Source organism: Canis lupus, chromosome 8, assembly GCF_011100685.1.
Source record: "Canis lupus familiaris isolate Mischka breed German Shepherd chromosome 8, alternate assembly UU_Cfam_GSD_1.0, whole genome shotgun sequence".
In the NCBI taxonomy this organism is placed as follows: Eukaryota; Metazoa; Chordata; class Mammalia; order Carnivora; family Canidae; genus Canis; species Canis lupus.
In genome coordinates, this window is record NC_049229.1 from 15,205,332 (window position 1) to 15,277,225 (window position 71,894).

At 43.7% G+C, this 71,894-nt stretch overlaps 1 protein-coding gene, 1 long non-coding RNA gene and 1 other non-coding gene across 5 annotated transcripts; 1 reads left to right on the top strand and 2 right to left on the bottom strand.

Moving 5' to 3' along the window:
- Window positions 1-8,553: 8,553 nt before the first annotated feature.
- On the top strand, window positions 8,554-24,064 carry LOC119872840. Of its 2 annotated transcripts, XR_005363146.1 has the most exons (3): window positions 8,554-8,615; window positions 20,287-20,427; window positions 21,174-24,064. It is a non-coding gene; the product is annotated as an uncharacterized LOC119872840 (long non-coding RNA). The 2 variants fall into 2 exon arrangements; XR_005363145.1 differs by having other exon boundaries at window positions 20,287-24,064.
- LOC111096999 lies at window positions 19,026-44,919 on the bottom strand. 2 transcript variants are annotated; one of them, XR_005363143.1, is made up of 3 exons: window positions 44,676-44,919; window positions 22,076-22,164; window positions 19,026-21,580 (listed from the first exon to the last, which is right to left on the bottom strand). It is a non-coding gene; the product is annotated as an uncharacterized LOC111096999 (transcript). The 2 variants fall into 2 exon arrangements; XR_005363144.1 differs by having other exon boundaries at window positions 21,884-22,164.
- Window positions 44,920-48,286: 3,367 nt separating this feature from the next.
- Window positions 48,287-50,342, bottom strand: NKX2-1 (NK2 homeobox 1). Its single transcript, NM_001003260.1, has 2 exons — window positions 49,970-50,342; window positions 48,287-49,029 (listed from the first exon to the last, which is right to left on the bottom strand). The coding sequence occupies exons 1-2, from the start codon at window positions 50,340-50,342 to the stop codon at window positions 48,287-48,289; spliced, it is 1,116 nt and encodes a 371-aa protein (NP_001003260.1).
- Between the last annotated feature and the right edge of the window lie 21,552 nt (window positions 50,343-71,894).

A 71,894-nucleotide genomic window follows, 5' to 3' on the forward strand; every position in this document is an offset into this window, starting at 1 on the left:
CTATTGCCTAACATTTATTGATCTGTAACTTGGTTCCAAGTTATCTTAGAATATGTGTCTGTACATGTGTGATCTGACCCAAGCCTCACAAGAGTCCCATCGGTTGGAATGAGCTGGGTGATATGCAATAACAGCCCTACAGCTTCTGTGATTTAACATAACCAAACTTTATTTCTCACTGATTCTACATGTCCAGCATGGATCATGAGGGTGGCTCTGCTCATCGTTATCACTTAGGAACCCAGGCTGAAAGAAGTTTCATCTCAATCAGTGCTTCTGCCATCACCAAGATAGGAAAAGAAGATGAGGCATATCATATGCTAGCTCCTAAAGCTTTTGTCCAGGAAACACAACTTTTGCTTACACTTATTGGCCTTAAAGTTTACTTAAAGGGACAAACACCTGAAAACATAACTGAATTGTATTTTTTTTAAGATTTTACTTATTTATTTGAGAGAGAGCACAGAGAGAGAAGGAGAAGCAGACTCCCCACTGAGCAGGGAGCCTGATATAGGGCTCGATCCCAGGACCCCAAGACCATGACCTGAGCTGTAGATGCCCCTGAACTGTATTTAAAAATTTTTTTTAATTCCAGTATAGTTAACATACAATGTCATATTAGTTTCAGGTGTACAATATAGTGAGTCAACAATTCTGTATATCACTTAGTGCTCATCATAAATGTCCTCTTAATCCCCTTCACCTATTTCACCCAACCCCCTCCACCCACTTCCTCTCTGGTAACCATCAGTTTGTTCTCTATAGTTAGGAGTCTGTTTCCTGGTTTGCCTCTGTGTCTCTCTCTCTTTTTCTTTTGTTCCTTTGTTTTGTTTCTTAAATTCCACATATGACTAAAATCATATGGTATTTTTCTTTCTTGGATTTATTTATTTATTTTCATTTTTCTTTTTTTTTTTTTTTCTGTGTATTTTTTTATTGGACGTCAATTTGCCAACATATAGCATAACACCCAGTGCTCATGGGCAGCCCAGGTGGCTCAGCAGTTTAGTGCCACCTCCAGCCCAGGGCCTGATCCTGGAGACCCGGGATCGAGTCCCACATCATGCTCCCTGCATGGAGCCTGCTTCTCCCTCTGCCTGTGTCTCTGAGTCTCTCTCTCTCTCTCTCTCTTTCTCTCTCTCTCTATCATAAATAAATAAATAAATAAATAAATAAATAAATAAATACAAATCTTTAAAAAAAAAACACCCAGTGCTCATCTCAAGTGCCCCCCTCAGTGCCTGTCACCCAGTCACCCCAACCCCCCGCCCACCTCCCTTCCACTACCCCTTGTTCATTTCCCAAAGTTAGGAGTCTCTCATGTTTTGTCACCCTCACTGATATTTCCCATTCATTTTCTCTCCTTTCCCCTTTATTCACTTTCACTATTTTTTATATCCCTGAATGAATAAAACCATATAATGTTTGTCCTTCTCTGATTGACTCATTTCACTCAGCATAATACCCTCCAGTTCCATCCACGTCAAAGCAAATGGTGGGTATTTGTCGTTCTAATGTCTGAGTAATATCCATTGTATACATAGACCACATCTTCTTTATCCATTCATCTTTCAATGGACACTGAGGCTCCTTCCACAATTTGGCTACTGTGGACATTGCTGCTATAAACATTGGGGTGCAGGTCTCTCGGCATTTCATTGCATCTCTATCTTTGGGGTAAATCCCCAGTAGTGCAATTGCTCGGTCGTAGGGCAGTTCTGTTTTTAACTCTTTGAGGAACCTCCACACAGTTTTCCAGAGTGACTGCACCAGTTCACATTCTCACCAACAGTGCAAGAGGGTTCCCCTTTCTCCACATCCTCTCCAACATTTGTTGTTTCCTGTCTTTCTCTGATTTATTTCACTTAGCATTATACTTTTCTAGATCCATCCGTGTTGTTGCAAATGGCAAGATTTAATTCTTTTTTATGGCTGAATAGTATTCCAGTGTGTGTGTGTGTGTGTGATCTTTATCTATTCATCTACCAGGGCATGTGGGTTGCTTCCATAATTTGGCCATTATAAATAATGCTGCAATAAACATAGGAGTACACATATCTTTTTGAATTAGTTTTTTTGTATTCTTTGGGTAAATCACCAGTAGTGGAATTACTGGATCATATGGTAGGTCTATTTTTGACTATTTGAGGAACCTCCATACTGTTTTCCACAGTGGCTGCATCTGTTTGTATTCCCTCTAACAGTACACAAGACAACTCAATCATATTTTAAATAGAAGGAAAAGAAGAATATTCAGGGGACTAACATGCATTGTCAAATATCTGAAGATCTCATAAAGGCACTGAAAACAAGTCAAGTATTTGCATAAGAATAGGTAAATCAGCAGAATAGGACATAGAATCGGGAAATAGATTCTGATATATATGAAAACTTAATATATGATGAAAATGTTAGACCAATTCAGTAGAAAAAAGGGTGGCATAGAAATGGTATAGAAAGATTTGATATAGAAAACAAGTTGAACTCCTATATAAAAATGATTTTAAATGGGTTAAAAGCTTAAATAAAAATAAAATGATAGGGTGACTGGGGGCTCAGTCAGTTGAGCATCTGCCTTTGGCTCAAGTCATGATTCTGGGGTCCTGGGATCAAGCTCCACATCAAGCTCAGGGAGCCTGCTTCTCCCTCTCTCCCTCTGCCTGCTGCTCCCCCTGCTTGTGCTATCTGTCAAATAAATAAATAAAATTTTTATTTTAAAAAAATAAAGGATAAAACTGTTTCAAGAATGTACATTTTGGGGACATTTTCATAACTAAGAAAGTAAACCTAGAAGCTGTAAAAGAGAAGATATATACTTTTAGGTATATTAAAATACATATTTCAAATGATAACAAAAATAGGCAAATAAGAAATTTAGAAAAAAAATTTGCACAAATGTAAAAGAGAAGATATATACTTTTAGGTATATTAAAATAAATATTTCAAATGATAACAAAAATAGGCAAATAAGAAATTTAGAAAAAAATTTGCACAAATGAAAAATATAAGACTCTTATGCAATGAGCTCCTCTAACATACAACCCAAAATAGAAAGAAAATAGCCAACTTGCAGAGGAGCAAAAGCAGATGGCATACAGATTTGTGAAAAGATCTAAATCACTAGTAGTTAGGGAAATGGAAAATAAAGTAACAGTGAGGTTTAAACTAACCATTGGTATGGCAAAAATAAAAAAAAAAGAATAATAACATCCATTCTGGTATGGATGCAGGGAGAAATGCTGTCATTATTCCTGGTGGAAATGGGAATTTTTATATCTTTTGGAATCTGATAACATTTATTAAAATTAAATAGCTACATCCTTTGACTCAGTTCTCACTTATGGAAAGCTCTCCTATAAAAATAAGAGCCCTGGTACACAGGACAAATGTACAAAGGAGCTAATCATAGCGTTGTTCAATATAGCAGAAAACTGAAAACAAAATAAGTCATGGTACGTGGGCACCAGAAGTAGTAGAAAATGAAGTAGAACTATGCCAGTTGACTTGGGGACATTCTCCTGAGATATTTCCTAGCGAGAAAGACAAATGCAGGACAAGACTATATAAGATGATCTCAAAAAGGTATACAATATGATTTCTAAAAAATGGTGCCCAAAACACATGTATGGGAATATATATACTTTCATGTACATATTTATGTTTACATAGGACTACATGAGCATGGATAAAAATATGCAAAGATGGGGTGCCTGGATGATTCAGTCATTTGAGTGGACTCTTGATTTTGGCTCAGGTCATGGTTTCAGGTTCCTGGGAGCCTGACTCAGGCTCTGTACTCAGCGGAAAGTCTGCTTGAGGATTCTCTCTCCCTCTGCCCCTTCCTGTGCTTGCACTCTCATTCCCCATCTTTCTCTAAAATAAATAAATCTTTAAAAAAGGAAAAATGCAAAGATACATGCTAACTTGATTACATGGGTTGTGGTAGGGTTTGGGGTAGCAGGAAAACAGAAGAGGAGGAAGGAGGTTTGCAGAAACAAAAGGAAAAAAATTAGTCTACACCCAAAAACCCCAACATGTATGATAGAATCCCATTTATTCATTAGTGCGAAGATTTATATATAGTGCATATGTGGAAATAATTTCTGAATATAATAAAATATGTAAAAACAAAACATTTCAAAAGAATTGCACTTGGCTATGGTTGAGGCTCTGGATTGAGGCAAGTCAATCACTTATTCCATCAAACACTAGAAAGGACTCAAAGTGTACCACCTAATGGCGGTGCTTTCTAGAAGTAGATGGCATCCATATAGGCAAAGCTCCTCAGTGTTCCTGAAAGGATGCTTTTTAGTTGTGTGTTTGTTAGATTTTGAAAGTATTTGGATTTGCCATCACCCATCCAATCCCTACTCTTCGGGTTCTTTCAGGAGAAAATAATCTCAAACTCTTTGCTATCTTTATGGGCTGCTATCCATATTCCAACTGCTTCAGTTTTCGAAGAGGAGAATGGGTTCATTTTGGTTGCTGTCAGCTAATAATTTAATAAAGATGCTATAACTGGGATTTTCTTCTAGTTGATAGGTCTGGTAAACTTATCTGGGTAAAAGTTTATAATGGAGGGGTGCCTGACTGGCTCAGTTGGAAGAGCCGCGAATCTTTATCTCAGGGTCGTGGGTTCGAGCCCTACATTGGGTGTAAAGATTACCTTAAAATAAAGTATTTTTTTAAAGCTTGTAAGGGAAATTGGTGTACATTTTGACTGGATCTTCAATAGGAACAAAACCACTTGTTTCACAGCAAAGTAGACTCAAAGAAGCTGTTGAAGTGGCTGCAACCTGAAAATTTTAATAATTAGTAGTCTTTCTATGGCTACTAAGTAATTTCTTTTCTCTTATCATGGACTTTGTTACTTCTGCAAACCATTTTCAGCCCCTAGCCAACTACACTATAAGCAAAGAGATCTTAACCAAAGAAGAAAACAATTTTCAAAAATTTGAAGTTTCCATTCTTGGTGCAGATATTTAGGTATCTCCAAGGCTGCCCAACATTTCAAAATGATGGGGAAGCAAGGAAAGGAGCTCATAGATTTTGGATTTCCATCACTTAGCCTTAGCCTTTCACAGTCAAATTGGTGAAACAAAGAACAAGTGACTGAGTCTAGTGCCAGCTCTGTGATGCTCAGCTCAGTGACTTGAGACAAATCACTTTCACCCTTTACAGCCTAGTGTTCTCATGTATTCTCTAACACATGATCTCAGTGAATCCTGCTCTTTTACTTAATAGCACTCATAAAAATATGTAATTATATGCTTATGTGTATAATTATGGGTTTAATTGCTCTTTCCTCCACTAAAACATAATTTCTATATGGATAGGGACAATATACTATAACCTCAACACCTAACATAGTGGCTGACACACACTCAGATTCAATAAAAACTTATTAATTTAATGGATAAATGAATATATAAAATGAGATAAATGATCTCAGAGTATCCCTGAATCTTATAGTATATGATTCTCTAAATGCAAGAAACTTTTCATTTTTTAAGTTAGGCCATAATTCTGTCACTTCGCCTACACATCATCTAGTCAATGAAATGCCAAAGAGAGCATGGCTGTGTACTGTGTAGTTACTTTGAAAAAACTAAACCTATTAGTCATAATCCCATATCTCTATAGGGGTCTGTAAGATGCCCTTTCATCCACAGCTTTTAACAGAACTACAGTTCATGCAAGATAGATCTTTGTTGTGGATTCTAAAATATTTTCAATCTCCCTTGCTATTTTGTTCCTGGATCTTGGAATCCCAATGGCAATTGAAAAATTACTAGAAGGAAGAAATTCACAGAAGGAAAAGGACTTATGATTATCTAGTCCACTGATTTTCAAACTATATTTTAGCAGTAAAATCCCATTTTCCAAAAAAGAAATCTTATACAGAAACTTGATATTTCTATGTGTTATTTTATGATCTATATAATAGGTATAGATTTTGGAAGGAAAGGAGGGAGGAAAAATGGAAGGAAGGAAGCAGAAAAGAGACAGAGAAAACACAAAAGAAGGGAAAGAAAGAATAAAAAAGAGAGGGAAGGAAAGAAGGAAGGAAGGAAGGAAGGAAGGAAGGAAGGAAGGAAGGAAGGAAGGAAGGAAGGAAAGAGGAAAGTAAGGAATGGGGCAGCCCAGGTGGCTCAGTGGTTTAGCGCCACCTTCGGCCCAGGGCATGATCCTAGAGACCTAGGATGGAGTCCCACATCGGGCTCCCTGCATGGAGCCTGCTTCTCCCTCTGCCTGTGTCTCTGCCTCCCCCCTCCCCCTCTCTGTCTCTCATGAATAAATAAGTAAAATCTTTAAAAAAAAAGAAGAAAGAAAGGAATAGATGGAGGGAAGAAGGGAAAGAAAAGATCTGCTCTGGTTGGAGTAAGAAAGGGAACTAGAGCCCTCTCTCCCCCAAGCTTTGCCTTGACCTCCACATTGGGCTCCTGCTCCATCATCATCATCTTCTCTGCCTCCTCCTGACCTGTCTGGTCCATAATGTCCTCTAATGTGCCACTGAGACAAGTTTGAAAGTCACCTGTTTGAATTGAGTATCTCCTTTGAACAAATAAGGAAACTAAGACTTGATGACTGAGTTACATTCTGTAGTATTCCAAATCCTTTCTTCTAAAAATAAACCCATTTTATTTTTGTTTATTAGTAGATGATTCTGTACAGTCTTCTCCAAATAATTCTATGTGAATCCAGATTATCATTGCTCAGAATATTCTTCTTATAGTTAAACTACTATAATTTAGTTCTACCCATGTAATTTTTTTCAAACCAATTTTTGAAAATATTAAAATTCCATAAGCATTGCCTTCTTATTGCAAAAATATAAAATTTATTTTAAATTTTTTAAAAAATGACCTTTATAATCACTCTGTAAATCTAAATTTTGCTTCTATTTATTTTGAAAACACAGATGGGAATTAAGAGAAGATATTATTTAACATTATGAAATGAAGCAGAGTTTACCCAAATGAAGAGGAAGTAAATGTGGTTATTTAATAGACAGCAAAAGCTACATCTACCAAAAAGCAGACATGCAGTTATTGATCTGGACTTGGCACAATGACAAACTACTCTGCAAATCTTCCTCTTCCCAATTAAGGTGTCTCTCTTGAACTGATTGAAAGCTGTTTGATAAGTATACTTTTTTCAAGATGGTGTGCTCAGTTGGGGGTCTTTTTATTAAACTGAAATTCCGTCATTAGCTTTGACTAGCACCAGCTGCTTTATAAATTCTGTGTTGATGTAGGCCTCCACTGGTATTCCAAACATTGCAGGTGAATCTCTGACTCCAAAATCCTCAATCACGCAGTATGAATAATTAACATCTGATAAATGCAGAATAGCAAGAACTCTCATTAGAAGACACAGTAGTGGGGTCATAATCCCATCTCAGCTTCTCAGAACACTGAACCAAATAGGACATCAGTTGTTTTTTAAAAAAGGCAACTCTAAATCTCACCACTTCCCAGTTTTTTTCTGTACCTGATCAGAAATGGGAAAATGAGGACACAAGATGAAATGTCTTTGTCTTGCTGCAAGTTTAAAGACAGAATCCAAGATCCAGCACATTCTAATGGATGTTTGCTTGACTATTTTAATTCCAGATCAATTCCCAGGGATGTGCAACTCATATCAGCCATAATTGTTCTCCCTTCTAAATAGTTTACATTCTATCACTACTTTAACACAAAAGAGAAACTTTTTTATTCTTGAATCTAGTAATATTTCTCTGAGATACATGGTAAAAATATAGCACCAAAGAGTTATAGGAAATTTCCTTGTAATGTTGAATTTATAAAAACATTTACTTTGCGTATTGGGTTTGCCTAGTAAAGCCTTTCTTAAATATAGTCAGTATGATCAGGAGATAAGCTTTAAACCATGATAAACTTGAATTTATGAATAATGCAATACATTAAAATGAAATATGCAATGAGAGTTCAGTGGTTGAGAGCAGAATGTTCTAGAATTCAATTCCTGAGCCTTGATTTCTTCATCTGTAAAATGGGAATAATATTAATGTCAGGCTCATGAGGTTACTCCAGGTACTAAGTGAGAGAATGCCTATTTGGTATTTAGCATAGCACAGTGCATTTGTTTTCTATTGCTGTACAACAAATAACCATGTACTTAGTAGTGAAAAACAATACCCATTCATTATCTCACAGTTTCTTCAGGTCAGGGCATGGCTTAGATGGCCCCTCTACAGTGTCACAAGACCACAATCAAGGTTTCTTCTGGACTGTGCTCCCATCTGGAGGCTAAATTGGGGAAGAAACCCCTTCCAAGCTCACTCATTCTTAGAAGAATTCATTTCCTTGAAGCTTTAAGACCAAGGATCCCAGCTTCTTTCTGGCTGTTGGCTGGAAGCTTCCCCCAGTTCCTCACCATGTGGGCTTCCCCAACATGGCTGCTTACTTCATTAAGCCAGCAAGGTCAGTTTCTAGGTTGAGTCTTCCATCAAGACAGAGTCTTTATTATGTAACACAATCATGGGAGGAACATTGCATCACCTTTACAATATTCTACTGTTAAAGCAAGTCATAGGTCCTGCCCACACTCATGGGTGAACACCAGAAAGCAGGACTCATTGGAGGCTATATGTGAGTCTGTGTGCCACGTATAACAAATACATGAATGAATAAATGTGTGAATGAATGGATAAATGAGTGAGTGAATGAGTGAATGTGGATACCAACTTAGGTATGAATGGAGTAAGCCATAAACTTCTCAGACATCAGTCAAGGATAGTGGGAAATGGAACCCTAAGGGAAAATCAGGGTTTGTAGTCCCACTTTAAGGTGATAATCTTCTTCAAACATATTTATGAATATTACCAATACCTCAGTGGGTAAGTGGGCAAAGGACATAATTATGTGATTCATGTACAGGAAATATAACTAGTAAATTTAACTTGAAAAAATATTTAAATCTAATGTGGATGGGACAGGGGACTTACAAACAAAAAATTTTTAAGACTTTATTTATTTATTTGACAGAGAAAAAGAGAGCAAGTTTAAGCAAGAGGAGAAGCAGAAGGAGAGGGAGAGGGAAAGAATCCCAAGCAGACTCTACACTGAGCATAGAGCCCCACACAGGGCTCCATCTCACAATCCTGAGATCATGACCTGAGCCAAATCCAAGAATCCAACACTTAACCAACTGAGCTACCCAGGTGCCCCCCAAACAAAAATGTTAAAAGTATTAATCTGTAATCCTTGTTTTATTAGCTGATTACTCTGACATGAGTGAACAGTAAAATAAATTGCATTAGTGTTATTCCCCAAACACCTGCCATAACCTGTAACCTGTAACTCACCCTCAGTGGATGGATATTTGATGATAATTAACTCTCAGTCAGTGGTAAAAGAGTCAGTATGGATGACTGCAGTAGCCAGATCATCAAAAACCTTATTTTCAGATCTAGGTTCATATGGGGAAGGGGAGCTATTTACATTTTAAAAAATTCATTTCTACTACCCTCATAACTGAAACACAATAAAACAGATAAAGATCAGACTCAAGAAGAACAAGAATATTGGTCAAAGGGAATAGATACTCCGCAGGACACAAATCTGCCCAAGATTGAAGTCGGTGCCTTTATATTAAATGAATATTCTTAAGGCAACCCCTTGACTTCTGATGATTATCCTCCTTTGTAGCTGGCTTTCTGGATGCCGCTGGGCAAACACCATTCTTGGACCTGGAAAGAAGCAGATAGGTTTTTTGCTTTTCCCTCTCCTGTAGGCCTGTTCCGAGCACACAGGGAATATTAGTCTGGATGCCAGTGATAATGTGCTAATATGTTTGTCCACATGTGTCATCAGATCTTTTCAGGAATAAGTTATAGTTGTGTCTTTTCATGGCCAGGAATGGAAGGGTCAAAAAGTAAATGAAAGATAATAAGTTATTAATGTTTTTTATCCTTGGTGGGAATGAGGCAGCCAAGGATGGATTTATTCCTGGAATGTCAATGGGCTTTCTTGTGGTGTCAGGGAAGTGGGCACTGGTGGGACAGCTGCAGTGGAGAGTGGTAGGAGGCGACCCAGCTAGATGAGCGCAGTACCTGAAGATGATGCTGACCGGTGAGCAGCAGACAAGGTCTAGGAGGGCCACAGTCAGGTCAGGGCCCGAGTTCCCAAACACAGCTCCAGATTTACTAGCTCCAGGAGATCTGGTGAGTTCTTCAAACCAGTGCCACCCACCATCCCCACTGATCAAGGGCAGGGACAGTCCGGGACCTGAGGCCGAGCTGGGGAACAGGAAGGTAATATGGGAAAGATGGGTAGAAAGTAAAAGAACCAAGCAGATGGTGATACAGTACATTTCTGAGAGCAGCCACAAGTTACTGAGCACTGGAAGAGAGGAGAAAGTTGGTTAGGATAGAGACCTTCAGAAGGAATGAGCAGATCCCATACTTGTTCTTTATATTTGGCCCAGGTGAAGGCTGGCTGTCCCAGCTGGTGTCCACTGGTCTCTTCCCTCCTCAGTCTATATAATAAGTGTACTTTCATCCTGATCTTTTTTTTTTAAGATTTTATTTATTTATTCATGAGACACACACAGAGAGAGGCAGAGACACAAGAGAGGCAGAGGGAGGAGCAGGCTCCATGCAGGGACCCCAATGTGGGACTCGATCCCAGGTCTCCGGGATCACGCCCTGGGCTGAAGGCAGACGCTTAACCGCTAAGCCACCCAGGCATCCCTGGTCCTGACTTTTAAATGTAATTGCCCTAGACTTGTCTGGGCTAGTTCCAACATATGTCTGCTTCGGGTGACTCCGAAGCATGCATGTCTGCATTGGTATGTCTTTCTTGGACTATAAACTTTTAGAACGTGGTGGTCAAATCTGCGTAGTTCTCTACGAATAGTGTGTAACACTGTAAGCAGTTAGGTGGCTAATATTTTTAAGATGAAGGACATGATGCCACATAGAAAATGCAGCAAAGGAGTGAGCCTCTTTCTTGTTTGTAATAATACCAACGGAACTTGAAAAGTGAGTACTGTGCTGGTGGGAAAAGAGCCGTACCCTTCCAGTGCCGAATGTGAAACCAGCTTTCTTATTCCTCCTTCGATATTTACTTCTAGAAGCCTGGTGTATGGAAAAAGTCAGCAGCATGAACAAAGATTTGTTGAGAATCACTTTTCACTATTAAAGATAAACATTGAAACAAGGCCACTGGGAGAAGAGAGCCTGTTCACAATGAGCAGAAGTGAATCTTTGAGGAGTGAAAGAAACAGGAAGGCTGGGATAGTTGGAGTGAAGTCTCAGTGAGGACGTGGATGACTTGGAGGTGGCTGGGAGCCCATCACCTCTGCCGAGCAGCTGAATGTGCCAGAGAAGGTGAGGGTAGGAATAAACCAGATGGGAGTTCACTGTATGCGTTGTGTCCATCTGGGGGCAGTGGGGACAGGTGAGACACGAGGCCAATCTACCCTAGTTCCTAAACTTCATCCAGAATTACATAGAAAGCCTTCTAAAACTATAGGCATGCAACCAAGAAGGCACAAACCAAAGTGGCCATGTCACATTGTGGATAAGAACAAAATGAGATAAAAGAAGCGGGGGCGGGCAGCCAGTGCATAGAGAATAGGGGAAGTACAAGTCTCATTGCACGCACGCTTGGCGCTTGGTGCTTAATATGGGCTTATGTGCTACCCTCTCACTACAGCACCCCATTGCCAGTATGCTCTCTCCATTTAAACCTCTCCTAGTCCCTCTCTTGTTTTTATTTACACTCTTCGCCCTTCCCACTGACTGTTCTTCTTACCCCCTGCTTATCTTGCAGCTACTACACTCCTCTACGCTGCCCTCCCATTCAAAGCCCCAATTTTCCAAATGATCAACTACATACACTCATTTCCTCATTCCCCTACATGCCTCAACCCATTAGCATCTGGCACCCATGCCCACTTTCGTTCTAAAACTGCTTTCCCCAGTGTCACTGGAGTGCTCCTCATTGCTAAAAGTAATTACGTATCTCCATTCCTTACCTTACCCGACGTTTGGGCCACATTTAATGACTGAAATTCAGCTTTAGAGTCACATGTCTAACTACTTAAATGGACACCCCATAGTGTCTTTAAACATCAAACTCAGGGGGCCAGAGTAGCTCAGTTAGTTAAGCATCTGCCTTCTGCTCAGGTCATGATCCCGGGGTCCTGGGATCAAGTCCTCTGTCAGACTCCCTGCTCAGCAGGGAGCCTACTTCTCCCTTCTCCCACTACTTGTGCGTTCTCTCTCTCTCTCTCTCTCTCTTTCTCTCTCTCTGCCAAATAAATAAATAAATAGAATATTTAACAAACAAAAACTGAAACTCAGTATGTTCCAAGCTGCACTCATTTTCCCAAACCTAGTCTTCTTATTCCATGTCAGTAAATGACGGCACCTCTAAGCCAGAAACAGATGGGTTTTAACCAGGTCTTTTCCTCCGTCCTGCAGTGTGCTCTCCCTCACCCCTCACTGCCTATAGCATTATACTTAGTTCAAACCACCACCATCACTCACCAGTGTCCCCAGCCGTCCACTGCCCCACCACCCATCACCTCTCATCTATCTTCTGGAAAGCAGTGGAAAGGATCTTTCTAAAATGCCAGTTTGATTATGTCAGTCATCTCCTTAAAATTTTTCCGTGGATTTCTACCATTCCTAAAATAAAGTCTTTCTTTTTATGGCTTGCAAGATCCTCCTCAAGCTTCATTTTCAACACATCCCCCTCCGTACATCACAACCTGCCAGGCTTCTTGCTGACCTTCTATTATAGAGTCTCTCTTCTCTCTGGCTGTTTCCAGTGCCTAAAACGCTATCCTCCAATCTTTCTTCTGGTCAAGTCCTTCCAAACCTTTAGGTCTCAACTGTAATCACTTCCCCAAATCCAGGTTAAATATCCTTCTAGGGGCATTTATTATATTGTAAATGTTCTCAAAACTGACTTCCACTCAACCAACTCATCATGTCCTTAGTAAAGCCTACTGACTCCAGCCCCTGAGCTCACCGCTGAAAGGTGGTAAACTACACTCTAGGACATCCACCTTACTTATGCTCCCACAAGGTGACTTCAGCCAGGTGCCTAACTAGAGTCAGACATGTTTGTTGCAAGCTTTGTTATACCAGTTTTACTTGGTATTAAAATTATGTTATTCAATGAAATATTATATAAATTCATAAGATATGAGTACAGAAGGAAAGTTATTATTTCTATGAAAACTAATGCAGGCTCCTAAGTATAAGCTCCTAAAAAATTACTGTCACATGGATGTAAAAGCTATAAATGTGAAAAAACCCCGGATATCTAAACAGATTCTACTGAGAAAGATTTGTAGGTACCTAAATTCTTAACCCAATTTAAATAGATTAAAGCTGGAAATAACATAGAATACATTTATTCTGGGTGTGATTTATACCAGAAAGATGATCTGGGCTTCAGTTATGGGCACATATGTAAAGAGTCCTTAGCCATACACAAAAAGGTTGACAAAATGATATTCATTTATATAATATTTTATCAAAGTAAACTTCACGTAACATACAATTAACCATTTTCAAGTGTACAACTCAGTGGCATTTAGTGCATTCACAATGTTATGCAATCACCACCTCTTTCTAGTTTTAAAACTTTCTCGTCACCCCAGAACACCCTGAACCCTTTAAGTAATCATTCCTCATCCTCCCCTCCTTTGTTCCTTGGCAACCTCGAATCTGTTTATGTTGAAATAGAACATTTAAAACATGTAGGTAACATTTTTTGTGGTTCTCTCTACTTTCTTATTTGATCAGTCTATTAACCATTGATCTAACTGGAGCTGGATACATGTGCTATCCTTATAGCTCCACTATTTTTGCTTGTTTCTGCTTATTTAGTTGCCTGTATCCTACCCCCAGGCACTGAGTGCTCTGTAGGCAGGGTGGTGTTGGGGTTGTTCATCCATGTGTCTACAGCCCATGGTACAATGTCTGGCATACAGTGTGCTCCATTCATAAGGACAATCCACATTATCAAGAAATTAATCTGTCCAAGGACATAAAGCTAGTAAATGTTGAGTCACAACTGAAACCTAAATCTCTCTCACCACCCACTAGGTAGCAAATGGGGCCTGTTTGGAAGGCAAATTTAGACAGCAGTCACACTAGAGTTGATACTGAGGAGGGTTTACTCCGTACCCAGTGCTGTCCTAAGCTCTTTTCAAGTATTACATTGTTTAATCCCCTAACAACCATACAAGATAAGTAGTAATATTAGCCCAGAAATTCTGGAATGTGAAATGGTGATGCCTGAATCCAATCCAAGTATTACAGACCTTGAGGGAGGCTTTGGGTCCACGAGTAGCTTAGTCAAATGCCAGGAGAGACCCATCATTTTATCACTTTAATAACAACTTTTAGGACTGGTTTTAGGGAAAAGGAAATAGATGTGAAGGCTAAAATGGAGCCTGCTCTAGAGTTTGCCTTGCACACACACACACACATACACACACACACACGTCTTGGATTGTGTCTCATATATGCTTGGTTATAATTCTTGTGGAAGATGCCATTTTTATGCTTTTATGTACTTGCATCCTACAAGTACAACTATATCTACTCTAAAGTAGAATACTGCTGCCTCTCTGCTAGGTCCTGCTAAGGCTCTACCATTGTGCCTCTCCGAACCACTGCCTTCTGCACAACCAGCAAGGCATCCACCCCTCTCCTGGGCACCACCACTCCAGATTATGCAGGGTGATACCAACAAAAGCCCAGAGCACCAGATGGGCCAGTGCTGCTCAGTGGTCTGTGGTACAGCAGAGGAGAATACCTTACCATTTTCTCTCAGCATCTGATGCTACCAAAGCAATATTGGCTAGCTCTCCCTGCAGGGAGCTGTTTCTCCCTCTGCCTGTGTCTCTGCCTCTCTCTGTGTGTCTCTCATGAATAAATAAATTAAAAATCTTTTTAAAAATTCTGGAGGCTAGAGTTAGGGGTGATTGTTATATTCACCTTTTTGCTCATCCACATTCTCTTATTTTCTATAACACACATGTATTGGTTGTGTGCTTAAAAGTGAAGTAAAATTAAAGAGGGATAAATACTCTTCAATCAGAGTTGACATTCAGCGCCCTGATGGCTCAGTCCTCGGGCAGCCTTCACCTTTCTCACTGAGCAGAGGATGGAAGTGCTCAAACGGAATCAAAGGAGCTCTGGTCAAATCTCTTTTGCTCCCTCTGCTTTATCTCTGAGTAAATGGATATTCTTGGGACCTCATGAAAGCCTTCTCTGTGCATTGAACAGTCCCAGCCGTTATGTTTAATAATAATAATAGTAGTAGTAGTCGTAGTAGTAATAAATAATAGTACTTTTAAAAATAATGTGTCTGAGGGGGATCCCTGGGTGGCGCAGCGGTTTAGCGCCTGCCTTTGGCCCAGGGCGCGATCCTGGAGACCAAGGATCGAATCCCACGTCGGGCTCCCGGTGCATGGAGCCTGCTTCTCCCTCTGCCTGTGTCTCTGCCTCTCTCTCTCTCTCTCTCTCTCTCTCTCTCTGTGTGACTATCATAAATAAATAAAAATTAAAAAAAATAATGTGTCTGAGGCTTTTACAAAATAAATGGGCTCATTGTTGAATGAGTGTTGACCCAAAATAAAAGTAAAAGGCTTTAAAACCAATGTTTCTCAGTGTGCCTTTCTGTTAACCATTTTTCAATGTGATCTTAAATAAATGTTCTACTCTAAGCATCCCATTTTTTAAATTAATTAATTAATTAATTAATTAATTTATTTATTTATTTATTTTTAAAAGATTTTATCTATTTATTTGTGAGAGACACAGAGAGAAAGAGAGGCTCAGGGCAGGAGCCCAGCATCCCATTTTTAGACTCAAATCTTTGAGTAAGCCTTCTTCTAAAAATTTGGAATTGGATTAGCTTTTGGGTTGTTTTTTTTTTTCATCTTCCAATCTGTGTAAGAACAGTATTCTTGGGGCACCTGGGTGGCTCAGGGGTTGAGTGTCTGCCTTTGGCTCAAGTTGTGATCCCAGAGTCCTGGGATTGAGTCCCGCATCGGGCTCTCTGCATGGAACCTGCTTCTCCCTCTGCCTGTCTCTCTGCCTCTCTCTCTCTATGTGTGTGTGTCTCTCATGAATAAATAAATATCTTTTTAAAAAGAACAGTACTCCTATGTATATAAATTCTCATGAAAAATTTAGGATCTGAATTAAAATACTCTGACAACTGACTTTTCTGTAGTGCCTTTCTACATGTTGGCCACTATTTAAAAAAAATTTTTTTTTTTAAGAGGGAGATCACACACATGTGAGTGAGGAAAGGGAAGGGCAGAGAGAGAGTATCCTAAGCAGAGTCCAGGGTCAGTGTGGAGCCTGACACCAGGCTCAATCTCATGAATTTTCTCTAAAATTATAATTGTTCCAGGCAGCTAATGTTTAATTACTGATGTTTAAAATTATTTTAAAATGTGCAGAATGAGGAGCACCTGGGTGGCTCAGTAGGTTAAGCATCTGCTTTCAGCTCAGGTCATGATCTCAAGGTCCTGGGATCGAGTCCTGCATTGGGCTCCTTGTTCAGCTAGGGAGTCTGCTTCTACCTCTCCTTCTGCCCCTCTGCCCACTCATGCTCTCTCTCTCTCTCTCTCAAATAAATAAAATCTTAAAAAAAAAAAAAAGAAAATGTGCAGTATGAATAAAATGCTCTGTTAGGAGAAAACAAGCCTAAGCAATAGAGGGCAAGGCAGTATCCAATGAGAATCAAACTGTGAGGCTAGATTGGAATTCTGGACTTGAGGGTTTTAAATCTGTGAGGCATCTTGCCTCAGAGAATAAGCACAGAAGAGCTAGGGAATATGTCTGCCTAAGTATGTTGCATGCAATATTTGGGACATATTTATACTACAAATTATCTTTGCTTATCTGAAATTAAATTTAACCGAGCATCCTGTATTTTCTCTGGCAACCTTGTCCTGGAGGTTAGTGCATAAGGCAGCTTTGGGCCAGATGCAGAGAATGTTGGCTTAGGGACATTCTTGATAAGGCAGGAGCTAGACCTGGGCTTATCTGAGCAAGTCTGGATTCAGTCCCAGGTTGTACATGTAGATCTTTGTCAGGTGTCTCACCATCCGCTCAGGCCTCTTGTCTTTGCTTGGAAGTCTCTATAAACTGTGCCTAAATACTATGGCGTTAATCACAAGACCCCTGAAATATTTTCACATTGTAGATAATAAATGGCCCTATACTTAGTATTTAAAATAAGGACTACTCCCTGCAATATTTAGTTAAAATTACAAAAGGAGTACAAATAAAGCCATCGTTTTGTTAAGATGTATGTCTTATTTAAATTTCTCCATGTTAAAAAATTAATTAATTAATTAATTAATTTCTCCGTGTTGTTACATGTATGTTTGTTGTGTCAAAACTTTCACTGACAAAGTATTTCAATTAGCTGCTAAAAGAAATACATTGAAAAAGTTACAACTGATGTACATTTGGGCTAAATACCTATCATCACTATTGTCTCTCACCTGAATGCCTTTTACTGCTGCGATGTAACAAGTGGCCCTGATCACTGGCACTAGCTTTGTTAACATGTTCACATGTTCAAAATCTAAATCCAAACTTTTCAGACCCTTTCCAGAGGACTGATTTGAACCTGCTGAAAGAGTAAATGGTATCTGGGGGGATGGGGGGCACAATTAAAGAAACTGGCGAAAGGAAGGTGGTGAGTCATCTGCCTTCATGTTCATCCACCTCCGTGCCACACTCACCGCCAGTTTCCTGGGGAACCAGAGGTTTTCACTTGGGTGTAGTCTTAGGAACAAACCTAGCCACAGTGAGCTGAAAAGGCAGGGGCAGTAACAGTAGCAGTAGTGAGGAGAATCAGTGCAGAAAGGTAGGTATAGGGAAGTAAAGTTCCTCCTCAACACCAGTGGCCTTTTTTGTCACCGGGTAGCTTGTGTAATGATTAGTTCACTCTCCCACAAATTTCTGACATCATCTTTTATAATTATGAAATCATCATTTTTCTCCCAAGTTATTTATTCTCTACCTCCTTCTTTCATAATCTCAGTCTCAGTTCACAGCAGTGACTGGAGAATTCTCAAAATCTAATCCTACCCAGGCAGTCCCTGTGGCTTAGCGGTTTGGCACTGCCTTTGGCCCAGGGTGTGATCCTGGGGACCCGGGATGGAGTCCCATGTCAGGCTCCCTGCATGGAGCCTGCTTATCTCTCTGCCTGTGTCTCTGCCTCTCTCTTTCTCTCTCTCTCTCTGTGTCTTTCATGCATAAATAAATAAATTTTTTTTTTTTTTTAAATCTAATCCTACCCCACTGTCTTTCTCCACATCACCTGAAGGTGGTGTTCTGGAGAATTTACAGAGCCACAGCCTCATCAAAGAAAAGTATCATTTGTCTGGCAAGGAGCCGATCTCTCTTATTTATAACTCAGCATAACTCCTTTATTTAAAGCTTATAGAAGAAAATGTTCACTTTGCTCAGTTTCATGACTTAAGCAGATCAACTGAAGGTATGGGCAACTCATGCCCTTCCTACAAAGCTCTCATGCGAAACCAGAGGGGGCCACTCAGAGGAGCCTTATCTGGGGAAGTTTAAAGAATGAAATCTACTTTTTAAACTGTTCCTGTGTCTGGCATAGGTCCTGTTTCTAAGATATTCCATCTCTGAGAAATTTGTGGAGAACGGTATTCTTCCTCCTAGCTCTGCTCCAAATCATTTTCATGAGAGATTGGGTCTAAGATTGTGGTAAGAAAAATCTGGTAGTCTCTAAGAAGCCTTCTTTCTCCTGTTCAGAGCCTCCTTGTCCAGTCCCATGTAATGTTCTTTATCCCACATAGAAATAGCTGAGCTTGAGTAAATACCTCAGAGAATGCAAAGTGTAGAGAGGGGGAATTTTATGTTATGACTTAAGTTTATTTAATATGATTTTTAAATAATACATTCACATGTATTAAATTAACATAAAAAGGTACACATTGAGAATGTTTCACCCTTTTTTCCCATCCACCCCACTAATCCCTGATGCCCACCCCCACCCCATAGATTAGCACTTGCATTGGTTTCTTAAGGGATTTCCCAATGTTTTCATGCATATAAAGCGAACATTAATACATATTCTTATATTTCTACATTTCTTATATGGAAGGCAACATATATTCCACATATTCTGGAGTTTTCTTTTTTTCATATAAAAAGATATCCTGAAGATTACTCCATATCAGTATATAGAGAGCATTTATTAAACCACATAGAGTGTCCTTGTTGGTAGACATTCAGGATGTTTTTTAACTCTTACCATCACAAACAAAGCTGCAGTGAATGACTCTGGTCTGTGTGTCCTTTTGTACATGCACAAGTATGTATGAATGTGTAGGATACATTTCCAGAAGTGGGACTTCATAGAATTTTGATCAAATACCTCTGTTTTAACACTTATCAAAGAATGGCCTGTGTTTTAGTTAGTGCTGCCTGTCTTCTCAGTATTTTATGAGCTTCTAGAAGGCAGAACTTTGTCTCATTCATCTTTGCATCCACAGTCCCTACCACAGTACCTAGCATGTTAATACTGAATACAAAATAAACTTCCTAGTGTAACTATAACCTTGAGAACATTAAAGTAACCCCTCAATTTAAAAGGCTGAGATCTAGGGTATAGATCAAGAGGCACTTCTAAGTTTCTATTTAAGGATGAAAATGGGACATAAAATGCCAGGCCAAATGAAAATACTGAATAAGGAGTGGAGGTTTCAAGGATGAGGATGTCTCATCAAATCCAGGAACTAGGACAATGTCAGGTGTATTTTCTGGGTTATTCACACTCAGAGAAGCTGACTGGTAAAATAGGGAGAAAACCTGGAGGACTCCTGCCTGGTAAAGATGAGCTGGGAAGGTCAGAGAACAGTACTTTGCTAGCAGCCTGGCCAAGACAGGGTGTAAAGGTAGATGCATACCCGAATGTGAATTTGAGCAGAGAGGGAGACTGTATGTGTGTGTGTGCGTGTGTGTGCGTATGTGAATGTGTATATGTGACATGGTCCCATTTTACCTTCTTCTCCATTTTTATGACAATCGTGTGACTGGCTCCTGATTCTGCTCGGCAGCCCCCACACTTGTCAGGAAGGCTGATAGCAAAGAGACGTGGTGAGAACTCAGACCATTCCTAAACCCATGGCAGCCATACTTCCCAGCTCTTACCCCCAGTGTTCCTGTGCTGTCCCCTCCTCAGCCCTCACTGCTGTCCCAGCACAGATGTCACAGGAGTGTTCTCTTTCCATTAGGTCATCATGAACCATCCCAGCTGCTCTTCAACCATTTTTAGTCAAGTTTGAAGAGATGGAATGGAGGGCAGATATGTAACACGTGGAACTCAGTGAAGCCCTTTTTAAAAATCCCTGCCTCTCAAAAACTTCCAGTGAAAGGTAAATTGATGCAACCTCTTTGGTTGTATCAATAAGGTGGCAATATCATTCAAAACTTGTGTGTTTTTATATAGCATTTTCCTTTGGGCAATTAATTCTACAAATACACTTATAAAAGCACACAAAAATATGCATATGTTTGCTGAAGTATTATTTGAAAAAACAAGACTAAAAAAATAACAAGTATCCATCAATATGGGAATGGTTATATCCATAATAGCATATTATTTGATATCTGTGCAGCTGGTAGAAGAATGAAGTAGACCCATGTGTAGGGAATGGAATGATAGCCAAAATACATTGCTAAATGAATAAAAAGCAAATTCAGAATAGTAAATATATTATATGATTTTATTTGTGACTTAAAATAATGTATGCTTGCATATGAATTTTAAGTCTATCAATTAAGGCATCTGGCTGGCTTAGTCGGTAAAGCGTGTGACTATTGATCTCAGGGTTGTGAGTTCACGCCCAACCATTGGTTGTAGAAATTATTTTTTTAAAAAATCTAAAAAGTCTATTAAAATATATGAGAGACTTATTAATGGTTACTCCTGGAGAATGGGATGGCGGGGGCTAGGAGAAAAGAGAGTAAAATTTTTAAACTTTATATGCTGTTTTGATTTTATAATTAAAACGTTCAGTTATAGCCAACCTATTAATTCTTAGCTTCCTATGGTGCATAGATTTTAGGGCTTAGTGATCATTTTTGACACAGAATAACCATTACAGTAAAAATTCTCCAGCTGCCCCTTGACGCTGCCTGTGGAGGTGGCAGTCATCTCCTACTTGGCATGACGGCTGCCCTCAGACCTCTGGTGAAGCCCAAGATTGTTAAAAAGACCAGTATGTCAAAATCAGTGCAACTGGTGGAACTGCAGAGGCACTGACAATAGGGTACAACAGAAGATTCAAGGAACAGATCTTGATGCCCACCAACATTGCTTACAGGAGCAACAAGAAAACAAAGTGCACACTGCCCAGTAGCTTCTGGAAGTTCCTAGTCCACAACGTCAAGGAGCTTGAAGTGCTGCTGATGTGCAACAGATCTTACTGTGCCGAGATTGCTCATAATGTCTCTTCCAAGAACCACAAAGCCACCGTGGAAAGAGCAGCCTGGCTGGCCATCACAGTCACCAATCCCAATGCCAGGCTGTGCAGCAAAGAAAATGAATAGACAGCTTATGTGCATGTCATATTTGGGTTAATAAAACCATAAGACTACAAATAAAAATAAAAATCTTCCAAAGAGTTCTTTATGGCTGAGTAAAGAGCTATGGTTGACCTTAATTGGGGTTCACAGAACCAACTTCAGCTTTGTGGACATAAATTCAAAGTTCAACACATTGAGAAAACTGGATAAAATTTCCTGGGATTATAAAAATCAATGTGTTTAGCCTTCAGACTGTTGATGGGGTTGATCTTGACTACCCACAGACTTCCACTTGACACTTACCTGCACACATCTTTTAAGGAATGCATTTTAGTTCGTATCTTTTCAGCAAGATTTTCCATGCATGAGACTTAAAAATCATGACAAACTTTGTATCATATTTTACAAGGTCAGGGACAAGTGAAGAAGAAAAGATGCTCCCATATTGTGCAAGTGTCCTGTTGCTAAAGAAGAGACTGCTCAGGGCTGACTTACACACAGTGGTGGATTCTGATATTAGGTTTTCAAATCCTGATAATTGGAGCCATTCAATCAGTCTCTCTCTGATCCTGAAGAAACAGAACCTGAGACAAGAAGCAAGAAGATGACAAAACATCAAGGCAAGAAAACACATTGATAGATACAATTGGCAGTAGACTTAAACGGGTTCTCTTCAGGCAAGGCCTTAACCAAGAATGTTAAATGTGCCTAAATTTCATTTGGAAGATCAATTTCCAGGCCACCTACCTTGTCCATGACTTCCTGTTGCTAAGATGATGATGTCTGAAATTACTAATCTAACAAAATTTTGCAGGGCTAAAAAGTTTTAGCAATTTGCCTTTCTTTCTGCAATGCAGGAAAAAAAAAAGTTGTGGAGTGTGCAGTGTTAATTTAAATGCCTCATATGGTTCCTCTTCACTCTGGAATAGTATTTTGTGCTTGCAGATGTAGAGAAAACTACATTTTCTTGGCAATAAGGTGGCAGGTCTATACCAGAAGCCAATAGATATACCAAGCAAATGGATAATTCATCTTGCTGTGACTATAACCAGGTCGACTTTAGGGAAATAATCCAAACTTGAAATTCAGAAATAAGAGATCTTCACCAAAGCATACTTTTGAGGTTAGCCCCCAAACTTTTGAGGACTTCCATTTACAACTAAATGCTAAGGTACAATAACTGTTTAAAAAGATCAGCAGATGAGTTAGAAGTAACAGAAATTAAGAGAAAAGTAAAGTAGTAATATAACAATAATTATACCTTTGCTTGCCTAACTCACTTATTGCCAAGCAATTTGTCTTCAGTTATAAGAATGTAACTTTCTTTTTTAAAAAAAGATTTTATTTATTTATTCATGAGAGACACACAGAGAGAGGCAGAGACACAGGCAGAGGGAGAAGTAGGCTCCCTGCGGGGAGCCCAATGCGGACTGGATCCTGGGACCCCAGCATCACACCCCGAGCCAAAGAAAAGCAGATGCTCAACCACTGAGCCACCCAGGTGTCCTAGAATGTAACTTTCTGAAAAAAGTTTGTGTTCACCAAGTGAATAGGTTCTAAGCATGTTTGGTAATTTAATTTCAAATAAGGCGTTGGTATAATTGGGGGTTTTAAGGCACTAGCCTCCAATTTTCAGATCCAAGTATCCAGAAATAAATTATCTTGGTAACTAACTTGAAGTTCAAGTGCAATTGGTCCTAATTATTGGAATGGTATGGGTGAAAGTATATTTTTGAACTCAGTTCTCCAGATAACTTGCACATAAATACCCAACGAAAGTCCACAGGGTTGGGTTACCTCTTCAAATTCATTTTGGTATAGAATATTTTCTCCTTTGAACCACTAATCAGTTTTATTTTGTTCAGTTTCTACAATACATGTCTATTTGCCTCAATGTCTTAGCATCATAGTACCCTCTCATCAGAATATTGGTTAGATTCCCTAGTGTGAATCACTTATCCAGTTGCTTGTCTGATTTATTCACATGTTTTTGAGATTTGTGAAATGTGGCAGATAAACAGGTTTATGCTGTGTGCAGCTTGGAGGGCAGCCAATGTCTGTCTGCCTATACAGTATATTTACTCTCCTTCCTCAAATCTCTTTCCCATACAAAGAAGCTGTACTTTACGACTCAAATCAGTGTAGAATGCATCTAGTAATGTCACTGCAGAAAACAGCAGGTGCTCATCTACTCATTTGCGGTGATTCTAGCAGTGAAGAAAGTAAATCAATGATTCACCCAATGGACAAAGAAACGTCACAGCGAATATTTGGAAAAGTCAAATGCGATAAAAGAACCTTTAGATTCTCATCTAAAGGTGTGCTCTGATTTTAGAAAAGCAAACCTCCCACAAGAAAATCAAGAATTTTGTTGAAGTGCTCTGGTTGTGCCTGCAGTAAGCAATGACATATTCCCTCTCTCCCTACTTCTACTGTTTTATTGCTTTTGTGTTGTACTTCTAAAATAAATATCAATAAATCATTGCAGTTAGATACTCTAATATAGACAGAAATGTACTTGACTCCCTACAGTCATTACAATTGGAGGGGACTCTGATTAGGATGCTTTACTTAATTAAGTGATATCGTCTAAAGAGAGTTCTTCCCTCCATTTTCTGTTTAACAGTCTTATAAAACACCAACAGAGGAAATTCATTCCGTTGTTTGCTTTCCTTATTGTAAATGGTTTATTCTTATTCATAGTTTACAGAAGATGTTGTGTTAATGAAATGCCTAATAAGCCAAAGTCTGGTTCAGCTACACACAGAGCCTTGTTCAAATCAGCCCAAGCTACCCCAGACTTGAGAACATTTTCTCCCTCAGTCCCAGAAATAGATTTTTAAAAATTTTTTACTACATCTGTAACCTAAAATTAAGATGATCCAAAAGAAAAAAATTTTTTTTCTGAGAAATCATGCTTCATCTGGTTTACATTACGGTTCAGTAGAGACTTTAAAAATCTGTTTCTTTGAAAAAAGAGAAAAAATGGGCAAAGAACAAGCAATCCTTATGCATAAGATGTTATTTGTGAGGCACTTTAATTTTACTGAAAGAAGTCATTAAATTTGGATTGCCAATACAAATATGATTATATATGTTTTCTAAATAAAATGTTATTATGTTGCAACTGAACTCATCCATTTATTGTTTGTTTACCTAATGCTCAAACGCATGTTTTATTCATAGATGTCTGGGAGAAAAAAATTTTGCTTGATAATCACACCAAGCATATTTAACAAAAGCAATTCTCCTTTTATTAGTGAACAAGTTTAAGCAGAATGATTTCATTTTTTTCCCATTTAGTTAATTCAGACTTGCAGAATCCCCAGTATACAGCTTTTGTTTCTCCCCTTGCTGCCTTTTATGTCTTTAATATATGCATGCCTATCCACTGATGGGAAAATATCATTTCCTGCAACTCTTCCTTTTTCCTTCTTGAGCATTCACTCTGTTGTTTTCTGGTTTTGGTTAGTTTTCACCAGTCAGTTCTGTCAAATCCTGTAGAAGACAGACAGACTGAAGCCAAGTAAACAGTCCACTATCCTACTGAAGATTCTAAACTCTCTTTCATTACAGCGAATTTGAGTTCTAAACATTTTTACTCATTCCATTAAAAATAAATATTTATATTTTAAAAGAAATAAAAAATTGACAGTAGTCAAAATGTGAAGATGTATTAATTAATATTTATGAAATTGTTTTCATTACCAAATAAAACATTTTAACAAAATACTTGCAACTTTAGAAAAAAATGACCTCGTAAATGTAACAACTTTATTTCCGTTTATTAAAAAAGAATATAAATGTAAACAATCTCTTAAATGAATTCAACCAGTTTAAAATAGATTCTTTTTTTTTTTTTTTTTTACTTTAACACAATATGCAGCTAAAAGCATTTAATGATCTGGAAATTTTAAATGCATATAAGTTTTAAAATATAAAAATGAATATTAATGAATCACATGCATGGGGCTTTTAATTAATTGCTGAACTATTAAAAGAACACTTTATAACATTGCTGCGAACCTGCATTGTTTTAATTCCTGACTAATAGAGCATAGTCATATTTCAAGCAAAATAATGATTGTAATTATAACGAGCCATCTTTACTAAATTAGTTAGTTAATGTTGTATGACTATAAGGTTTTTGTTTTTGTTTTTAATTGCGTAACACTAGTCCTGCAATAAAACCATTAGCTGGAAACATTCTGAAGTTACATAAGTTTTCTTAACTCCCAAAGTTAAATCGACTCTGCCATAGAAAAACAGTAACACAGTGTACCCCCTAGATATGTTACCTAAAGTGAATTTCAGAAGTTGCTCATAATTGCTTTTTTAAAAGATACTCTTTATTAAAAACTAGCCTTCTATAGTTGATCAAATATTGTTATTTTCTTGATTTGTAATCTAGATCATTTTTACAACCAGAACCTTAGTTAGCTTGCTTTCTATCAAACAAACTTCTTTATCGATTTTCTTTAAGCCCTTCATTTAAAAAGGTGCCTTTGTCCTGAAACTAAGCATATGACATTTCTGTCCCTTAAGAAAAACTTAAAGACCTGAATAACAGCAAGTAAATTCTGTTAAAGACTTTATTTTATTTTCAAAAATTTGTTCATTTCTTTAAAAACAAAGTAATTTTTAAAAATAAAGAATGCGGATTTTTTTTAAGGCTTTAAGATGAATGAGGATTGTGTCTAATGAAGTACCACTGAAGTAAGAGTAGCTGCTGAATCATTATCTCACAGAAGAATGTGAGTACTATTTTGCCCGAATCAATTATTTTTATCAAATGACTTTTCTGTCTAAATTGTTTGCTATAAGAAATAATGATATCAGAAATAAGCAAAATTATTTTAATATGGATTTTTGGAGCATTACTATTCCAATTCCTGTAAACCAAGCTAAATGCAACAGAGCCAATTTCAGGCTGTTATTTACTGAAACTGCTTTTCATTGGAGCAGTGAACGTTTGTAGCTAATGCTCCAATCTTGCAGGCAAAAATATCAGAGTTTAAAATTTTAAACAAATAGTACTATATATTTAATAGGCTGTTTAGTCAGAAGAAAAAATATTTACATCCTAATGTGTTTTTCTGGACTTGTGAGATATGTGTTCTAAGGTATTTATCATCAAAGCTATTTGTCTCTGTAAAGCAGTAGAAAGAGTAAATTTCCTAAAGAGAACCTAGCTAAGAGTCACCCTCCTGCAATGAAGTAGATCAAATCTGTGCAAAGAAGAGTACAAAGCAATAGTTTGGTGCCAAAGAGAAGATAGTTCTTTGAAAGTATTTTTTTTTTTATTATTCTACAGATACATGTAGAGTGCTCAAGAAAGAATATAATTAGCAAAAAGGTTTTTTGGGGAGCAGCAAGAGAAAAAACATCTTGTGTGATGTGAGAGAAAACATACAGACCAAAACAAAACAAACAAACAATGAGCAAAAACAGCCAAAACCAAACAAATTTGTTGTCCTCCAAAGCATGTTTTCGTTCAGCAAGAGATGACTATAGTGTGAGGAGTAAACTACTCTGATAAGCAACTTGTACTTTATAAATACAGGAGAATGAATCATTGACTTGTTTAAAAGACAGTTCTCTTTTCACAGCACCAGTGTCACGGCTATTTTTGCCTCCAAAAAGGGCACCTCCTAGACTTTCACAAATTTGCTTTTTGAGGGAGAAAAAGTTGTAAGCTATGGTCAAAATGTATATAGTTCTGATTCATGTTAAACATTTTTAACAAACTACCTTATGAATGTGTTTTGAAGCACCTCAGTGGCCCAGAGTGAGCTCTACCTTTAATGTAAGAAGACAACGTAACAAAGAATCTCTCTCTCTCTCACACACACACACACAGACACACACACCTCAAAATTTTAAAAAGGATGCAGTGGGGGCAAGGGAGAAAAGAAAAACAAATGTTATTTCTAATGAACAAACTATGAGTTTCATAAAAATATAACAAAAGCAGTATTTTTGCCCTAGTAGAACAATTGCGGATGTAGAATAAATGAAACTAAAGTAAAACTTCTGAGCAGAATCGAGCATTGAACTAATTATAGAAAAATAATAGTATTAAGGATTGTACGTTCTTTTAAGACTTGTATGATACAGTTAATATAGTTAACTTAGGTCAATATTCTGTTAATATGAAAATAGCTATAATGTAGTACTTCATTATTTGTAATATAATAACGAATCATTCAGAATATATGGCTCAATGGTCCAGGAAAAGCCCACAGCTATCTTTCATAAGTACAATAACCACACATAAATCATATAACAACTCAAATTTAAACCCTAAATTTTATTTTCAAAAATTGATTTTTTCTCATATCAAATGCATATAAAATTAAAACCAAAAAATGTAACTAAGATCATCCCCTAAAACACAAATAGAACAACCTTTAAGGATTTTCAAGATTTTATTTTTGTAACAATAACTTAGTAAAAATAATTATTGGTAAGAGTAATTGAAATACATCAAATATTTTAATGACTCAAATATTTATTTCTACTCCTTTTTGCATCAAGACTGTGGGAAATTTTTATTATAGCGATCAGATGGTGCACTGATGTGAGAAATGTTGCAAAGCATCCTGTTGATTGCTTCTAATTAACTGCAATGCTCTTGTGTTCTCAGTTTTAGCCGGCACACACTACACAATGCCTTTTATTTTGCTTTGAATGGATTTTTACTTAAAAACAGCTGATCTCAATATCCACAGCATTTTGGCTTTTTTTAATCTCTTAACATTTTCGTGGAATATTTTCTTTTCAATTTTAAAAGACAAATTTGAAAACATTTCTAAAGCATAAAGTATAATCAGTTAAATTAACAGCACTCGTGTGGTCTTTCACATGTATTTTGCATGTTCTATAGTACGTGATTACATTCTGAAACCACATTTCAATTCCTCTTTAAAAGTTACACATCTGAGGGATGGTTTAAGAAGGAAATCCTGAAAAGCAATTTAGAGCATGCAGCTAATTTTTAATTTTTTAAAAATTTTTGTTGGCAGACTATTAAGTAGAAGAGCTGAAACATAGGACCCAAGCAAGGGATGGATGGGATTTCAGAATTAAAAGTATTAAATAAAATTCTTTGCACTCACCTTTCTCTGATGATTTAAGCTCAAGCAGCCCTGACAGAGAGAAGTCATGAATTTTCATCAACTTCACACATGTCATACATTTAAAAACATTTTGATTTGCCCTGGGACCCCTGCATGTCTCTGAAGCACAGTAACAGTGCTCTGCTGTTTTGTAGGTACAAACCCTATGAACTCCCAGAGCTCTAGAAGATATATTACTAATGTAAACAGCCTCTTAAGTGGAAAAAAAAAAAAGAGCATTAAATAACAGGAAGTTTCCAAGGAAATGCAGAATTTAAAGTAGAATATTATTAGAAGCAGTACACTTTCTATAATTTTAAGCACCACGATTTTATCCATACACTAGCTTTCTGAGAACATGCAATTATCTGACCCAAGAAACAATCATTTTGGAAAGGAATACTTACAACTTAAAAATTAGAGCTAAATTATTAAGTTAGCATAGAAGATATTGAAAGCGATTAAATAGTCTTCCTTTTGTGCATATGAGGATAAAATGTGACTCAGGTGAGCAGAAACACTACACTTTCAAAACAGCTACCAATATCCTAATATTTCCAGGAGGAAGGCCAAGAATATTAAGAATAGTGCGATAAACACAGAATTGTGCCCGAAATAACGTGTCCCAGGATTGTGCTCTAAATACTTCTGTCTCTTTTAAAATTGTGAGAAAGCATAAAGACAACTTAAGAAATAAACATTAGGATAAATTAACAGGTGCAAAGTTGCAAATCATCTAATGATATAAATAAAATGGCATTACAAATAACTTAAACTGTGCCCTCAACTTTACAACTGAGGCAAATGAAGCCCAGAGAGGTAAAGTGACTTCCCCAAGGTCTTTCAAAGACTGAGATATAAAGTTCGACTAGAGGCAAGTCTCTTGACTTTTGGTAGCGCTCTTTCTACAAACACTACACAGTCTTTCAATGCAGTAAGAGAAGTGTCAGCTCAGGCGCATGGCAATTCTACAGTAAAGTAAAACAACGAGCAATGCACTCTTGACCCTAAAAGGTATCCACAGGGCATACAAAATTAATCCCCGATCTTTACCCAGTGTGAACAGTCATTTTCCTTAAAAAGATGCCTCTTTGGAAAATATCTTTATGCCTTCCTTTTTGCTTAGGGTTTGATAATTTGTACCTATTTAGCACTCTTATACCAAGTGGGCAGGTATAAACAACCACCAAATAGTCTCAGCATCACTGTTTGTCCCCGCTTTTAATCCATTCTCCAGTCTGGACTGCATGATCTTTCCACAATGCACATCTGATTTTGTTTGAATTTTTTCAATGACTTTCCATCTGCTGCAAGATAAATCTACACTTCTTAGTCTGGCATTCAACCGTCTTCAAAAATGCTTAGCCCACAGCACCGGTTCAGTTTTACTCCCAACAGTCTTCTTACACTTTCTGCTCCCGCAATACAATCTAGGTATGATTCTCCTGAACAGGATGTTTTTTCACTGCCTCTGGGCCTTTGCACATACTTTTCCCCCCACCTGGAATACCTAATAAAACTCCTTCTTCAAGAGTGAATTCAAGTGTTAGCTTTTCTCCTTCTGCCAAATGCAGATATGCTTCCTCCCTTGGGATCCCCCTGCATTTTGCACAGATCTCACATTACCCCACTCATTGCACTGAACTGTAATTGTCTATTTTCATGCCTATCTCTCCAAACACATTGTTTTTGAGGTCGAAGACATATCTTTTTCTCTATACATAGAACTTTGCCTGGTGTAAGCACTCATGAATGTTTAGTGACAGAATAAATAAATTAATAAATAGGCTGTACATTTTTCTTATCATAAAATCTTTATGTCTGTGGGTAATACCAACTAGTTCTTCTGTATAATGTCGAAACCAGATATGCATTGACAACAGATATTTATATCAACCTCCATTTTTGTTTCTATCAAAAAAAGTATGATGATACTCTTTCACTATAGTAATTGACTTTGACATGAACTTGGTGACAAAATACCAACTCCTATCTACATGTGAATAAAAAAGAGAATTCTTGGGAAAACAGTGGGTCATCATTGTTCCAGACATTGGTAAAGAACATTTCCTTTTTGGGATCCATTTCTTGTTAGGAACACAAGTTGAGGGATGACCAACCCACTAAGTGTAGAAATGCATATTTGGATATACAGGAAGCAATATCCATATCTTCATGCTAAGTGAGTGCTTTAAAAGATGATGTTTAGTCTTAAAGAAATGGAATTTAGATTTGAAATTTAACTTATTTAGGGTTCTGTTGCTGTTTGACTGTGTCCAGTCTTTCGTATCTTGCTGAGCAAATGCTACCGAGATGCAAAAAATCTCTTAGGGAGCCTGTTCAGGTGAAGCCAGGGATGTCCTTGGTATATAAGCACACATTTTTCCACTTGACATAATACCCTCATAGTCATTGATGAAAGGCTTCATATTCAAACTGGAACAGAATCTGACAGTATAGTCTTTTTTTTTTTAACATGTACATAATCTTGAGCCAGGCCCCAAATCAATGAAGAGAGATTCCAGTAGTTGTTTGGACCAATATAAAGCATAGGGCATCCCAACTCTGAAGTTACTTCCAGTCTTTTGATTCTCCCTACCTCCACTCCATTGGTTCCATTGTGTCCCAAAGCTGTAGCCTCTACTCAAATATGAGGGGTGCTCACTAAGGAATAAGACTTGGGAACACAGTAATAGTGACTATTGCTTCTGCATAGCAGGTGCCTCTTGGCCACTGGACCACCTTCCCTAGAGCAGCCTTATGTGGCATTATCATTAACAATCAACACTATTTCTTAAATTCTTTTCTCGTAGATGAGACCACATTGGCCAGTTTCTACCGCTCCCCCCCTCCCCACTTCCAAAAGAATGATAGGATTTGCAACCTTCTGGTCCCCTCACCACTTCAGAAGATGGCTATCCCTTAGAATTTCTTTTTAATATTTTTATTTATTTATTCATGAGAGACAGAGAGAGAAAGGCAGAGATATAGGTAGAGGGAGAGGCAGGCTCCCTGTGGGAAGCCTGATGCAGGACTGGATACCAGGACCCGGAATCATGATCTGAGTCAAAGGCAGAAACTCAACCACTGAGCCCCTATCTAAAGGGTAGGTAAGGTGTCCCTACCCTTTAGAATTTTTAAAGGTCTTGAAAGGTAAGTGTGTCATAGAAAGTTAAAGGCTGGAATGTAAAAGGAGATTAAGGATTTTCCAAGTCATTAAATTTTTAGGATTCATTTTGTGTTACATCTAAGCTTTGGGATCTATTTATTTTAAACATTTCAGTATTATCTCAAACAGTTTTCATTTGAATAGTCCGGGAAATGTAAGGGATTCCTCTCTTGCTAACTAGCATAGAATGGGGCTTCTTTTTGGTCGTATTGAGTGAAACCCGCCTAAAATCTTAACGATTTTTTTGTTCACATAAAAAAAAAAGAAAAATGTTAATACTCCTTTTCATTTTTCTTTTTGTGTATCAGAAAAGATGACAAGGTAAATAGTGAAAATGTTTCGCAAATTCCATCTGTTCAGCAAACTTATTGAACAACTGTTATGGGCAAGGCACTCCACAAGATACTAACCAAGAAACACACAAAGGAAAAGAAAAAAGAATATGGGTGTTCACAGCTCTAAATTTAAGGATATGAAATGTGACCACTATGAAATCACACAGGCTTAGAATTTCCTTCTGTCCACTTGCTATCCGTTCTCTTGAAATAAAAACTTCTCTGGCAGAAGGTATTAGTCAAGATGGAAAATGTTCATCAGCATAAATTCTGGGTTTATAACTTAATAAGCAAGAAAAAATATATCCATGTCTTCGAATTGGGTGCAGCCATTTGAAAGTTCTTCACAAACTTGTAAAAGGACACAGGCTTTGGTTTTCTTGAGGGTCTGTAATGAATCCATTACATTAAAATGGCTCTTAGTAGCAAGAGCAAGTAATTATTTGCATTATAAGCTAATAAAATGGAGGGTTCAGCATATTTGTACAAGATCTTTTTTTATTCACTTTTATAGAGATGCTCTCCCATTCCTGCTTAAATGAACTTGGGGAGACTGTTCATCATTCAGTATTGTTTAAATTATAAGGCACATATCTGTCATCTAGTTTTTAAATATTTTTCCCCTTTGCTACTGTAGATGAGTAATGTCCATCTTCATTCTTTAAGAATACGCTAATGTAATGATAGTCTAATTTTGACAAAAAATTAAATTAGTTTTTTTATATCTCACATCTAGAAGACCTCTTGACATATTAGAAAATACAATATTCTTCTAAAAGTACACTTTGTTAGCCTTCCTGAACACTCATACTTCAGTGAATTGTACCTTTCTGTTCAAAAAGTGCAGCAAGGCCTCTCACACAAGCAAACCCCCTGGGGAAAGCTCTATTGATGAAGTCAGTCTACCTACTTTTCATGGTACCTACTGGTAAAAGTCGTGGCTTTATCCTCAATCATGATAGTTCATTCTAGATCCCAAAGCTGTTTCCAGGGTAAGAGCATGAGGAAAGGGCCTAGCCTGCCAACAAAGGAGACCCAGGAAGTCTTGTTTCACCCTCTGGTTCTTTTATGTTAGATTTCTAGATTTTACATCCTCAAGGGAAAAAATGCTAATATTAGAGTGAGATGCATTTTGCCTTTACAATGTCCCTGTATGCCAAATACCTACCTGTTTCAATTTGAGGTAGGAAAAAAACTATTTTTATATAATCTCAATTTTATGTAATTTCTCTGAAAGTTGAGTGCCTACTTCTTATTAAGTTGTCAATAATTTCTCTATTAAAGCAAATGTGGAAAGGCAGAAGTTTGTCCTGTTGACAAGAAGTTATAATTCTCCAAATTTTGCTAAAAGCTCTTGAATTTTTTTCCCCCTACCAATGACAGGGGACACTTTTCCTGATTTTTGTTTCTGTTAGTAATGAGAATCCCATTTCTATTTATGGCCATTTTCAAAATTGGGACTATTCAAGTAATGCACTCACAACTTACTTTTCAAGGAAACTGCTTGAGAGCTCCCGTATCGTTCCCCTCCCTGCCCTTCCCACTAGTGAATTCCCCCAGAGGGATTTATTACAGATATGAAGTGGAGAATTTAGAAACAGGGCTGATTGGTGGACCCTCCTGCTGCCACTAAAGTTTTCCTGATACCTTCTAGATGCTACTGTAGGATTATATGACTGATTCACTCCTCTCCTTGTCTGCTGGCAGCTAAATGGGAACACTGGCGAGTTGCCAGAAGGGTAGGTAGCCAACCTGCTTGCCCTTGATTGTGCCTGCCAGCTCTTTAATAACAGAAGTAGGGTCAAGTAAGTGAAATCACGAACTGAGGAGAGTATTCTGAGAATGCAAAGGCAGTTAATGTCCTTCCGAGCCTCAGATGGCTGGCAACCCTTGGCAGAGTAATCTATGATTTGTGGCACCTGACCCTTCCACTGTGACTGTTATCTGTGTATTCACTAGAAACATATTTACAGAATCTCTCCATTAGCAAAGATGCCTTATGTGTGATTACCCAATTGTCATGGTCACACTAGGGTTTTGATACAGTTCCTATTCACAAATGAAAAACTGCCCTAAACTAGCACACAGGATTGATTTAAAGCAGAGATCTTCAATCTATAGATCAAGACTCCTTTGGGTAGATCTCAAAGAGATTATCACGGTCTTGCTCCCCCTTCTTCCTTACCCCAGGAGCATATTCCCACCCCCCACCCGGCCCCAACCAAGGCAAGATAGCATCTCCTTTATTCCTTTGAATACTGATTGCTCAATAAAGTGAAGAATAATCAGCTATTAGAATTATCCAAAAAGATGAGCCTGTTTAAAATATACTCCACCCCAGAAAATATCGGAAGAGACCACCCCTTGCTTAAACTCGTTAGCATTGCTCACATCTATATAGTACTTAGCCTCAGAAAAGTACTTTCTCCTCATTTAAAATGTTTTAATCACAAAGGCAGACGGAGTGAGGTCGTAGGCTGGCTTTCTTTCATTCTCATGGAATCAAATACAAAGAACATTTAAAAATTTTTCCTCTGATACAAGTGACAATGAGAACACTTGCTATCAAAAAGTTTATTGGAAAGTTTAAAAGGGGGCATCACCCTTTCCCCCTCAAATAAACCGCACTGAGCCCTCCTGTGCCAGAAAATTGCTCTAGTTCACATCCTATGTTGGCTCCCACCTAAGCATTAACTGATAAAGTCGAAGCAAGTATTTTGGGGGAACCGAATCAAACTCACCAGGAGCAAGTAAGTGGCTATGAATCAAAATAGAAACCGGTAACCCAGAGCCATTAGCATCATGTGTCTCCCCAATGAGATTTTCCGGAAAAAAACATAAGTAACAAAGTCGCACCAGATAAATAAACGAAGGCGATAAACTCACCACACATCAAGCAATAGCACTAGGGTGACCTGACTTGACAGTCACCGCAGGCGACCCTTAAGAACTGCGTCGGGGTTAAATGCCCTGAGAACTGCCGAGATCCCGACGACCCGGCCACGACCCGCAGGGCCGCCAGCGCGGCGACGAGAGGCTGGGGGCCGGCCCCCCGCGCTCCGGCCCGGACCTGCCGCCCGGACTCAGGCCGCCCGAGGCGCGACGCCCGCCGGCCGGGTCCCCAGGCGGAGCCGCAGGGACCCCTAGGGCAGCTCCGGGACGCACCGGCCGGCGGGCGCGCTGCCCACGCCGTCTCGGCGGCCGCCCTGCGGTGGGGCTCGCGCCGGGAGCGGTCGCGGGAACTCCGCGGCTGGAAGGCAGTCGCCGGACCGAGGCCCATGGCCCGAGCCCGCGCAGGCCGCGTGGCCGGCGAGCGTGAGACAGCTCGGCGCGGGAGCGGGGACCGAGGCGCCCCGTCGGGGACATGCGGACTCGCAGCGGGGAGTCCTCTCGACGCGTCTCTTCCCAGGCGACCTGAATTCAACCCCTAAGAAGATGCTCCAGGCATTAGCGAGGAACAGGGGAAGAAGAGGAAGAGGAAGCAAAAGAAGAAGAAGGAGAAGAAAGAAGAAGAAGAAGAAGAAGAAGAAGAAGAAGAAGAAGAAGAAAAAGAAGAAAAAGAAGAAAAGAATTATTTAAATGAGGGACGGGCGGGAGGAGTAGGAGGAAACCTTACAGAAAAGAAATCCCCATTACCACCAAAACCGTTTCTGAGAAGTCCTGAGGTTTTTACGCCTGGAGATTTCACTTTAAAGGCTGGGGGAAAAAAAATATTCCACTGCTTTTAATTGAAGTAAACAAAGTGCAACAAATCCTAACTCAAATATGATTGCAGTGAGATTAGGGTCTAATTGCTTAGGGTTCAGGTGGAATCTGCGGGCTAAATCCTACAGGGCCAATCTGAATTTCACAATCATTCTGTCAAAAGGAGAGCGATGAGAGCCCACACGCTTCCTAACAAGTCATTTTTAACAGTTACAAGCTTCGCACAAAGACCACACAGGGCGCCTAAGAGATGCAAATCTAATCCCTGGTCATTCTACAGGCCTTCAACAAAGATGTGCTAAACCCTAATAGAAAAGAAATCAGTTCTCTGTCACCAGCCCCTAGTAAAATCTATTAGAGAATGGACAGAGCCTCATCTACAGCAGTTGCTGCAAAGGTTAAGGACAAGTACAAATAAGAGGGACCCAGTTTTGTTTTCCGTGTGAAATATCGGGAGAAGCTAACCCCAAATGAGTGACGGGATTCGATCCGTGGCTTCGCATTCATTTGAACGCTAGAAAAAAGTAAACACACACATTAGGACTTTTGAAGACTCCGTTTCTGAATTTAGGAGACATGAAACAAATTCCCCTCAAAGTTGAAATCCTTGCCTCCGAAATTATCGAAGGCCATAAAGGGGAAAGAGAGGAGAAGGCGCGGGCCCTCGAGGGAGGATCCGGGCTCGAGGAACAGGCCGGGCCGCCTTGCGCTGCAGCACCTGCTGCTCCCGAGGAAAGCCCGACGGCAGAGCCGCAGCCAGGTGCGGACCCGGGGCGCGCGCGGCCTCTCGCCGCTGGCACCTCTCGCCGCCGCCGCGGCCCTCCGTCCCCGGATAGATGGCACTGGGCCCGGGTCCCTCTCCTTGACCTCACCCTGGGGCTCCGCGGGGGGAATCAGGGGCTTCACGGGTCGGGAAGCGGCCCACATGTGCCCTTCACCAACCAAACGAGGCCCAGGCTAACACCTGCGTCTTGCCGGGGTACAGAAGGGTTAATGTGTTGCAGCTCACATGTGTCAGAGAGCGTGCGAGACTCTTAAGAAAGTAAGGGCTCCGGGGCTCCAGGCCCCTGGGAGACTGAGCCCCGAGCCGGCGGGGCCCGGGGCGGGGCGGGGCGGGGCGGGGCGGGGAGCGGACCTGGAGGGCTGTGCGCGCTGGGGGCGAGGGGCTCCCTTCTCCGCGGAACGGACCCCGCGGCGGGCAAAGCCGCTCCCTCCCGCGCCGCCGCAGTCGCGGGGCCCAGAGGCTGGGAACGTCCCGGCGAGCGCGACCCGCCCGGGGAGCCGACGGGGGGAGCGAGCCCGGCTCCGCGGAGCGCTCTCCGGGGCAGACGCGGCCCCGCCCGCCTGGGGAGCCGCGGAGGGCAGCGGCTCAGGGCCGGGCGCGGAGGGCCGGGGGCGGGCTCGGCTGAGTCCCCGCGGAATCGCCCAGCCTTTCTCGCAGGCAGCGGAGGCTCCTCCACGTGGTACCTCCTTCGAGGCCGCGCTGGCGGGGACAAAAGAGGGCGCTGTCCAACAGCCAGGGTCGGAAAAGACCCAGGGCCTCCCCTTTTTCTGAAGTTCCTTTTCCAACTGCACGGAGGAGGGGTGGGGCGCTTGGGCGGAAAGAAAGGATTTTTGCCTATTTTCCCGGAAGTTTCCGGAAACCACTAGTTCTACTTCCCCAGGCTCCCCTGAATTTTTTTTTCCTCTCCGAGGTGTGGAGCCCGAATGGCCAGGCAGGAGCTTGGGGAGCGAATAACAGTCCCTGGTCCCTCGGCTCCCTAGCCCTTTCGTCTGCTCTGGCAGAAAGTCTCTATTCTTGAGGACTGGCAGGAGGAAAGAAAGAGGTTGCTTGATTCGCCTCTCGGTTCAGAGAAGACCACCATATACACGTCTTCTGCGTCCTCCTCATCCCCTTCTGGGCCTGTCAGGCCACGTGTGCGCGTTAGGTGGGCGCCGTATTCCTTCCTCCGCCTCTACCGACATTAGTTGAATTTCTCTGCGCGGCTGCTTCTCTTTGCTTCTGTCAGGTTTCTCGGCAGTCCTCTGGTAGGCTGACCTTGGTGGTCCACTGGTCCTTGTACTACTCCCCCCACCCCCACAACGGGCCTCCCATATGGGCTTTCCTGGCTTTCACTCTATATGGCTCAGCACTTCCACTTTGCCTGTTTTTCCTTTTAGTACCGACATTAGGAAAATGATACCGAATTGCCTGGGAAGTGAGACTGCAGCCAGGAGGCTGGAATTGGACAGGCAAGCACGCAAAACATAGGCACTGAAATGAAGAAATAGAAAACGAGTGCAGTGAAGTAACAAATAAAAAGTAGATGATAGAGTCGCAGCACACTATAAATCCAAGAATATCATGCTCCTGCGGGTGACCTTTCAGTCCTAATGAAGGTGTCCCACATTTACCTTGGGAGACAGGGCTGGGGCTCCCTGAGGAAGGCAGGCTAAGTTTCTTCTCCGTGATTGGGAGTGCTCCTGAAGACGTGTGCCAGCAATCCCCAGCCTGTGTGTTCTTGGTCCCCAGGGACGTCCTGAAGTGTGGGAAGGAATCACTACTACACATCAGCCACCACTCCTAGAAATGGCCACATGGTCACCCTGTCCCTATGGAGCTGTCAGGTGGCTGGAACTTCCTGCCCTGGAAGCCTGCTCTGGCTCTCTGCTGCTTTGGGACACATTCCTATGCACCCCCTCTGCCAAGACTAGGCTGGGCCCTGTCCTAGCCTGAGTGAGCTAGCTCACCTTCACGCTAGTGGATTGGGTCCTGCTGGTCCCAGTCTCACCCACACCTCCTATCAGTTGTAGTTCGGTCCTCCTCGTGGTTTGCAGAAATAGGGAGCTTGGAGACGCCCTGTTGTAGGAGGCCTGCCTGACCGTACCCCTCCACTCAGGATGGCTTAATGCCTCAGGACCACTCACTTGCTTAACCACACAGAATGAATTCTAGAGAGGGGGAAAAAAAATCTAGTGAGTTTACAGCTGGTGTGTGTGTGTGTGTGTGTGTGTGTGTGTGTGCTCGCGCGCACATGAAGGGTGTCTTTAGATCTTTGTGGTCTCTATAACTTGACATCTGTTAAAGAGAACACTGGGGCTTTTAGGAAGAGTTTTGCAGAAAATTGAGCAAGCTGGCAGGAGCTGTGCAAAATCCGCCCCCCGCCCATCTATTGGTTTTCCTTAGATCTTTCCAGAGGTGAAAATGCTTTGCAAGGACGTTTAAAAACATAACGCCTGCCTAAGAGGCACTAACTTGAGGAGGTTAATAGATTATCCCCTTTCAAAATAAAAATGAAATCGGCAGGAAGTACATACTATTATTAGACTGACTTTCTTTCTACCAGAAAGTTCGTTAGATGTTCCTATGTGAGCAGAGACGGAATCTGTTTTCTGTAGGGAAACTCCTCGGAAAAACAGCAGCAGTTCGCTGGCTTTGTTTGCTTTTGCTTATTTGTCTAAAGAAAGATCGTGTTTTCAGATCTTTTTTTTCTTTCTTTCTTTCTAAAATCCCATTCAAGCTAGGGTTTGAATAATCATCTTGACCCAGTGAACTAATTCTCTATGTATTTTGGGGTCAAACTTAACGGGAAATTTCGACTCATCCGCACATCAGATTTAGCGTGGTCTCCAGAAGGGGCTGGGGGCTGGGGGCTGGGGGCTGGGGGCTGCGGGCAGACCGCTCAGAGCCGAGGTTGCTCCGGGCGGGAACTGAGAAAGGGCTGGAGAGTCACCTGCTAGCCTGGCGGGGGGGGAGGGGGAGGACGGGGGAGGGAGGAGGGGGGACGGGGGGGCGGCGTCGCGAGGCTGGGTGCGAGCAGAGTGCGGCGGGGGCTGCGCGCGGGACGGGAGACCTCGGGTGGGCGGGGTGAAGCCTGGCCCTGGGGTTGGCGGAGGCGGAGGCGGCGGGGCGGCGGGGCGGGGGGGGGGGACGAAGGGGTGGGGAGTTCAGTGGCCGCGGGCGGAGGGCGGAGGTCGCGTACTTCTGCTTCTCTTGGTTCTGGAACTGAAACTTTCTGGGACGAGAGGACGTAAAATAGCTCAAGAGTTTAAGTGCCCGCACTTCCAGCGGAGTCCCCTGACAACAGACTTGAGACCGTGGGGCCTCTAGGGGCCCTTAGGTCTTTGGCGGCGCAACCGGGAGGCTTTGGTCAAACTCTGCGACCCGGCCCCGCAGACGCCCTGCTGGCCCCGAAACACCCCGGCAGGGCTTCGCGACTCCAACCCGCGAAATTTTAGCCCCGAGCAACTCTTCTGGCGGCCCTTCCTTTAAAAACAAGTTTGAATTTTATATCAAATTTTGTACCCGTGTACTCTTCACTAAATGACTATTAACCAGCACGGAGGAGAAGCACAAAGGTGATTTCTCTCTCACCTTTCTTGCTGTTTCTCTCCCCTCTCTAACCACGGAGTCTCAATTTTCTAAGCAATTAAGCTATATATACAACAGGAATATTCGATTTCAAATGCATGGGGACTAAAGATTGATGCATGCGGTCTGAGGCTAGAAGAAAATATTTAGTGCTTGCCTGTAGAGTCTGTCACCCATCATCTGCTCGGAAAGCGCTCTGTATCTTTCAGCGTGTCCGGCTCTTATGATTGCAAATGGCCCTGTTTTCAAATGGAAATAAGACTTGCAAACTGATTATGTGTATTGAATCGGAATCACTCCCTAGATCCTCTTGTTTAAAATGTATTGAGAAAAGGATGATGGCTGCAGACCTCTGTAACCGGCTCCCTCTCTTCTCAGGGAGGTCGATCTATTTTGCAACTTTTTGCCATTTGAGCTTGTTTCAGCTAGATAATTACGTTCCCATTGTGTTATCTGCCCAACCCAGAGATAGTACACACTGCCTTTCAGCCGGTTCCCCTGCCATCTCCACTAGCACCAACCCTTAAAAATCACACACACAGCACATACTTATCCATCCGTCCCAATGCTTGGACCCAAAGCCTGGCTATAACCAGCATGACTCAGCTGTCACAAACGCTAACAGAACTCCACACACTTTCACCAGGCGGCTGTTCCTCTTCTCTCCCTTCCTCTCCTTTCCAGTCCCGTCTCCTTCCCTCTCTTCTCTTTTGTGCGGAACCACATACACACAACCCTCCAGCTTCCACAGACACCCAGCCAACAGAATCTAAGTATTTAGCCATGGGGAGAATTTTCAGCAACTAATGTTGGATGGGTGCAGCATTCTAGTTTTTAGAAAACATTCATAGAGGAAGGTTAATGTCAACTGTTCAGGATGCATGAAGCTTCTTGTATGCTACCATAGATCTCAAAGATATTCCCTTTATCCTTATCCAGTGCTAGATTATGACTGTGGGTGAGTTGGCTTTTTGTGGAATATTTGCAAAGAATCTGCCATTTGATTTCAGTGTAAAGCCAGTGAAGTGCACATGGATACCTGAGCTTTCCCTGCTATGGGAGTTGTAGATACGATACACTGCAGTACTTCCAAAGTTTACTCCACCTAGGCCTCAGCCTCAGCGGTCCAACCAGGAAAGCAACCAACGTTTCAGTTCGTAGTGCAGGTTGGTGAGTATTCATGAACTAGCTACAACTTCGGTCTGCCCTGGCAAGGGGCGGGGATGTATGCTCCGTGCACGCCTTTGGTGAAAGGGTTGCAATTCTTTCTGAAGCACACTCAGAAGGGGGTGGGGGGGGAGAAGCCGGCCCAGCCTAGCTCGGCACCCCCCCCCCCCCCTCATTTAGTCCCCACCCAGAAAAACGGCGCCTTGCAGACCTCAAGGCACCGTCGAGTGGCGAGGCGGGGAGAGAGGTTTAATCCTCTTTGGCTTCAGAGTCTCCTCTGAAAAAGCCGGTCGCTCCAAACCTGTCTAGAAACCCAGTGCTCCGGAGGCGCCTGCAGGGACCCTAACCATGCCGGGTTTGCTGTATACACCGGCACAGCCAGATTTGTTAAACCATTGACCTGTTCTCCCAGGTTAGCACAGAGGGAGCCGCCGGCTCAGAGGAAGCTGCTCTCAGTCCTCTTCGTGTCATTACGGTAATTCCCAGGTTTACATCTGCGCGCGCGCACTCAGCTGCGTGTGTGCTGGGGAGATCAGGTAAAGCGGTCGCGCGCGGACCAAATAAACCCTTGTTTTCCTAGAGCTTTGGCCACCTTCTGGCAGTAGTGAGAGGGAGAATGCTAGGCAAGGTGGAGGCCCTACTATTGTGGATGATTCTTCCACAGACGGTTCCCCTGCATAGGGACTGGGGAAAGGTATCCAAGGACACTTTTCATTGCCTGACATCTCTGGTTTGGTAGAAGTAACACCATAAACAATCACCGAAAACCCGAGAAATGCAACCTTTAACCCTCTACCAACAGCCTGGTGTTATTGACAATTTCATCTGGCAATCAAAGACAGGACTCCTGGAAATGTCGGAAATGGGGAGAGGGAGGAGAAAAGTTTGTCTTTTTTCTTGTCGTCGGACTACACTCAGACCTGCCCCTCTCATTTCCACTACGCTGTGAAGACCAGAATAGGAGGGATGTTTGCTATAAATGAGGGGCAGAAACATTTCCATTTGATTTTGTTAGCTGGCCCATAGTGTTCATACCGACAATATCTGTTAGTGGATAATGTAGGTGTGGCAAATGACAATTTTTGTTATAGATTGCTTCAAGAAGTCTCAGCTACTTGTGTCTCTGAGAGCACATTTATTTTCTTTAAGCACAAAATTTAATATTTCCCCCAAATATAATTGGTTCTCCAGAATTTCAAGAGAAAATAAATTAATATTCCAATTTACAGTAGACAAAACTAAAAAAAAAAGTTTTTCTTTACTTGATTTTTAAAGGGACACTCGGTTTCTTCGGCGTCTTAATTGTGGTAATGAATGCATTCAACTCTCTTGCATCTAGTAGGTTCAGTAAGATCCTCTACGAAGAGAATCCTACATTAAATCTCTTCTTTTTGAATATCTTATAAAATAGGTATATGAGATAGATATACATGCATATACTTTTATAATACATACAGAGACAGGTGTCTGTATGCATCCATTTATACCTACAAATGGAGTGGTCAGAATCAGATGTGAATGTCATCTTGAAGGAAAGAGTCCTCTTTAACAAGACCTATTGCTTGCAATTATTTCCATATCAAGCAGAGTAATAATAATAATAAATTTACATTGCAGTGCCCTGCAAATAACTTAAAAAGAAATAAAACAAGAAAATGGATTTAAATCTCATCCTTTCCAAAACTTCATTACAACTCATAATAACAAAGACAATAAATGTTTATGAAGCAGAGACCAAATGGGAAACATCAGATGAGAAGCCTGGGGCTGTGCCTAGATGCCCTCCAAGTAGGGCATTAGGTCACTATCAGAGAGAAACACAGCCTGCCACTTCAGCTGTGGCTTCAGATGAGGCAAAAAACTGTGCTGTCAAGTTGCTGAGCCTGCTCCTCCTCTGCTCCTTTGAGAAAAATCAAGTTGAGAAACACAACTACACGGGAAGAGGGAGCATGCAGACCTTGGGCCTCCTTTTCAATGAAACACATTCTTTCCACTACTCTTATCCATACCCAATGCCTCCAGCCACTTGGGTGGACAAACTCGCCACAGAGGGTGATTGGGGATAGGACCCTCCTTCCAGAAACTACTGCCCAAAGAAGCACAAGAAAATTTTCTGTGCTGCAAGTTGAGGCAGGAGCCCAAATCGAGCCCCACAGAGGGTCACTTGGTGCCAAAAAGAACCCAATTGCACAACCACAAGCACACCAGTCAGGAGGTCAGGGAGGGCCAGAGGAAGGTGGTGCCCAGCATCTCTTAAGAGGAACCTGGCTGAGCAAGGAAAACATTCAGGATCATGCCCCCAATATTCATCTCTGTCACTTTCCTTCCATTCTAAAAGAAAGACGCATTTGAAACAAACAAGCCAGCAAACCATGCCTAAGAGCCGTATCATCTCAGATTCACATTTCCCAACAGGCTTTCTAGTTCTCCACAAATAATATCCCCGCTCAGTCTGCTCCCCGCTCTAATAATTGGGGGAGGGGGTGAGCGATGTCTAGAGAGACTGGAGACATTCGATCAGAATTCAAGGCAGCTTCTCACAACTCTCTTGTTTATAGAAAATGAATGTCTGCCTGGCTTGCTTTTAGTTCTGGAAAGGGGTCAGTCTTTATCAGCACGGTTCACACAGATCCTGGATTTTTTTTCCCTTATCTTAAATTGACCCGCTTTTAAGATAAAGACATAATAGAGAAAGCATTGACCTTACCTGGTCCCTAATGAGTTGGAAGTCAGAAAACCCCGCTCTCATTTCCTCTTATCTCGAGTCGCCTGAGAAGAGACTCGCGCTACCTTTTGTGCACGCCTGGAGATAGCCCCTCACCGACGCGCTTACGCGGGAGAGCGCGCTCCCAGGGCGTGCGGCCCCAAAGTCTCAGAATTCCTCCCTGGGGTCTCAAGATCGGAGACCTCCAGGCCAGCCCAGGGCTCACCCTGCCCCCAGGAGGATTTAAAATCCCTTGGAAGGCTCCCGAGCTTGTCTTCCCCTTTGAAAGGCCAAGTCCTAGGCGGCGAGAAGACCAGGCTCCCGCCAGGCCCGGGGCCTGGAGCGCGCGGGGCCTCCTCCGCCTCCAGGAGCAGGTGCTCCGAGCGAGAAATCGCGCCTTCGGCTCGGGCCTGGGTCTGATTTCACTCGCGGGCCCCAAGCTTCCTCCCTCGGGGCCAGCCCCTATCCCAGAGCCGCTGCCCCGGCTGCTGAGGCATTCCCTGCCCCCACCCGCCTCCCGGCCTTGAGGGCTCCCGCTGTACCCACAAGTGTCTCTGTTGGGGGCGGCGGCAGCCCCGACTCCCTTCTGCCCGGCTCAGCGCATCTCTGTCCCGCTCTTCTCGCCTTCCCTGAACCCAGCCCAGGCCCCGGCCCGGCCGACTGAGAGGGCGGCTTTCCTCCCTCCGCGACGCACAGCTCCGGGCTCCCCGGCTGGGGCGGGGGTGGTGTGCTGCTTTGGGATGCTAAACATCAAACAAGCCAAGCCTGGGGTTTCAGGCCCCGAAGCCACTAGAGCCGCTCTCCAGCGCTCTCGAGAAAGTCCCCGTGTTTACTTGGCAGGATGGGGGTGGGGGAGAGGAGGAGGAGGATGCTATCCGCAAAATCTCCCCCACTCTCCGCAGCCCTGGGGGCTTGGGGATGGGTGGGGTGCTTGGGCGGGGGTGCTCAGCTTCCCCCCCTACGTGGGGAAGCTTCTGACCCTTCCAGGGCTTCAGCGCCAGGTACATCCCCAAAAGGCTGATTTCTCTAGGCCAGAACCTGGGCCAGAGATGCTGGAAATCTAGGGGAGAAGAAATCCAGGAGAAGACGACAATCGACTTCGCAGAGGGTCACCGAGATGTGGGGTGGGGACCGACCCCAGGCTGAGGTCTTTTGATGCGTTCAGCGCGCACCTATTTCCTTATCAGAAAGCTTCAGCCTGCCTTCGAGGGCCGCTCCTGAAGCTGCTACAATCTCCCGGCCAGAAGCTGGAGTTGGTGAAGCCCGGGTGATGGATGGAGAGAAGCGGCCAAGTCTGTTAGTCTCGGTCCCAACCGCAGACCCGGCTGAACTCACTTTCCTCCCCTTCCCCGCCCCCAACAAGTAAACAGACTTCAAACTAAGCCGGCTCTAGATGGCAGGGAGAAGAATGTATTTCATAAAACTCCATCCAGCCCAAGGGTGTTAAGGCCGAGGGTGCCACAACCCACTAAAATTGTGACTCTCAGGCTCTGGCTCTGAGCTAAGATGGGGGTGGGTGGGTGGGTGGGGAGACCGCCTTGCGGCTGACCGGAACCCCGTAGGCCCACCGGCTCCAGGTCAGACTGGTGCTGGGCCTGGGGCAGGTTAAGTGGAAGCTCCCATCGCCAGGGAACTGAGACCTTAGAGCAAACATCTCCCAGCCAAGCCCTGGTGGAGCTGTGATTTGATCACCTACATACCCTGTCCCAGGACCAGGGTTGCTCATTTCAACACAAGTGTTCAAACTTTACTGATTTTTGCATGTTTTCCAAAATGTGAGGCCTGCTGAGATTTTCCCCAACCAGCACACTCTGTAGACCCAAGCTACCATCCTCAGATTCTCTGAGTCTCTTCTGGGTATTGGAAACCATATCTCAGCAGCCAGATCCCTGGGGAAGAAGCCCACCCTGGCCCCTACTTCTAAGGCACCAGGGGCGAGGAGCCTTTAGAAAGTCAACAAAGAGGGATTGCTGGTCTGGAGCAAGGCCTTGGCCTGGGCAATTTCCCTCACAAGTTCCTAGGGGTGGGATTAGGTGAAAGTTGGGTGAAAAGAGAGATGGAGACAGAATAAGATGAAAAGAGAGGAAGAAAAATGAAGAGAGGCAAGAAAGGAAAAAGAAAGATGAAATTCTAGGCATGAAGCGAGTACATGCCAAGTATGAATCAATCCCACACAAACACTTTCAGGCTAAGGGGGACCCACTCGGCCACTTTTGCTAGGTAGGTATATCGAAGGTGACACGGAGCGGGCAACAACCCATCTAGGGACTATGATTTCTTTCTGTCCAGAACCACTCCTTCCTCCTCCCCTCCCCAGGGCAACCCTGAGAGTTCCCGAACAACCACCTCTAGGCACCAAAGAGACCGGGAAATTTGAAGTGAGGAAGAAAGATCGAAGATGATTTCTTTTTGCTGGCGTGGCAGGGTGGCAGGGGCAGCGAGAAGTAGGGAGCTGGGAACAGGAGAAAGATTCCTTACTACGAAGATACTTAGGAGCCCCCGAGATGGAAACCGATGGAACAAAGAGAGAAGCCCAGGTTCCAAAGTCCTGCTTTCGGTGGCCCCAGGCCAGTAGCCAAGTCAAAAAATATCCCAAGGCCGGAAAGACCCTGAGAGGCTGGGGATCCATGTGTAGCCTTGTTTGTGAATAGCAGTTTTAGACTGGAAATGAGACCCAGATAGACTTGCCCACGTTTGAAAACAGCCTCCCACAGAAATTCTAATTCCGATGAGGCTCTGCAGCAGATTAGAAATAAGGATTGGTGTTGAAATCTATAGGGACCATCCATCTGTTCAGTAAAAATGGTCCCTCATTCAGGATTATTTAAAATGTATGTTATTTAAAACATTTTAAAGTTTTAATCGTTGACTAAGCTGCATAAGACCACAGTAGACACTTCTGAGGTTTAAAAAAAAAAAAAAAGAGAGAGCCTGGCTCTGAAAACTAGTCCTTTGGTCTCTTTCTCTTCTGTTCTCCTTTTCCTTCCTGATGGAAGCAGTTTACCTTTTACCCCCTCCCTATTGCCAAGATTCAGGGCTGCTCAAGGTTTGGTTCTACTCAATTTGGAGACAGAACAAAGCTCCATTTCCCTGTGGGACAAGGACTCTGGGCCCAGCTCCTTAGCTGGTTTAGGATCCTTTCAGCTCCCAAACAATTCCAATCCCATCAGGCCAATGATGAGCCCCCCCCCCCCCCCCACACACACACCACCAAAAATGCCTTTTAAAGCCAAATCAAAATGAAACAAAAGGTGGACTTTTAATCAGAAAAAGAATCCTTTTAATTTGTATAATTTATTAGAAGCTTCTTAGGAACTATATTTAAGCCAGATATCTACATAAGTTACAACAGAAAAAGACTGACGCTGCAAATACCAAACTGCCAAATAATATACACAGATTTGTCAACGCCCATAAAAAATATGATGGGCTAGGGATGGGGACTGGGTTTCGTTTGTTTGTTTGTTTTTACAACAAAATGTACAGATTACTAAAAACTAGGTGTGTAGTCCAACTTTTGACAGCGTTTTACAGCTACAAGTTCACATCAAACATAAAACAATTTTAGCCAGGGCTCTTCCCGGGGCTGAGCCTGGGCGGCCAGAGGGCGCTGGGAGGGGGCATTTCCTTTGTGTCAATGACATGTGGGTCCCATCGTAGAGTCTTTCCTCTCCCCAGCCCCCATCTCCCCTTCAAAAGAAATCCTGGTATTTACAAGCGAGTCCGCCTTGCTGGCACAGTGTACCCAGAGTGAAGTTTGCGAGCTTTAAGAGTCCAGAGCCGTATCCTCGTAGAGCCCTCTCCAAACTGCACCCTGCCTGAGCGAGGGAAACCCATTTCAATCACCTAAAAGACACCCCCAGAAGCTGTTTTTGTTATGTCCTTCTCTGTTTAAAGACTCCTTAAAGAGTTGGATTCACTTGGTTGCTTTTGTTTTCTTTTTAAAAAAAATTCCCACAAATTTTAGAAAAAAAAAAAAAAAAAAAAGACGTCCAGCAGTTTGGCTTTTGTGATTTTTTTTTTCCCCCTTGGTCTAAACGGGACAGATTCTTAAGAAAAGTCGAAGCGCAGGGAGCGGCGAGTGGTGGGTGACGTGTGGCCGGCAGGAGGGAAAGCGATGAGGCAGCGCGCTGGGCCCGGCCCGGCCCGGTGTCCTCTCACCAGGTCCGACCATATAGCAAGGTGGAGCAGGACATGGTGCCATAGTCCGAGCCCGAGGAGTTCAGGTGGGACAGGCTGGAGACCTGGCCCTGGAGCGCCGCGGGGCTGGCGGCGTGGTGCGCCAGGTCCGGAGACTGGCCCGCGCTGCCCGGCTGGTGGCCCGGGTGTGCCCCCAGGCCGGGGCCCCCGCTGCCCACCGAGATAGCCGCGGCGGCCGCCTGGGCAGCCTGCGCCTGCTGCTGCGCCTGCTGCTGCGCGTGGCCTTGAAGGCTGCCGGCCCCCGGCGCGGGGGCGCCCGCCTGGCAGGGTTTGCCGTCTTTCACCAGCACCGGCACGGCCACGCGGCGCGGCGACTGCTGCTGCGCCTGCTGCTGCTGCGGGCACCCGGCGCCCCCGCCGCCGCCGCCGCCGCCGCTGTCCTGCTGCAGTTGCTGCTGCGCCGCCTTGTCCTTGGCTTGGCGCTTCATCTTGTAGCGGTGGTTCTGGAACCAGATTTTGACCTGCGTGGGCGTCAGGTGGATCATGCTGGCCAGGTGCTCCCGCTCCGGCGCCGACAGGTACTTCTGTTGCTTGAAGCGTCGCTCCAGCTCGTACACCTGCGCCTGGGAGAAGAGCACCCGGCGCTTCCGGCGCGGTGCGCTTGGCAGCGGGGCCATGTTCTTGCTCACGTCCCCCAGCGAGCCCAGGCCGCCCATGCCGCTCATGTTCATGCCGCTCGCCGGGCCCATGAAGCGGGAGACTGTAAGCGACAAACGCACAGCGTCGGCGGGGGCCGGGCCGGGCCGGGCCACCTCTGCCTTCCGCGCCCTTGGCCGGCCCGGCCCCCGCCGACGGCGCCCTCCTCACCTGGGCCGCCGCGGCCGGGAGCGGCCTACGCACCGCAGACGGCGCCTGCCCCGGGCCGCGCCGTCGAGGGAGTTACTGGCGGGCTCCCCGCCTGCACCCCGACTGCCTCCCTCCATCTCAGCGCTCCAGCCTGCCGGCCAAGGAGAGGGGCCGCTTCTGATCCTTTCTTGCCCAACCCTGGCCAGAGTCGTTGGGCTAGCGGGCCCCGAGCGGCGAACTGGGCCCAGACCAAGAGCCGGGGTCCCACGGTAGACCCCGACTTTTGGAGTTCGGGAGAGTGGGGTGTTCACTTTCAAAGCCTAGAGCCGCCGACGCTTTGCCTCCTGGCCGCTCTCTCCTGTCAGCCCCAGGGAGGGCACTTGTGCCGCCTACTTGGAGCCCCCTCTGAAGCCGCGCACCCTGGCACCTGCCTAGGCTGCAGAGCCGGCCGGGCGGTCCCCGAGCGTGTCTCAGTGGGGCAGCCTCCCGTCCGGCCAGGCCCGCCTCTCGGCTCCCTGCTAGCCCCCGGCTCCCTTAGGCTTGGGGGGGGCGGGCGGGAGGGCGATCCCCCGGCTCCCCGAGGTCTCCTGCGCGGAGCGGAGCCGAGCTGCCAGTCGGCCGCATGGGGAGACGCGGATACTAGCACCTGCCCGCAAGACCCCAAGAGTCCCGCCTGGGACCCCTCAGGCCAGCAGCGGGGGGAACCCCAGCTCCCGCCCCTGCTCCCTGGCGCGGCTGCCGGGCCGCCCGCCGGGACGCCCAGTGCGCAGCCGGAGGCGCGGCGCCCTCGGGGCTGCTCTCCCGGCGCCTCCCGCCCCCAGCCCGCGGCCCGGCGGTGGGGCGGCCTCACTTACTGGCGGGGAAGCGCGGGTCTGGGTTGGCGCCGTACCATCCGGGGCCCGAGGCGCTGTTCCGCATGGTGTCCTGGTAGGGCGGCAGCTCGCTCATGTTGCCCAGGTTGCCGTTGCAGTAGCCCCCCACGGCGGAGTGCGAGAGCTGGGGCACCCCCGCCGCCGTCATGTGGTAGGCGGCGGTGACGGCGCCGTGGTGCCCCACGGCGTGCTGCTGCATGGCCGCGGCCGGCGGAGCCGCCTGGCCCTGCCTGTACGCCGCCAGCGGAGCCCCGAGGCCGCCGCCCTCCATGCCCACTTTCTTGTAGCTTTCCTCCAGGGGACTCAAGATGTCAGACACTGAGAACGGAGTCGTGTGCTTTGGACTCATCGACATGATTCGGCGGCGGCTGGAGGAGGAAGGAAGAGGAGGAAAAAAAAGGGAGAGGGGGAAGGCGAAGCCTCGCTGCTTTTTTTTTCTCCCTTTGCCAAATATTCTGGTGTTACCTTAACGCCGATCTTGTTGGATGTACACGTAACCGAGTGGACCGAGTCCGCCTTAATTGGCTTGAGTGGAGGCTCGGGGGCTGCCTCGCGTTTGTTTTAGCCCGGCGCCAGGTTTTAGGCAGCCACCAGAGGCGGGGCGTAAGCGCTAAAGCAACAAGACAATAGAAGCCTACATCTTGCCCGAGATAATTAGCTTACATGCTGATGACAAGGTAAACACCTTTAAGTTTCACTTGTCAGGATTTTTAAGTCTCAAAAAGGGAGAGAGAGAGAGAGAGAGAGAGAGAGAGAGAGGCAGAGACGCGACCCAAAGCATTTCTTTTCCCCCTCCCCCGGACACCCCCACCCCATTTTTTGTGGGGTGCGGGCGGCGCGCAGGGGGTGGGGGGAGACGGGGGAGGGAAAGGAGGAGGGAACCCAGGGAGGGGAGGGCAAGAGGTGGGGTGAGGAGTAGCCGAGGAGGAGGGATGGTGGGGAGGAAGGAAGGTGAATGCTGCTTTGCAACCAACTTTCCGAGTTACAAAGTGAACCACTTTCCAGTGCAGCCGGGGATCCCGGGCGGGGACAAGTCTTTAGAGGGAGGGGGCCAAGGGACGGGGTAGGGGTTTCACCTGAGCCTGCCGGGGCTGCTCCTCCCTCCCGCCGCGGCCTCCCAGCCCCGCGCCTTCCCACTGCCTCCGGACCACATCGGGCTTCGAGGCGCCGAGCCCCAGTCGCCACCAAACGAGCTCGCGAGTCTGGGGACGAACCCTGGGGCCGCACTGTTGGTCTGCGGGTCTGTCCGTCTGTCTGCCTCTTCTGCCGCCGTCAGAGGGACACCTCTGCTCCCCGCCCCCTTTCCCCCTACCCGAGAGAGAATCCCAGCGGGCGGAGGGGACGCTGAGCAAGGGATCGGCTGCCTCCGAGAGGCTGTCCCAGATCCCCGCGTCCCCCTCCCCCCACCTCAGGGTCTTCTCAGCGGTCCAGGGCCCCCTGCATCACGCCCCCCCCCCCACCCCACACGCGGTTCCCTTTCCCCACCCCCATTCCCGGCCAAGGCAAGCACGCTACTGGCCTCCAGTGCTGGGAAGCTGGGGTGGGGGCTGGGGGGCACTAACCCAGGGCCATTGCTGAAATTGCCCCACCTCGAACAAACCTGGTGTCCCCGACCCTCGCCCATCGCCCGGACACGCGGGGTTCTGGGGCTGGAGCTGACTTTCCGAGGACATCACAGCCCCAGCACCCGAGCCCAGAGCCACGCTGTTTTCCCCTCTGATGCTTCAGGGAGGGCGCGGGCAGGGAGCGTCGTGAGTACCCGCCCGCCTGTTGCCGGGCGGAACTGAGCCTGAGCCCCGGCGGGACCAGCTGGCCGGGAGGGGGCGAATCCCGAGGCGCGAGCAGCCCAGCGGGCGGGAGGCTGGGCTGAGGCTCGCCTCCGCCCGGAGCTCAGCCATGCAAAAGTGCACTTGCTTCCCCGGGAATAACCAAATATCTTTGTTTAAAGTGGCGGCGTAAATGGCCAGTCGCTTTGTGGCCACGCTGGATATTAGTAGATGAGGATCATTCTGCTTCAATTGGGCGCCTCTCATCCGGCGAGCAAGAAACTGCTTAGGAGGAAGTGGGTTTCCTGTCTGCGCGTTCCCAGGCTTCAAGTGTGAGCCCCGCGCCTTGAGGGTCCTTGGGCGCCTGGAGAGGGGGAGCTGTGGGCTGTCGCTCCCCGGCCGGGCGAGAGGCACCCGCGGTGCTGCTCCGGCCAGGCCCCGGGCCTCCAGCCCAGCGAACTACGTCGTCGCGCCCTGCGTGGCGCAGAGATCCCGAGACCCACTTCGACTTTCCTTCCTTGGATTCTAAATATTTTGCTGTTTGGGTTCGGTTTTTGAGTCCTTTTAGCCTCCTCTCTGCGCTAGGGGCTGGGAGGGTGGAGCTCTCCCTGGCCAGGCTAGGGCCTCCAAGACACTGCGGGCACCAGTTAAGGAGGCTTCTCGAATTTGTTTTCTGTTTTCACGTTTTGCTTCCCCTCCTTGTAGAGAAGGAGTTCCCAATGATGAACAGACACTTTTGTGAACGATTTAATTCAGATTAGGCACCTTTTTCATTAACAGTGGTTGCAGTAAGGAAAGTTGTTTTATTAGCTTTTTACTTTAACATTTCAGTTGTCTCCTCGAGAAGTGCCCTGTACTCCCGCAATACAAAGCCAACTTCTATACTAACATTCACGTTGCTCACCACTTCTGTCGCTTATGAGGACAGAGAAAGCCCAGGGCACCTCCTTCCTCCCGCTGGACCCACGTTTTCAGGCAGCTCCCTCGTTCACTTTGGGGCAGATAACCCTGCATCTGAGCACAGAGACCTGCCTGTCGGTTGTACTGGAAAAGACTAGCACCAAACCGGTTCCTTGCCCTTTTACCAAGGGGCTCGTGTGGACCGCGCTCTCAGGATGATTCAGGAGCGGTCATCTGAGCTTGCAGTTGTGAGGATGTGAGGTCTGAGCCCAGGGAGCAAGGAGGGAAGAGGACGCTGGGCTCAAGTGAACCGTCGAGAGCGGTCCAAAGGGAATACAGATCCCGTCTGCAGGCAGCCCTGGCCCCCGGGCTTGTTCTTTGACTGGGGCCTTAATGATAAGGTGGGGTGGGTTTCCCAGTCTCCCGTCTTCTTCCTCTTTCTCCCTCTCCGTTATTTCATAGTATTGGTAAGTATAAGAAACACCATGTATAGATTGCCGTACCTGTCGCCCAGTCTCGACACCATTTAGAAATGGAGGGAATTCTTCATGAGATTTCTCTGAGATTCAAATAAGATCAGACACATAAAAACACTTTGAAAGCTTTGGAAAAATTTTAATTTTCATTGCCAGAGCTCGAGATATCTGTATTGTCCTCATTAGCACAGCCTCCCCCCCCCACCCGCCCCCCGCCGCCTTTAAGGCCTTGAATCTAAGTGGAGGAAAGAGTTAGGTGCATCTTCCACAGTCCCTGAGCCTCGGCCTTCGTCCCTCGGCAGCTTTCCAGCCCCGTGGCAAGCTCCGGGTGCACGTGGCTAGCAGCTCCCCATCCCCACCCACACCCACACCCCCACCCACACCCCCACCGCCAGCCTGGCAGACCTGACCGTGACCCCCAGCTCCGCCGCAGTCTCGGCTTAGAGCAGAAGCCCTAGCTGGGGTTGGGGGGGGCGGTGCCCGGCTGTGGCTGCTGCTCCACCCAAACCCCCTCCCCACCCTCTGCAACCAAGATTATGCTGCAACCTCCCACCGCAGGCACAGGACGACCATGTCTGGGCCTTTGCGTCACCTGCCACCCCCCTCACCCCCGCAGCACCTCTTTTATCTCTACCCCTTTCTCTCTCTCTCTCTCTCTCTCTGTCTCTCATACACACACACACACACACACCCCGTCCCACGCTATTTGCCAGATGTGCTGCACTGCCAAGAAGAATAAGCCTGAAGACTAAGACGTCTAGCCCGGCAGGTGGGGGGAGGACTGCTATCTCTCTCTGAGCTTGTCCAAGCAGAGGCCTTGAGGGTCCCTCCCCTGGCCCCAACACCTCTTCCTAAACAGAGTGTCCTTTCGTTTAGTTGCTTCCGGGAGTCATCTTAAGTAGGGTGACCCCAGTTAAACTAGTTAACTTCTTCATGATTGCAGGGAATACTTGGAAATCATGAGTTCCCCTCATAGGAGTCTGGTGTCTTGAGTAACTCTCCCTGGTGGAGTGGCTCAGGGGTTTCCAGTTTGAGCTTCTCAAGGAGCTTCCCCTGGTGGGGCCACACCTGGCCACCTTAATCCTGGCCACACTGCTTTGCTTTCTGCAGCTTGGCCTGGAATCTAAGGAGCCCCAGAGGCTCAGGCTAAAGCCCAGGCCAGGCTCAGGCTACCAGGAACTGCCATCAACCTTTGTTCACCACTCGTGTGGCCAAAAGGAAACACCTTTCTGTCCCTCCAGAGTCCCTTCTCTGAGAATTTAGAACAGAAGACTCATACAGAAGGCTGTATGACTCAGGGTCTGTAGTTTGGGCTGCATGAGGAATGAAAAAGTCCTCCCCAGTCCTCCCCACCACATTTTTCTAATTCTCTTCATGGTCCTTCACACCTCTTCTAGGACGGCAAGAGATTGTGTTCCCTGGTGGTGTTATTTTGCTCCGAGTTTTTTCGCAATTCGTGATTTATTCAACAAATATTTATTGAGTGCTGGCTCTCTTCCAGACTCTGTGCTGGGCCTAAAAATTCAGCTTTATTTGTTTTTAAAGATTTTATTTATTTATTCATAGACACACAGAGAGAGGCAGAGGGAGAAGCAGGCTCCATGCAGGGAGCCCGATGTGGGACTCTATCTCGGGTCTCCAAGATCACACCTCAGGCTGCAGGCGGGCCCCAAACCGCTGCGCCACTGGGGCTGCCCTAAAAATTCAGCTTTAAACAAGCTAGATGTGTCTCCTACACACACAGAGCTTATAAATTAACAATAAATCACCCAAATAATATGCATGCAGTTACTTTGTCACGACATTACTCTGGGATCCAGCAGAGATAGAGAAGGTGTGTGTGGCGGGGGTACAGGGGGGTTTGGCAGGGATTGGGGAAGTTCTTCACCATTCCTGTTCTTAAAGTGCTCACGGGTGGTAGGCAGAGCACTTGAGTAGAAGTCAGAAGTCCCAGGGTTCAAGCCCTGGCTTTACCATGTTTCAGTTATGTGGAATAGTTTTCCCGGGACTCCCAACATACCCTGGAGCCCCTCCCATCACAGCCAGGGTAAACTAAGGTATTGTTTACTGGCCTCCCTTCTTTAGGGTGAGAACCCATTTTATTTATCCTTCAATCTTCCCGTGCCTCAGGAAAAGTTGAATTACGGAAACAAAGCCTCTTAGCACCTGATTTCTGAGAGGCAAAAAATGGTCATAATCTCCTTTGTGTACCTTCCAGGTTGTACGAGGGAGTCCAAGTATTAAAGGATGAGATTGTGTGTGTGAGTTTGTAAAGCATAAAAATCGCTAGCACATGGAAGGAGTTCTAAATCTTGAGTTTATAGAAACTGTGATCCAGGCCTCTAATTCTGCATGAAACCCTCTGGGCCGTTGGCTGTTCCTGCACCCAGGCCGGCCGTGAGCTAGCCTTCTGCAGCCAGGGGCAGCCTAGCTGAGCTGGGCTCCCGGATGCAGGATGCGGTGCCGTCGAGGCAACGCCACTCTGGGAGAGAAAAACAGGAACGCAGCCCGGCGCGGGGGGCGGGCGCTGCTCCCCAGTTCCGAGATCCAAGGAACGGAGAGAGTCCAGAGCCCCCTCCGGAGGGCGTCTTTCTCTCCCTAAAGGATCTCACCCGAACCCGCCGTGCCTTTTTCTCAGGCAACCGAATTGAGAGCGCCTGCAAGATGTGCGCGACCCGGCGGTCTGCAGCAGGGCAGCTGTCACCAGGAGGCTTTCGCAGGCTCCGTTCCAGGGACAGGTTCCGAGCTGAGGCGCGCTCCCTCTACTGCTCGGGGCTTGGCTCCGGCGTCTGGGGTCTTGGAGGGCCACCTTCCTATTGCGGACGCTCTTCGCAAGCCGCGGCCTCCGGCAGGCCCTGGGGGCGGGGGCGGGGGCGGGGGCGGGAGGCGACGCTCGGACGTCCGAGAGCAGGCTCCAGCGTCGCCCTCTCCCAGCGCTGGCGCGCCCCCGGGGCGGAGTGGCCCCCGAGGTCGTGAGTGCGGAGGCCAGAGTCCGCCCGGGGAGGAGCAGAGTCCACCCTCCGGCCTTTGGTGTCGAAGAACCCTTTCCTCTGTCAGGGCAAGCCTCCCAGGAGGTGGACACTTGTGGTCTCGAAACCTGCCTATTTCCATGTCACACGTTTCAAGCCTGGATTCAGCTGGTGCCAAGTTATGGTCAGAGCCCCTATAGTCAGGGCGCCCCCTGGCGGAAAGGGATCTAGGGTAGCAGCGAGTTTGGGGCCTGGGTTGCGAAGTAGAGAGAAGAGGGGAAACTCAGCGCCAGCTGCACGCTTTGAAATGCGGAGAAGCCAAGACAGGGGTGGGAAGGAGGGGAGGCCGGCCTGCAACTGCGGGGAGCCCCGCGACTCCGATACACAAGCACAGCCCAAGCCCTCTGGCCAACGGGCTTGTGTTTCCCCCCGGTCCTTCGTTCCTGTTTAAATTACGAGCCTGTAAGTGAGCAGCAGAGTGGACGGCGGTGGTTCCTCCCTCCGCTGGACGGACGGGAAGCTCCCACCCTAAGGAACGGGAACACCCCGGAGGCGCGCGCAGTTCGAGGGAAACTTTTGGAGCTACCGAAGCCGAAATGACCGCTTCAGGAAGGGTCCTGGTGGCGGCGCGCTGTTCGCCCTGGGACCCGTGCAGCTGCCTCCAGCTTCCGCGCTTCCTCCCTTCCCTCTCGCAGCAGCCCGAAGCCCAGCAGGGAGCGCCCGGGGCCTATCGCGGTCGCGTCTTCCGCCGAGTCTCCCGGCAGCGCTCGGGGCTTACATTTCTCCGCTCCTCTCCCCTCTGCAATCTCCCATCCCTCCCCCGCCCCCCGACACTGGGCCCGGGCTGAGGTGCGAGGAGCAGCAGGACCGCCTCCCGGCCTCCAGCGCTCTCCGGGAGATTCCCGCGGCTTTGGGTTTTCTGGGGCTTGACCTCGGCGGGCTTCCCCGCCGCTCACCTCCCAGGACGCCGGCGCTGGCGTCGCGATCCGCAGCGCCCTCTTCCAGCCTTCCGGAGAACTGTATCCGCAGGGCCGTCCCGGGGAAGAAGGCTTTGTTCACGTCAGCCCCGCAAGACTGGTGCGGTGTTCAGGCCCTGGGAGTGGTTCATCCGCTGCGGATTTGCCCATCTAGCTATTTATTCACCATACCTTGGGCCCGACCATATGCCTGGCTGCTAATCGTTCCTCCCAGAGCCATAGAGGTGTTAGGATAGACTCTTGGGATCACCCAGCCTCCTGCACCTGCCATTTGACAAGGCTCCTGTGTAGATCAGGACTAGGGAAACTGCTGTGATATCTAAAGCTTTCCTTTAATTATACTTTCCTTTGAAATCTAGCTATAATTTCCCCCTCATATCTGACGGCAATTCCACACGTGTTTGGTGGCCAGTGTAGCAGCTTGCATTTTTTGCATGCCTGCCTGCAGAAATCAAGTGGCCCTACTGGCTGGACACAAGGGGGCTCTGCTTGCTATTGCAGAAGTAGGTGGATAGCACCTAGAAAACACGTTGGATCAAGCATACTTCTGGAACTAGTTACGCTATGAAGGGGTGCCCTCCAGCCCTCCAATTTCTGGCAGAGACTCACCCAGCCAGGCTTTCTTCCCAGTTATTCCCCCTCCTTGGACCCTTGCCAAGACTGTATCCTCTCCACCCCCTTCCTCATGTGCCTAAATTACTCTGCTTTTGTTCTTTTTCACTTAAAATATCACTTCCACTCCCATAACTAAGTCATACCCTTCTTTTAAAAACAGTCCAATTGCCTCTTCCAAAAACTGAGTATCTGGCACACAGTAGGAGCTCAATATTTTTGCAGAATAAATGGATGGATCTAGACTGCACTTGTCTATTACCGTTAATAAGACCGTTCACTCTAATTGAATGATTTCCTGATTGTTTCATATGTTTGTGTTCTCCTTTTGGCTAGACTGTTGGGTCCTTGATTTCAAGGGCTATGCCAAACACTTAGCCATGTCCCGGAAATGGGCGCAGAGCATAGCGGCATTTCATACTGTTGATCATCTCTTTCCAAAATTCGCTCATTGGCTTAAAAGTCACCACTTAGTTATGATTCTCCCCTGCATGCCCATCTCCATGGCTTCAACAGCCAACCTCTCTCCAGAGTTCTAGCCCTATATTTCCTATTGTTTACCTCCTCATATGAATGTCCACCAAACTTAACATATCCCAATCTGAACTCAAAACACTGCCCCAAGTGGCTTCTTGTTCTGTGTTCTTGATCTAGGTGAATGGCATGAAAATCTCCCCCTCCCTACAACCCCACTCTCCCCATTGGCTCTTGTATTAGTCTGCTTGGCCTTTCATAACAAAATACCAGAGACTGAGGGTTTTAAACAACAGAAATTAATTTCCTCACAGTTTTGGAAGCTGGAAAATCCAAGATCTAGGTCTTGCAGGTTCAGTTTCAGGTAGAAACTCTTCCTGGCTTCTGTCCAGCACCTTTCACTGTGTACTCACATGATGTAGAGATCTCTCTCTCTCTCTCTCTCTCTCTCTTCTTAAAAGCCACAGTCTTACTAGATTAGGGCCCCACCCTTATGACCTCATTTAACATATTTAACACTATCTCCTAACTACCCTATTTCCAGGTACGGTTACATTGAGGGTTAGGACTTCAACATATGATTTTGGGGCACAAATTCAGTCTAAACCAGCTCTTGAACAATATGCCTGAATATCATCCTTTTCCTCTTCCTCATCCAACTAGTCATAAAGTCCTATCAATTCCACATCTGAGATGTCTCCCAAATCCAGCTCCGCTTCTTCATAGCTAGTTCTTCTCTCCTTTTACTGCCTTCCAAGGCCATTCGTCATCTACTGCCTAATCATGTAGCCCTGATTTCTACCTTTAGGCTCTCTCCAGTCCAGTCTCTGGTCCTTGTCCCCAGGACAGAGTCCAACATATCTCTCCAAACTAATTTCTCCCTGCCTCACTACCTACCCCTCTACACCCTGCTCTCCAGCAAGTCTACACTTCTATTGAAGGAGGTCACTGAGAGGATGTGACTTCTGGCTGACCTGTGAGCTGAACCTGGGTGATCAGAGCATCCTCACCCCCCTCCCCTGTCCTCAGAATGAGCATTCTGCTTGCCTTCTCTGCCCCCAGAAGCTGCCCCACAGCCTTGAGATAGTGATGTGGTGTTGAGACTATCTTGATGGTATATGATTGAACCCAGTGAAGGCCTCTATATCTTAAGATTTGACAGGCTGGTGGGGAAAACTCCTCCTCTTGCAGCCTCTAGGAGAAGCCTCATAATTAAATTCACTTGCTCATTAAACTTATCACCTACTAATCTGGAGTGGTCTGCTTCTTTCTGCAATGTCATCCTACCCTCCTTTTTTGGGAGGGTTGGTTCAGATTATACTAGTAAGCTCCTGAGGTCTCAAACCAACAACTTCTCACCTTTTCATCTTATACAGCTTTATGGGGTACAACTGACATACAAGAAACTGCACATATTTACAGTATAAGATTTGAGTAAGTTTTGGGGTATATATGTACCCATGAAACCATGGCCACAGCCAAGGAAATAAACATATCTAACCCCATGAAACTTTCTCCTGATCCTTAGGAAGCACTCTCTCCTCCTCTCCCTGTACCCATCCCAGTCACTAAGCAAATATTGATCTGCTATCGGATACTACAGATAAGTCATCCCTTTCTAGTATTTTACATAAAAAAAAACTGTTTTGCACTCTATTTTGTCTGGCTCTTTATACTTAGTGTAGTTATTTTGAGATTCATCAATGTTATTACATGTATCCATAGGTTTTTTTTTTAATTGCTGAGTTGTATTCAGTTGTATGGATATACCAAAATGTGTTATACATTCAGCTGTAGATGCACATTTGGTTTATTTCCAGTTTGGGGCTATTACAAATAAAGATGCTATAAACTCTTATGTCAAGTCTTTATGAAGACATATGCTTTGATTTGTCTTGAGTAAATATGTAGGCGTAGAATAGCTTTCATGCACGACTGTCAGAGCATTCAATCATTTGTCATTAAGGATGTCAGTCATAAGCTTTATGTAGAAGCTCTTTATCAGTTTGAGAGAGTTCCTTTTATTTCTGTGTACTGACGGTTTATGTCAGAAATGGAGAGTAGGTTTTGTCCAGCACTTTTTCAGCATCCTCTAAGATGAACCTATCATTTTTAAATTTTTATTTATTTTTTCAGTTTTTTAAAAGATTTATGTATTCATGAGAGACACACACACACACAGAGAAAGAGAGAGAGAGAGAGAGGCAGAGAAACAGGCAGAGGGAGAAACAGGCTTCTTGCAGGGAGCCCGATGCTAGACTCGATCCTGGATTCTGGGATCAGGCCCTGAGCCGAAGGCAGATGCTCAACTGCTATGCCACCCAGATATCCCTCAGTTTTTATTTTTAGTCTATTAATAAGGTGAGTTACACTGATTTTTGAAGTCTAAACCAATCTCACCTTTCTGGGATAAATTCCACTTGGTCATCATTTGTTATCCATTTTTGATATTATTATATTCAAATGGCTGAGGGTTTCTCAAGAACTTTTTATTTATGCTCATGAGGATGTTAATCTGTAATTTTCTTTTCTTTTTTTTTTAAGATTTATTTATTCATTTATTCATGAGAAACACAGAGAGAGAGAGAGAGAGGCAGAGACACAGGCAGAGGGAGATGCAGGCTCCATGCAAGGAGCCCGATGCGGGACTTGATCCCCGGTCTCCAGGATCATACCCTGGCCTGCAAGCGGCGCTAAACTGGCTGCCCTGTAATTTTCTTTTCTTATAATGGCTTTGTTTATTTTTGATGTCAGTGTAATTCTGGCTTCATAGAATGAGCTGAGAACTATTCCCACCTCTCCAATTTTCTGGATGAGTCTCTTTTCTTTTAAAGGTTTTATTTATTTATTCATGAGACACACACACACACACACACACACACACACACACACACACAGAGGCAGAGACAGAAGTAGGCTCCCTGCAAGGAGCCCAATACAGGACCCGATCCCAGACCCCAGGATCATGCCCTGAGCCAAAGGCCAAAGCTCAACCACTGAGCCACCCAGGCGTCCTTCTGGAAGAGTTTCTAAAGACTTTGTATCTCTCTTTTCCCCAAATGTCTGAATGTTTGGTAGACTTCCCCAATGAAGCCAGCTGGCCTGGAGTTTCCTTTGTGGAAAGATTAATATAATATAATATGTAAGATTATATAATATCTAATGAGATATAGAAATATATATTCAGATTATCTATTTCTTCCTGAGTGATCTTTGATAGTTTGTGTCTTTGAAGGAATTTGTCCATTTCATCTAAGTTGTTGAAAAAAACTGTTCATATAAGCTATTTCCTTAATATCCTTTTAATAACTGTAGGGTCTAGAGTTATGTCACCACTTCTTTTATGGCTGATATTAGTAACTTGTGTCTTCTCTTTATCTCTCTTTTTATAAGTCTAGCTAGTGGTTTGCCAGTTTTACTGATCTCAAAGAATCCACTTTTGGTTTCATTGATTTTCTCTATTATTTTTGTTTTCATTTCAATAATTTCTGTTTACATCTTTATTATTTCTTTTATCCTGGTAACATTGTGCTGAATTTGTTCTTCTTTTTCTAGTTTCTTAACATGAAAACTGAGACCATTGATCTGAGACTGTATTAGTTTCCTGTAGTTGCTGAAAAAAACAACTGCAAACTTGGAAGCTTAAAGAACAGAAATTTATTCTCTCCCAGTCTGGAGGCCAGACCTCTGAATTTAAGGTGTTAGCAGGATCACACCACATATCCTGTTCCTTGACTCTAGCAGCTTTTGGTGGCTATCCACAGTCTGTAACTCATGTCTACATCACTCAAATCTGTTTTCACATTGTCTCCATTTCACAGAAGTCTTCTCCTCTGTTTCTCTTTGCCTTTCTCTCAAAAAGATGCTTGGATGGCATTTAGAGCCCCCTTGGATAATCTTAGGTGATTTCCTCTTTTCAAGATCCTTAACTTTATAACTGCAAAGACTCTTTTTCCAAGTAAGGTAACATTCACAGGTTCTGGGGGTTAGGATATGGACGTATCTTTTTGGAGGCCACAGGTCAGCCCACTACAAAGACCTTCTCTAAATAGACATTTTAGTGCTACAGATTTCCCTATAAGCACTGCTTTAGCCATATCCCATACATTTTGATAGGTTGTATTTTAACTTTCATTTTCAAGCCAGAATATTTTCTAATCTCCATTTTGATTTTATTTTTTTTAACTCTTGACTTATACAGACTTATGCTGTTTAATTTCAAATGTCTGGGTATTTCCCAGAAATCTTGCTGATCTATTGTGGTTCTGTGATAATCTTGGTTCTATTGTAATCAGAGTACTAATTTTGTATGACTCAAATCCTTTTAAATTTATTGAGACTCATTTAGTGGCCCAGTATACAATCTATCTTGGTAATCTATGCATTTGATGAGAATGTTTACTCTGCTAAACAGAGTGTTCTATGAATGTCAATTGGGTCAACTTGTCTCACAGAGTTATTAAAGTCTTCTATGCTCTTATTGTTATTCTATCTACTTGTTCTATTAATTACGATGAGAAAGGTACTAAAATCTTCAACTATAATTGTGGGTTTCTTTCTTTCTTTTTTTTTTCTTTCTTTCTTTCTTTTTTTTTTTTAAGATTTTATTTATTTATTCATGAGAGAGGCAGAGACACAGGCAGAGGGAGAAGCAGGCTCCTCACGGGGATCCCAATGTGGGACTCGATCTCGGGAATCCAGGATCATGCCCTGGGCCGAAGGCAGATGCTCAACCGCTGAGCTACCCAGGTGTCCCTAATTGTGGGTTTCTTTATTCTCCTTACAGTTCTATTAGCTTTTGCTTCGTGTATTTTTCTGTTATTAGATTTGGAAACATTTAGTAATGTCATGACTCTTGAATTCAACACTTTATCATTATACAATGATCCTTTTCCCTTCTGATATTTTTCTGTGTTCTGAAGTCTTCTTTTACTTTACTTTTTTTTTTTTTTTTGAAGATTTTATTCATTCATTCATGAGAGACCCAAAGAAAGAGAGAGAGGTAGAGACATAGGCAGAGGAAGAAGCAGGCTCCATGCAGGGAGCCCGATGTGGGACTCCATCCTTGGACTCTGGGATCATGACCTGAGTCGAAGGCAGACACTCAACCACTGAGCCACCCAGGCATCGCTGAAGTCTTCTTTTTCTGATATTAATATAGCTTTATTTTGATTAGGATTGGATCATATATCTATTTTTCTTCTTTTATTTTTAGCCTATGTGTGTCTTTATAGTTAATGTGGATTCTTGGAAGCAGCATATACTTGGGTCTTGCTTTTAATTCATTTAGACAACTTTTGCCTTTAACTAGGATATATTTCTTGAAGATTTTATTTATTTATTCGTGAGAGAAACAGAAAGAGAGAGAGAGAGAAGGAGAGAGAGAGAGAGGTAGAGACATAGGCAGAGGAAGAAGCAGGCTCCCTCGTGGGGAGCCTGATGTGGGACTTGATCCTTGGACTCTGGGATCATGACCTAAGTCGAAGGCAGACACTCAACCACTGAGCCACCCAGGTGTCCCTAATTAGTATATTTAGACCAGTGCATTTAATGTGTTATTGCTGTTGTGTTGAAGCTCAATTGACCATCTTGTTTGTAGTCTATTTCAGACTTCTTCTTTGTACCCCCTCTGTTTTGGCCTTCTTTTAAATTAATCAGTGCTCTATGATTCCATTTTATCTCCTTCTTTTTGCTTATTAGCTATAATTTTCATTGTGTTATTTAAGTAGTTGCTTCAAGATTTCATTGAACTTACCAGACTTGAAATGATATTATACCAACTAATTTCTTTCTGGCCTTTGTGCCATTGTTGTCACGTATTTTACTTCTAAACATATTATAGGGGCTCCTGGGTGGCTCAGTTGGTTAAACATCTGCCTTTGGTTTAGGTTATGATCCCAAGGTTCTGGGATTGAGTCCCACATGGGGCTCCCTGCTCAGTGGGGAGTCTGCTTCTGCCTCCACCCTCCCCCCTGCTCAAATTCTCTCTCTCATACTCTCTCTCTATAATAAATAAATAGAATCTAAAATGAATAAGTTATCACTTAAAAAAATAAACATTATAAACACCATAACAAATGTTTGTTACCTTTGTTTTGCAGTCAGCAATCTTTTAATAAAATTTAAATACTAAGGAAAAAAGTCTTATATTTCACATATACTTGCTATTTCTGGTTCTTTTCAGTAGATCCATGTTTGCATCTGGTGTTATTTTCCTTCTGACTGAAGAACTTCTTTTAAACATCTCTTGTAGTTTTGATGGTGATTAATTCTTTCAGCTTTCACCTATCTGAAAAAGTCTTTATCTTCATTTTTCAAAGATACTTTTTTCATTACATATAGATTTATAGATGAACAGTGTTTTTTTTTTTAAGTTATTCTACTCTCTTCCCGCTTACACTGATTCCAGGGACAGCACAAAAATGAGGTGTATTGGGAGGGTTTTACCCCTCCTAATCTCTATTAACTCCCCACCCAATCTCTATAAACTCACTCCAGACTCATACGGAAAGTTTATTTTTATTACCTTGTATGAGTATGGTTTCATGGCCCTGCCTCCCATCTATTCTAAAGGCATGTAAGATTGTTACCTCTTACTGCATCCTATATGGAAATGAATCATTATTTTAAGCCCTTTCAAGTATGGAATGACATTATCATGGTTATTCTTCTATTGCCTTAATCTCTTATAAATTATCTATCAAGATGCATTTTTTTGGGAAAGTGAGGTGGAAACTACATTATAAGTTTTCAAAAGGTTACCTTGTGTTTCAGTTGAAGTTGTTCATTAAAACTTTGCCCCCTTTAGAAACAAGGTATTAAGAAAATATAGATTGAATTCCAGACCAACTGTAAGAAATTCATTTGCCTGGGCATTTTGAAATCAAAGTTTGGGGAACATTTTTAGATAAAGGAAAAGTCCTGGACATATTCCAGGAAATGTTCCAGGCATTTGGCATTTGTACAAGAGAAATATAGTATTTTCTCAATTTTTATAGACGAGGAAACAAAGGCTCAGTAGGGTTACATTGCCAAATTACATAGCTAGTAAGTATTAGAGCTAAGCTTTCATTGTTAGCATGCTATATTCCAAAACTTAAGAGGAGTCATAGCCTAGACAAACAGAGACTTTAAAGAATTCTCTATCACCTATTCATATCTTCTAATTGTATAGTTATTTAGATAGCAAGATAATTTGAATGTCCACTCAACTGCTTAGAGAAATATTTTGTATTTCCCCTTTATCTGATCCAATAGTTCTCAAACTTTAATGTGCATAAAAATTACTTTATTTAATGTGTATAAAAATCAAATTATACGCACAAAATTGTGTCACCATTTTATAGGAATTTCTAGAATAATTTTTATATCATTAGATTTTTATCCTAAACATGATCACATTTAAAACCTAACAACCTAGTACTGTGGCACTACACTCTACTCTTTCCACTCTATGACAATGTTGTTCCCTGATTTCCAACAAAGAGGTTACGGTCCTTTTAGGAAAATGTAGTAAAAAGGAACACATTGTAGGGAAGAGTATAGTTATCCTGTTTGTAGGACTTTACTTTCACCATTAAAGGAGTGTGACTAATGTACCTAGAGAGTTGAAATTCTTTTTTGCAGTCAAGAAGATGACTTCTTAAAGGATAAAGTTAAGCATAGAAATTTTATCTAAGACAGTAGCTCTCAAATTTTAGATAGCATGAGAATCACCTCAGAAGCTTGCTTTAAGTATAGAGTCTTGAATGGGAGTTCTGATTCTGGTAAAGGAAAGTAGCTTATATCAGACTAAGCCTTCTCAGACAACAATAATAAACTCTGGACAACACACACACACACAATAATATGAAGGCACTAGAAAGTGATCTAAAGCAGGCAGAAGCTGAAACTGAAGGGGGTTCTAGTCTTTAGTGGACTCACAGAGTAAGAATCAATTTTACAAGGCTAATCCAGTGAGGGCACTACTCAGACCACACAGCACAGGGCAGATAGAAGACAAGCAGAAAAGCCTAGTTTTTTGAACTTGAGGTATCAGAGGATGGAATCAGAGGCTGCAAGAATATCTGGGAAATAAAGGGAGGGAAATCCCAGAACAGAGGAAACCATGTGCAGGATAAGAGCAAGAGTGGGGAAGGGAGACCCAAAACTTGGATTTAAATGCCTCTCAAATCATAAGCTAATTCCTGAAATGTATATGTACAGGAGATAGTCCAAGGAGCTCAGCTAAAAGCAGTATGTGGAAGAATGTAAAAGCTGAGCAGGAGAGCTTGAAGTTCCATTCTTACCAAGTTAAATGGATTCAGTGAGCACTTCTGCTCTCCATTGAAGAAAGCTTGCGTTGGAAGAAAAGGCAATGTCACAGGACTAAAAGATTGGTCTCCAATGTGACGGGCAAATAAATATATCTAGCAATGTGTAAAAACAATGCTCCACAAGTTCAAGGGAAGTCAGCTAGGAAATTTAACTGCCTGGTGGAACAAAAGTCAATATTCTTCAAAGAATAACAGAAGACAAGAATCCAGAATCTAAAAACTTTAACATGTATTATTAATAATGGTCGGATTATAATAAAAAATAACTAGGCATGTAATGACAATAGGAGATAATTCTTAAGGTCAAAAGTGAAAGCAGGGATCCCTGGGTGGCGCAGTGGTTGGGTGCCTGCCTTTGGCCCAGGGTGCGATCCTGGAGACCCGGGATCGAATCCCACGTCAGGCTCCCTGTATGGAGCCTGCTTCTCCCTCTGCCTATGTCTCTGCCTCTCTCTCTCTCTCTCTCTGTGATGACTATCATAAATAAATAAAAAAAATTAAAAAAAAAAGTGAAAGCAGTTAATTGAAACAGACTTGTAAATAACCAAGATGTTGGAATTAGCAGAAAAGTACATTTAAAGAGCTAAATATATATAATAAAATATGTATACATTCAAAGACAAATTACATCATTATAATAAGAACTGAACAAATGGGGGAACATTCTCAGGGAAATGGGAAAATATTTTAAAAATCAAATGGAGGGCAGCCCGGGTGGCTCAGCAGTTTAGCACCTGCCTTCAGCCCAGGGTGTGATCCTGGAGACCCGGGATCGAGTCCCACATCAGGCTCCCTGCATGGAGCCTGCTTCTCCCTCTGCCTGTGTCTCTGCCTCTCTCTCTCTCTCCCTGTGTCTCTCATGAATAAATAAATAAAATCTTTAAAATAAATAAATAAATAAATAAATAAATAAATAAATAAATAAATAAATAAAAGCAAAGCCCAGGGACCTGGGAGACAATATCAAGTGATCAAAAAGCATATAGCAAAGATTAAGTTCCTGCCTTTCTGGATCATTAAACAAGGAGAGGGGAATTTTCTGTTTCAAAATATTTCTATCATTCAGTGAAGATTTTTATTGTTTCTGGAATTACCATCAGAATTTTTATCCCTGAATAATGGTATTTCTTGCTATTAGATTGGTTATGTCATTAAAGAGGTCCAGTCACTCCATCAACGGTGTGGCAAAACACCTCACCAGCGTGATCAGTCCATTAAATTGTGGATGCTTTGATTAAGCTTTAGCAACAAAACACCCTTCTGGGCAATGTGTTACAACAGGGCTTCTTCTATCTGCTTCACTAGCTAACCAAAACATGGCTCATTATTGCTTCACTTGAACTTCTCCTTCCAGCAGAAAATCCGTCAGAATCTTTGATAAATATCTATAAAATACATATAACATATAATGTATTTATATGATATATATATTTAGCTTTCCTCCCCCAGAGGATTGGGAAGAGCATTGTAAAAGGAAATCATATTGTCTTTTTTGCCACCTTCCTTTAGCTGAATCTCATATTTTTGAAAATAATGAAATTCTTCTTTCACCAGTTTGTCTAGATCTACTTTTTTGTTTTGAAAGTCTGGCTGAAGATTTCTTTCCAGTACAATTAATAGAGTGATAACTCCACAATGGTCTATCTGTACTTAAGCTGGTTGATATTTTCCAACATGTCTTCAAGGAGAAAGAAGTTTCTTTCATACATGATCATAGCTGATAGGTTGGTTGCTATGGTAAATGTTTCCCAGGTAAAATGATACCACTGAGTGGTTTTTGCAGGATCTGCCATACTTGGTCAGAGAACTCGGTGGCAGTTCTATTCAAAGACTCACTGATTCGATGCCTGTTTAGCCAACATCTTTCATGCTGTTGAAGCTGAAAAGTATCCAACAGAAGTATCCATGCTTAAAGTTCACTAGATACTGGGCTGTGTCCTGCTTAAATTTCTGGGCCTTAACATCCTGATTCATGTAGCAGTAGAAAATACTTCTCAGACATTTTATAGCCAAACTCCTGGATCCTTCTCTTGTCATAATCAATGTGACAGTTTGCAAGGGTTAAGGACCAAGTCCAAGAAGCACAGTATAGGCTGTACTGGATCTTGGTATTCTGGTTATCATCACATATTCTGGTGGAAAAGACACTAGACTGGACTAGACTTCGAAACAACAGCAATATTAACTTGACAATTCTGTAATAATATTCTGATTCAACATCCCACAGGGTTTAATGATCAGATCTTAGAAGATTAATGCTTTTGAAAGGTTAATAAACTGAGAGAGACCTTAAGAAATTGAATGCAGGGCAGCCCCGGTGGCGCAGCGGTTTAGCGCTGCCTGCAGCCCAGGGCGTGATCTGGAGACCCTGGATGGAGTCCCATGTCAGGCTTTCTGCATGGAGCCTGCTTCTCCCTCTGCCTGCGTCTCTGCCTCTCTCTCTCTCTCTCTCTCTCTCTCTCTGCATCTCTATGAATAAATAAATAAAATCTTAAAAAAAAAGAAATTGAATGCGGAGGACATGACTCTATGAGGTGAATTTGCAATGTCAAATTATCGGTTCTAATTGGAAGCATCACAAGCTAAATTTAATGTTTGGTCTAGACTCTCTCTGCTCCAGGGCCTTCCACCTCATTTGGCCAAGAGCCCCACAACCTTACCATGGGCTCAGGCTGTGGCCTTACCATTTGGTTCTTATTTATAGTTTATATTTGTTCATTTACTATAAGCATATTTCCTTTATGTCCTTGAGCTTTAAAATCCTTATCTGCTAATTTCCACATTGGAGTCATCCTAGTGTTGGTATCCACAGATTATCTTTTGTGTATGGGTCTCATTTTCTTTTTTCTCCATAGTAATGTTGGATTGCATCCATTGTAATGATTCATCATAGAAACTCCTTGGGTCTCCAGCTGAGTTTTACTTGTAACTGTGGCTTCTCTTTAAGAAATAAAACCATAAGTTCAGAAATTCCTTCCATTCCACTACTTATTAGAACTTTCTCATACTTTTCAGTTGGCAACTCCATTCACTGCCTAGCCTTCTGGAATCTCATCCTATTTATGTGCTGCTTACATTCAGTCAAAAACTCAAAGATATGTTATGCTTATTTCTGGAGCTCTTTTTTGTCATAGATCCTTCCTTTCTAGATTCCAGCTACGTTATCCTCCTCAAACATTGATCTCTGTCTCAGCCTAGCAAAAACACTATATGCTGCTTGAGATCCCTTCTCTGTGTCTTTGTCTAAATCATCCTTGCAAATAGAAAGCTGGGGTGATCATAGAGCTCTCATTTATTTCTTTTTTTTTTTTTTTTTCAGAATCACAGTTCTGAACTAGTTGTGGTCCAATGTCTGAAAATTTGTTTCACGTGTTTTTCCTAGTTGTCTACTTGCAGATGGTGAGAAGGCACACTTGGCGCCAGTTAGTCATGGCTGGAAGAGGGATCAGTGAGCTATTTTTTTTAAATTCCCAGCAATCTTCAAACCAAGAGCTAGTGTTAGTAGAGGGACGTTTGTATGGACACAAAACATGGAATTAGATTTGGGCTGATGTGTTTTCTCCCAGGAAGCAGCTATAGAAAATGATTATGTAAGCCCCTGTGCCTAAATCTCTCAGGGATCAATCATTGCTTCCAATTTACTAGGCAAAGATAACATCATGTGCCCCCAAAGTAAAGGTGTTTCTGTTAAATAAAGTGCACATCCAACTGGACTAAAGGAAGTCACTGGCTGTTGAAGTGCAAGCCCTCATCAAAGAAACAACAAAATAACCACAAGGTTAAATTTTTAAAAAAGATTATTTATTTATTTATTTATTTATTCATTCATTCATTCATGAGAAACACACAAAGAAAGAGGCAGAGACATAGGCAGAGGGAGAAGCAGGCTCCCTCCAGGGAGCCTGATGTGGGATTCGATCCCAGTATCCCAGGATCACGACCTGCACCAAAGGCAGATGCTCAACCACTGAGCCACCCAGGTGCCCCCACAAAGTTAAACTGAAGAGACTTTGAGAGAAACCAACCAGGATTTCCAAACTTTGAAGTGAAATAACAGGAACTTTTAAAGTAGGTCATGGATCAGGTGGAGAGTTTTATTGGTCAAGATTCAATGAAAAAAGCAGAATCCCTAGGAAGTCTAGATGACAGGTAAGAATACAGATGGAATAAGGTAGATTGATATAGATAGCTATACTGAGATATATTTCACACACACACACACACACACACACACACAGTGCTTTTTTTTTTTTTTAATAGGAATTTGACCTCAATTGTAGAAGCTGGTCTAGAAGGTCTCAGGCTGTTTGTTGATTTTACCTGAAATTAGAGCTAGAGTTCACAGGGTAGGCAGGGGGAAGGGAAGATTGATTTTAAAATGCAAGAGAGAAAAGACAAACTGGACCCCATAAGCATGACCTGAAACCCACAAGGATGAATTGAAAACTGTGTCAGTTCTCACTGCTTCTCGTCTTGGTGGCACGAGTGTCCCACAGGAAAACTGGTACCTGGTTTAGGAGTTGGAAAAGCTGAAGGAGAATCTAGGAGAAGATGGAGCTGTTGCAGACCAACAAGGTGAGCTTGCCAGTGAGTGGCAATGTATGGGAACTCTTAAAAAATAAATAAATAAATAAAAAGGCTGTGCTCATTTTTCCCTTTAAGTCTCATACAAGAATGTCTCCTGTGGCTCCACCCTAACTAGAAACATACAGGAAAGAGAATTCTGGGAAATGTAGTTCAGCATAGCCTGCTGATACATTAAAAAACCACACAGAAGTACTTAGCTCCTTTTCATCGGTGTAAATCAGCAGTTATCAAATGGAGTGGCAATAGGTAACCAAGACCAGAGCTAGTCATGTGGCAAGAACTCGAGTCCCACGAAGTTGGCAGTCATTGATAGGAGACTCTGCGAAATACTTGTACTTAACATGAATATCTGGCCAAGTGGAAATAGAATATTAGCAGTCTGGATACAGAAGTTTAGCTTCCAGTATAGCAGCTTCAGCAGACACAGTGGAGAGAGACTATAGAGAGGAAGTTCTTCTGCTTGGATTTTTTAGCGTTTCAATATTTTTCTCATGGGCCCTAGGGTTCTGATTTACCAAAATTTATATTAACCAGACTTCAATTGAAAATTATAACAACAACTTGGGGACAATAAGGGAACCAAGTAGAATATACATTTCCTGTTTATGGGGGAAAACCAGGCCTAAGAGGACCTTTTCTCCTTAAGGACAATAAGTAGAAATAAAGTGAACACAAGGGGATATAAAAAGATTCTAAAAAATGAAAAATGGAGAAAATAATTTTAAGATGGGTAAGAAGAAATGTGTAAAATAGGTTTTCTGCAAAAACAGGACATCTGCTTAGTGTTCTCAGAAAAAATCTTATTCTATGAAATAAGACATAGAAGATGAT

Excerpts from the sequence above, each read along its gene's own strand:
- NKX2-1 (NM_001003260.1), bottom strand. The coding sequence starts at position 50,342 with ATGTCGATGAGTCCAAAGCACACGACTCCGTTCTCAGTGTCTGACATC. Across the intron at positions 49,030-49,969 it reads AGACCCGCGCTTCCCCGCCA|TCTCCCGCTTCATGGGCCCG; the intron begins GTAAGTGAGGCC and ends TGTCGCTTACAG.